Source organism: Abramis brama, assembly GCF_963993115.1.
Source record: "Abramis brama genome assembly, chromosome: 4".
NCBI classification, from domain to species: Eukaryota; Metazoa; Chordata; class Actinopteri; order Cypriniformes; family Leuciscidae; genus Abramis; species Abramis brama.
In genome coordinates this window covers 43964161-44025108 of record NC_139966.1, presented here as the reverse complement: position 1 = coordinate 44025108, position 60948 = coordinate 43964161, and the positions used below count along the sequence as shown (strand labels likewise).

Below are 60948 nucleotides of genomic sequence, written 5' to 3'. Positions count from 1 at the left end.
TTAACTTTAGGCCCAACAAAAATATCAAAATAACTTTAAATTCAGAAATTGTGAAAATGTTATTCATATTCAAGTCATTTTCTATTGCGTATTAATGAAAAACTTCAATATCCTAAAACACGAGCGTGACGTCACTGACCCAATATACAAACGTATTTAGTAAAACACTTTTGTTAAGTTTACACATAAATAACTCACAGTCGTGAAGTTTAAAAAACAGTCGTGGAGTTTGACAGGTAAAGTGTGTGTGCGCGCGGGGCGGGCGCGTGCCTGCTGTAATGAATTGAAAGGCTCTGTTCGCGTGTGTGGCGCTCGAGTGGAGTCGGCTGAAGGCGCGTGTGCCTTTCTGACAACAGCGCGCGACACGCACTCAACAACTGCCCCTTTAAAAACACGGCGTCTGGAAGCGAGTGCTGTAGGGCAGACTATACAAGATCGAGGCAGGTGTTGAAGAAGAAAAAAAGCATGTCCCAGACGAAAGTAGCGCAAGCATTGTTTAGGGTATAGGCCTGAGACGAAGTAGCCTACCCCAGCTTATCAATCAGCCAAAGTTTTACGCTTATCTTAAATTCAAAACAATGTTCTTATTTTTAATTATCTCGACCAGACAGGTTTGTAGCTAGTGGGCTGAAAGTTGGGAATAAACTCTCATGGCAATTCGTATCTATTTTTCATTTTGGCGTATTGTTGGCTAATTCGTATAAAACCGTATCTCGTTCTTACGTTTACGTATTACCTCTTGCTTAGCCTATATTTTTCTTTCTAAAAAAATCGAACTTTTCCGTACGATTCACTTTAAATTGATATGGAACTGTCACATCGTAAAATAGTTAACTTATAGGTTTTGTCATGAGATCAAGTCAACAACTGTATTTCAATTTTGTTTTAAAACAGACCAAGTCAGTTGTCCCAGAATTCCCTGCGACTGTGTGATTCACTGTGATCCAACTTCTATGACATGTTAAACCACCATCCAAAATGGATGGGTCTGAACTGTCTGAATCTATCTGGTGTGAAATTAATTTGGGGAAGAGAGGCAATTCTTTTTTTCCCCCTCTGAGTCCTTAAAAAATCAATGAATCAGGATCTCTGAGATGGATGAAACACATTTTCCACTTGATTTTTTGGCTTCTTGTGTCTGTCGCTGAAAGATAAGCAGGGAAAACATAATAAATGATGGCTTCCATCCAATAAGTTTGTTCAAGGACATTGTTTTATTAAGAGACATTGCAGAAATCATTACTAATTGTTGGTTTGTAGTTTACTTAGTAGTTTCTGCCTTAAATATTTAAGTACAATCAACTTGGATGTTTCAGTGATTAAGTCATTAAGTAAACTTAAATCACATTAAACTGACTTTAAAACATTTAATTGTGTATAACATAAAAAGTTTAAAATTGCAGAACTTATTTTCATGAGTTAAAGCAATGCAAAAACATAATGTTAACATTTACAGAATAATTGTTGGTTTGCTGGAGTAAAGCTGCAAAATAATCTAAATTTGTTTCGTTTCCCCCCCCCACAACTAAACACACACAGAAAGGAATGGAAATGTCTTGCTTAAACTTTTCAGTTCACCTGTTGTGAATGCGCTTTGTGTCTAACCTGAAAATTCAAACCACCAATTCCCTTTACAAACTATTCATGCTCAATCTGAACTGTGTCCAAGGGAACGGTAGCAAGCAACACAGTGTGTGTAGTTGTGCGCACAGCCCATTGGAGCCTGTCCGCGTGTCCATCCCTTTGTGGCAGAATGTTGCCTCCTCATTATGCCATGCCTGAATAGAACAGGAGCGGCAGCATGTAACCCACACTGATTAGTGATCCGGGCCCCTCTGATGTTCTCCCTGTTGAAATTCATGGGGACTTCTTGTTATCACTCCTCTCCAGCCTCCTTTCATTCTCTTTGAAAGTGCTGCCATCCTTGCCTCTCAACTTCTTCAACAGACTTTGTAAATCTAAAGACGCAGACTGTTAGACAGCACTCACTTCCTCATGAGTGCCCAGAGAGCTTTTCACAACTGTCCATTTCTTTAGGCTAAATGAGACCGGTCGTTCTCAGTTTTTCTCGCTACCTCGATCCTTTTCAGTTTTTCCCCCTCTCTCCCCTTTCTTATACAAATGCTCACTTTTGTTATGTCTGAATGTGACGGTGCTCTCCATGCTTGTCAAAGCTCTTCTGTCCTCTTTCCCCATGAGTCCTAGTTATGGTGAGTGATTATCAGTGATGATAGGATGTTTGACGACCATGTTTGCACAAACTTTTCGCTCTCTGTACACCAAATTGTGAATTACATTTAATAAAGCCTCTAGCCTGCATGAAATATGAGCTGCTCGACTGAGGCCCTGAAGAGTGCAGAGCAAACAGTGTTTCAGTACCACAGACAGCACTCCTCTATGTTCAGCATTGACGACTCTGGCCACTGATGCAGTCTTTTGCAGTAAATGAAATCCATGGCCTATTTTTCATGAAACAGAGTGAAGTTTTGACATTTTGACAACACAGTCAGTCAGTGTTAACCTTTTTTTTTTTTGGAGAGTTATTGACATGGATGATGAAAGAATAATTAACAAAGCATTGTTGTTGGTCACTTTTATTGATGCAGGTTAAATGGGACACTTAAACATAATCATTTTGATCAGAACTTGTTTCCGTATTTATTACTTCTGTACTTAGTGCTGATTTTTAGCAGCGGAACACTATAACAAATTTGATTACTCTTAATTGTTTCTACTTCACCAGTTGCCCCACCTGTATTCACCTTATATAATATAATATAATATAAAGAAATATTTATTGAGCACCAATTTTTCTGAAGGATCAACTGACACTGAAGACTGGAGTAATGATGTTGAAAATTCAGCTTTGACATCACAGGAATAAATTACATTTTAAAATATATTCAAATAGAAACAATTATTTTAAATTGTAATAATATTTAACAGTTTTATAAAAAAAAAAATTCAAATAAATGCAGCTGTGGTGAGCCTAAGAACGACTTTCAAAAACATAAAACAAATCTTACCAACCCTAAACTTTTTTCAGATATGTGTATTATATATATATATATATGTGTGTGTGTGTGTTCAGTTTTTAATGTTTTGCACTGGAGTTAATATGACAAAACCATTGGTGCAAACAGTTCTTGTTGATACCATCACAGGTTACTGGAGTCATCGAAGGGGTTGGCGATCACCGAGTTGTGGATGAGGATGAAGAGAGGCAGGTGAGCAAGGAAGTCGAGAAGGTCGAGGGAGCGCAGATTGCGAAGTTCCCGTCTTACCGACGCCTCGTGCTCCGGCCTGATGCCCCCTGCCTTGAGCTCCACTAGGAGTTGCTCTGCCTCAATGCAGCCCTCTGGCGCCCCAGCACCCCCTGTCTGGGCCTCCAGTAAGAACAGGAACAACTGCTGTAGAACATGCATGCATACTCAGGTTAGTACAACAGCATCAATGTATTTAATGTCAGATCTTATGACACTAGGCATGCAGGTGCACTGGATTTCAATATGAATATTCTGGATTTATTTAGATTAATTAGGTTTTATTTTGAGTGCTTTACTGTTGCAGATGTACTTGCACTCCTGGGCAAAAAAGAAAAAGAAAAAAGGGCCAAGCCCAAAATGGCTAAATACTAAGCTTTTAATTGTTTTAACCACAAATTATTGTTCAGGAAATTAGCGAAATTTAAGCAAATGCACTATTTAAAAAGCAATTGCTGTCTCAGAAATACATCAAATAAAGAATGAAGATTTGGAAGAATATGGGAAGTTGTGTGTGGAGTGATGAATCACAGTGAAACACAAGTTGCATGGTGATGCTCCAGAGAAGTGTCTTTGATAATGCATCTCTACTACCACAGTGAAGCATGGAGGAAGAGGTGTCATTGTGTGTGGAGCATTCTTAGCCGCTGGTAATGGTGAGCTACTTCACTGTGAAAAGTCATTTAATGCTTTGGAGTACAAGAGAATATTTGAGAATGTCTTGCTTCCCACAAATGAAAAGTTGTTATCTAAAGAGGAATGATCAGATGTTGCTTTTCAACAAGACAATGCTCCTGCCCAAACTGCAAAGACAACCAAGAAGTGGCTTGAGAACAAGTCTATCAGGCTCATGTTTTGGCCTGTCAGAGTCCAGATTTGAACCCTATAGTGAATATTTGGTCTCACATTAAACTCAAACGAACTGGGAGACATTTTTCAACTATGAACTGTATTAAACCATTAACATTGAGTGGAACAAGAACAACACTGACTCTCCTTCCTGTAAAAAGCTGTTTGCAAGTTTACCCACATGGCTTAAACATTCACAGAAAAGTGAAGGCTATTCCATATTTGTGCAATTCTTGTTAATTATCTGACCAGGGATTTGAGATTAAAATGTTGAAGACCATTAACAGACCACTAAATATTTTGCCATTTTTGGTTTGGCCTTTTTTGGTAGTACTACCAAAATAAAATAAAATAAAAACTTTTTTAATCAACTCTAATTACAAGGTATTTTCCTGGGCTTTAACTTGTGGTACATAGCAGCACGAGTCTATACATATAACCCTCCATTCACATGTACAAATCCATTGTGAGTGAATACATTCATTTGGCCCGAGTCATCACCTATTGCACACTTCTGGATAGTCAGGGCACTGATGTCGCTATAACCTCTACGTTTGTGTGAGAGAGTGAAAGCGTATGCTGGGTTCACACGTGTGCCAGAGGGGGCTCAAATTACAGCGGCCTTTTCCTACTCTTCTGTGAGCGCACCTGTTTGCACAGTTAAATGCATCCGAGGTAATGACTAAAAGTGAGTGTATGTGTGTGTGTCCTGTAATCCCCTGGCAAAGTGCCCACTCCTCTCTCCTCTCCCTCGATAACAATTCAAGCCCAGCTCACTCTGTAATTAGCCTCCCCTCTCCACCTAACCCCTAGACCAGGCAGGGGCTCAGTTTCCCCAGCCTCCGCCATCAACTTTTATGTCTCTACGCTTTTCAGCAGCCGGCCCTTTCTGTTCAATGGGTCTGGTCGGGTCTTTCCACTGAATGGCCACCTTATACCTCTGCTTTATCCGAGATGAGCAGTATGTCTTTGCTTGATTACAGAGCACGCTGCACTGGATGTACACTGACGGCCACTTTAATGAGATTACAGCCTGTAATCCATGAATACGAGGGAGGGGGAAAGGCTGAAGGAAAAATGAGAGAAAATGCCATTTCTCTTTTTTACTCTGCCTCTCAATGAACATGCAAGGTGCTTGACGGAAACAGCTAGTTTTACTAAGCCCGCGTTTGAGTTGGCCTTTAAAGTGTTTTATCGTCTCCATTTCACTGTAATTAGTTCCTACTGAGAGAGGGAGAGGGAGAAAGAGGGACAGAATTGCCAAATGAACAGGAACAGTTTGCTATGAAGCAAGTATGACAGATGACGATAAATATCATTATTGTCAATAGAAAACAAACCTTGGCTTTATAAAGCTTCATCTCCAGAGACTTGAAATCCATCTTGCTGACGAGGGAGCGCATGAAATCACTGTGAATCAAAAGAGAAGTCTCTGAGATTTTTTATATTTGATCATATTATATATATATATAAATTATGAGTATAAAAAAAATGATCACAATTTATCAGAGGTCGATGGGGTTATGCAAGGATATCTGGTAAATGTTAGCTTATTTTGGCGGGTACTTTTTCCAGAGAAATCATGTGGCACATTGTTTTGGGTGGGGGTGAGGGGGGCAATGATGCTAAAGTGTTCTGAGCCCATTGTGGTTGCTCATTATGGCCTGTCCCCTAAAACAATGATCTCGGACACAGGGCCAACCCGCCACTATAACGGATAAATAAAACCCTGCCCCAGTGTGAGGAGGGTGTTTAGGGGACACGCTCTGGAGCAATGTGACCAATACACATCTACACAAATATACACTTGCACGCGCACACATTGGGATAATTGCTCAGAGGCAGCACCTATTCAGTCGGGACAGAACTCCACTGTCCAGCGTGTGGCACAACGATGGTCATCCCTGTGCTAACGAGCCCCTCCGTTCAGAGAGCATGCTGGGAGGAGAATAGCTTCTGGTACGCCACCCTCAGACAAACCGCTATTGGCCCGTTCATCCGGGCTTGCGGTGAGACAGGGGGTTTGATGGGAATGAGGGGAGACAGGCCAGCTAATGATCATTAATTGCACTTGGTTTGCAGAAAAAGAGCCCAAACTGCACCGTGGATAATAGCCGGGGCAAAAGAGAGCGCACCAGAGACAGAGAGGAGGATAATAGCAGCTCTAACCCATTTCTATTGTTGCGCCCCATCACCGCGGACCTCGTGCTTACGTAATTGCCAAAGTTTTGGCGGTTCTTTGGCGGTTTGCAAGATATGGTTGGATTTTGGAGGGGGGCAGACGGGTGACCCACTTAAAGTTTGGGTGGAGTTGTTTTGACAAGCAGGTTTTGGCGGTAAGTGTGTTTATGTTTTGGACTGGGTCAGAGAGTGCAAGAGAGAGAAAGAGAGAGAGAGAGGCGGGATGCTAAAGGAGGTCGGTTCAGGTTTCCCTCCGTTTTTTCATTCTGAATTGGTGCAGTGAGTCACGCATTGACTCGCAGTGTTGAATCAGTCCAATTAAGCCATAGATTTACTGTTCTCGTCACTGGAACTGAACCTGTGGACACTCAGGCCACACGCAGCCCACCCAGGACGCTTCTACCTTCCCACCCACAAAAATCACACAGGTGGATGAAAACACGTTGTTTTGAGGGATTGCTGCTGCTAATATAAGCCTCTGTATGGAAATACAGTGGTTAATCACATGACCAGCTCCAGGAGAAAGTGCCAAAGCACTGACAGATGGCGAGAGCAAAAGGTGACAGGATAGATTTTGGACATTCACGCAAAAAAACAAGCAGTCGGACTGGATTTTGTCATTCTCCGAGGGTTATTACCAGTGTAATGAGTGAACATGGGTGTATATCAGCTAATGAATGGGGTCAAATCCATATTAGGGTTCAGAAGAGGTTGATGGAAAAGGTTAAAGCACATAAATGTCCCTATTGTGTCCATTCCAAAGAAACAGCCTTGTTCCTTTTCATTTGTTGCATTTGTCCACTAGCATAGGGAAAGGCATCGCTCACATGCTCAAAGAGCAATGCCGTAAATCAGCGAAGAGGCGTGACCCCAAATCCCCTCGCACACATAACCCAAGAAACCCAGAATGGGCCCCTGCGTTGAGTGGAAGCTGTTAAAGATCCTAAAAAAAAGTGAGCAGGAATGAAAGAGCCTGTGTGTGGGAATCTCTGGCATATGGGCTGTAGTGTAGCATCACAGCCAAATGCCCCCAAACCCTCATCACAGTAATGGACTTCAACACGACACACGACCGCCCAGGCTGTCATGGGTCACCCTCGAATCGCATGGCAGGAAGACAAGTGCTAGTGTGCAGGGACATTGTGTTGTATTATTGTAAAATTGAACGGTATAGGTGCTACAAACGGATACACACAATTGTCGGTCCTCCATGTGCTCCTACACACAAACACTCATGAACTACCCATCCTTATTTATGGAAGGTCAGTGACTCCTCTTCTAATGCTATTGTGTGTGTTGAATGCTTGGCCTGTCGACTCACTCTAATGTGGCTATTTTCTGGGCCAGACTGGCCACTACAGCAAACAGGCGCAGATCCGTAAGGCCTTCTGTCACTCTGAAATCAACCAGCTCCAGAATCTGAGAACAGATCATATACTTATTTAAATACATATAAATATATATTTAAAATATAATTTTTCAATGCAAACACAACACAACATTCTATCTTAATTGTTTTATTTTTATTATATTTTTATTTTATTATATATAAAACATACTAGTAATAATAGTATTAACAATCAGAATAAATACAATTTTATTATTTCATTTTTATATATTAAATTATTATAGATAAATGAAACATTACCTAAATAGATTTATTTATTTATTTATTAGTAACTGAATTTTGATTAAAAGAGATGTTTAGCAATCATGTCAGTAGTAATTAATTACATCAAAATGATCAAATGATGCAGAAGAGTCTCACAACCAGGCTTATATTCAGTTGTATGGTGTAGACAAGTTTGTTTGGTGTAGATAAGGGCCCTGCAAGATGAGCAGTTCTATTATGCAAACTACGTTCGGCACAGATTTTCAGGGTGTGTTTGCGCTGTTACTTTGATTTGCATGAATCCTTTAGTGAATCGGGTGCTAAAATAACACAGACAGTACATGCAAATAAAATGCGCTATCAGCGGTCCCAAATAATTTTTAGTGAATTGCCTCCAGACATTGAGGTAAAAAAAGAAAGACGGGCAGATCACATATTTTTCTGTGAAGGCAGCGTTCACCCTGTACACATATATTTCCTCTTCTTCAGTCAGAAGTTCTGGGGGAATGATCTCTTTCAGGGCAAGTAGCACTTGGATACAGCTCAGATAACCATCTCCATCGCTATCAGCCTGCAGGCAGAGTATACAGTTAAAGACAGTTGATTACTGTCATTACCAATATGAAAATGAGCAAAACAGTTCTTTTTGATGAGAAAATTGTGGGATTTTCTTTTACTCACAGCCTCAAAAGCCCTTTTGTACACTGACAGCTTCTCCTGATTGAGGATGCAGTACTTTGCCAGAAAATCGACTGCAAAACAAGCGAAAAAATAATGTATAAAAATGTGGGTTACAATATATACACAACAGTTAACCTGAACTATGATCCATTTACAGCATTTATACATATGTATGTACACACACACACACACACACACAAATATATTGTTTAACTATTATATATTGTTTATACGAGATATATATATATATATATATATATATATTACTATTAAATACAGGTAAATTAACTAACAAATACAATCTTATTTTAAAGTGTTGCCAAAAACGTGCATACAGAAGTTACATTTAATGTTAAATGTGGATTTACCATGGTATGAATTTTAGTTTTCTGGAAAGTTTAAGTTTAGTCTAGAGTGAAAGGAAAAAATGAGAGTCTACTAAAGATTATGATGTAAATATGTAAGTCAGAAACTCTATTACTATCAACTATAGATGCACACTAGTTTGGGGTCTGTAAGATTTTTTATGTCTCTTATGCTCACCAAAGCTGCATTTTTAACCAAAAAACACATAAAACAGTAATATTGTGAAATATTATTGCAATTTAAAATAATAATAAAATAATATATTTTCAAATGTAATTTATTCCTGTGAAATTATCTGCATCATTACTCCAGACTTTAGTGTCACACGATGCTTCAGAAATCATTCTAATATGATGATTAGATGCTCAAGAAACTTTATGCATGATTGTCAATGTTGAAAACAATTGGTCTGCTTGATTAATACAAAGTTCAGAACAGCATTTATTTGAAATAGAAATCTTTTGTAACACTGCAAATGTCTTTACTGTCACTTTTGATCAATTTAATGCTGCCTTGCTAGATGCCTGAAGAACAACACCATAGAAAATCTAAAGCCATGTATTTTACTATTTACCATCAATTGAGTCCAACCACATAATGAAGCATTAAGTACAGGGAAAGGCAGAAACTCAACCATTTGGCCACAGAGGGACAGACAGATGGGAATGACTCAGATGAGTTAGGAAAAGAGGATCAGAACAGGAAAGTTAAAAAGAAAAAGAAGGAATAGGGAGGAAAGAAATCTGTGCAGAGCTCATTTAAGCTTCTGCCACTCCAATACATGAAACAAACGAGAATGATAGACAGAATCCACTGAATAATGGATCTATTCATCAGCGAGGCAGAAGAATAGGGAGGAAAGAGTTGATATCAGTGTGGATTTAAAGCACTGGGCCCAATGAGCTGCGGCCTGCTCACAGGGGTCCGATTCAATCTGCCATTTATCAGCTTACCCCTAATCAAACCCGGGCCTTGCATGGCCTCTTCCATTCTCATGCAAAGTGTTACATTCGCATGTAGTCAACTTGACTTGTTAAGGCCTGATTGATCAAAACCTCTCGGTCCAGGGACGCACATCTGTTTGCAAATAACTGCGGCTAGCGAGAGCTCTGGTGTCACCCCTTGGATTTAGCTTAAAATCTGAAACAGTGATCTGTTCGGATCATTGAACTGATCTGTATTCACTGACTCTCTCTTTATCTGCACTCATCTGTCTCAGATGCTCCCAAGACACTGAATCTGCTGGCCTGGTCCTGCTGCCACTGTCTAGATCTGATCTGTCTGGGTCGCACATGTGTATTGGTCTGGATTTTCACTATATGAGACATGCAGCTAAGACACTTTTAGAAGTGTGTGTTCTATATATCTACTAAAATATGTCTGGCCCATGGAAAAAGCATGCTTGATGCAGCCAGAGTTGTGACATGGTGAGTGGTGCACATGCTGACAACATATATAAGCAGTTTAGGAGAAGCAGGTTTGAATATGTCCCAACCGTGTTTCCCCTATCTACCCCAATTTCCTGTTTATCTCCATTGACTTGTTCACTGTTTTAGTCTTGTTGTCAAGTAAAAATAAGCATACATGTTTTAGATATTATTTATTTACCCAATTCACATTTTTTTGTTTCGTTGATTTATTTGCTTATTTTTCTTTAAACTTTATTTATTTATCCAGTTCACATTGTTTAAACCTAATTTATTTATTTTTGCGTTTTACTATTTTTCTTTTAAGCTTATTTATTTACCAGTGCACATTTTTAAGCTTAAACTTAATTTATTTATTTATTTTTGCTCATTTTCAATTTTTCTGTCTGTCTTTCTTTCATTTTTCAATCCATCCATCCATCCATCCATCCATCTATCTATCTATGCTCTTGGCATTTTTTCTTTTTTAGTATAAACATAGATTTATGCTTAAAACAAGAAAAATATTTTCCAATGAGGCAAGGAAAATAAACTTAGATATTCTTTATAAATAAATCTTAATATAGTCTAAAAGTTTTATTTTAAAGTCTGAAAGTATGCAATTTTTTTTTATTTAAAATGTATCTAGTGGGTTATCTAAAATATGACCTAAGATTTTAGATCACTGCTATTGGAAAACACAAAAACACAGATTAAGTCAATAACTTTATTTTTGTAATCTGTGTTTTGATGAAGTCACCTACAGTCTGGTTTACAAATTAAACACACACTTTTTTTTAGGCATATCAGTTATCATTGTTCTCACTTAGTAAAATATTAAGCATATATACATATTTATTTACGCCTGTACCACTTTCTGACTGTCTGTAATTCCACCAAATTCCTTATTTTACCTCCTCCCGAGGCCTTTGAACTTCACTATAGTCCTCTGTTAAACTCCACTATAGATGTCTTTTAGACCCCACCAGAGTGCTGCATCCCAGCTCAGGCCACCGGTCCACTCAGAGATTTGTGGCTCATGGTGTGTGTGTGTATGTGTGTGTGTGTGTGTGTGTGTGTGTGTGTGTTTTGGGGGGGCTCTATGCCATGGAATCAAGGGAACAAAAGGTGCAGTGGAGTGAGAGATTGAGGGAGGAAGCACAGGCAAACGTGCGGGAAGGGGGATGGAGGGGGCACAAAGCTCCTGGGCTAACGCCTCCCGCCTGATAGCCTTATCTGATTCTGCTTCAGCGGCTGATGGCTTTTTTTTCCACCCTGGGCTTTGCTGCACACAGGTTTGGCCCTTTGGTGTGAAGCCTAGCAGAAAATGTTAATCAAGAGAAGAAGTCTTAAAAAAAGAGGTGGAGAGAGAGAGAGAGAGAGAGAGAGAGAGAGAGAGAAAGTGAGATTGCAAGAACAGAACTTCTCTCGTAATCTGTAATGGGAGTGACGGCAATTCAGTAGCAAATGGAAGCCAGGGAGAAAGGGAAGTGTGACAGGGGTGACGAGAGCCGGGCGACATGCACCCCGTCAACCACATTTGCACGTTTGTGCTTTGTTGCTCTCTTCAGTTTTTTTTTGACAGAGTCACTCCTCTACGAGGGCTGACGGCCTCAAGCCGGAATCATTCTATGCAAAAGGCTGAAGACGCCATAGAAAACTGCAGTCACATCCCATTTAACACTCACTCTTCAGGACAGAACTTCACAGCTGTTTCACTGCAATGCACTGATTGCACGCCCTTTCACGTCTATAGCCAATGAATAATGGATGTTTATTTTTGCTATTCAGTGTACAGTTATTTCTTACTGTCTTAGAACATATTGGCTCAATGTTTTAACTTTTCTTTCATTTGCCTTAAAATAAGTTTGTCATGAAGGCCAATGATGCTGCATTCTGACACACATACAAACACGCACTCCCGCTCAAAAATAACACTATCATCCATACACAGAGACTCATTGTGCTTTATGGGGGTCGCTTTTTACCCGTGTTTGTTTGTGTTCTATATTTAATCCTGTAGCTTAATTGTTTATGTTCATCATCATTCAGAAAGACTCCCTTACATAGTTTACTAATAAGGTCAAACTGAATTGGCAGACTATGACCTCTTTTCTCAGATTGGGGTTGCTCTACATACAGTAAATGTCAAATAATGACAGTAGCTATCAAAAACGTATGTGCTGAGCGCAATAACGGTCAAACCAAGAAAACCTTCAACTGTTTCAACTATAAGCACTTTCAGCCTTTTGGATTTTTAGAAAATAAACTTTCTTAAAGCACATTTCATGCTCGCTATTTTATTTGTCTACTAACAATGTCCAACAGTGGACATACATGCAGAATTTGACATTTTATTTCATGAACATTTCCACTGTCATTTGTGTCATCATATATTGTGTATATATTGTGTTTAATTCTGGTGGAAATAATTTTTTTTGGAAAAAATGGAAGGCTCTTTTGCCTTGCCAATGCTAATTTCATAGTGTTTTCTGCATCTTAAATGCATACAATTAAATAATATTTTCACACCTAAATTTACATATTTAAAGTGTCATTGAAACATGAACAAGTGATATTTCCCCGTTTTTGTTTTTCGTCTCAAGCTCTCTGCTGTCACTGTTTCCTTTTGCTAAAACTTTATTAGGGCCATCATTTTTGTACATGATGGAAATTATGCCAAAACTGACAGACAGTCGTTTTTTGTTTTTGTGTGTGTGTGTGTGAAAATTTGTAAATTTGGTAAATCAAATTTATTTTAATAAATACTCAAAAGGGTTTATAACTTTAAATAAAGTAATTATTTTTTATGATGGATCTTCATAATCTAATGTCTAGGTCTGGTACAAGGATACAACAAAGTCTATAATTTTTTTCATATAGCCTAGCAAAAAAAGAAAGAAAAAAGATTCTATTACAACCTCTGAAACATAAAAAGTGCCTGTCGTTGCTACATCTTTGACACTTAATGGTTTCCAAACATGCAACTGAAAAATTCAATATATAATTTCCAGTTTCAACTTTTGTGTCTGATCTTAAAGAGATATGAGGTCCTAAAAGTATTTGGTCAGCTGAGACTCACTTTGAAAAGTATGAATTTGATTACATTGATTAAAATTATCAAAATAAAATGGCATTCACAGTATTTAATAGAAATATACCACAAACCAATCTTTCAAACAAAACATTTCATAAAAATAAATTTGTTAGGTTTAGGTCTCAAATGAGTTATATATATATATATATGTGTGTGTGTGTACCACAGCCTACACCACACACACATTGTATGCACTCTGTATGCCACGTGCGGGCCACTGTGGTGCTGACCCAACTGACAAATAACTTACACGGGCTGTCCAACTCTCTGCTGTGCTCCTTGATTTTTAAAAATTTGGCACTGTACTTTGGTCCCTTTGAACAAGTGCAGGGGGGAAATTTTGGCAGACCTCTCGAAGCAAGCTTTGTTGTTGGCCGCCGGACACTTGGCTCCGCCCCTTTACTGCCCATTAAAAGGAGGGGTGAAAAACAAACAAAGACACACACAGGCAACACACTCCTCCTGCTGGCTGCATGCCATGCACTCTGAAACACACATACACACAGACCACAATCCCTCACAAACCACTACACCCTGATCTCCACTGATAACTCCACAAAGGGCAAATCATCTGTTATAACTTATCTACAACGATAACCCCACAATGGCCAAATCATCTGCTATTATTGCCACCGCTCTCCTTGACATTGTCCCTTTATTAAGGGCATTGTGGAAAAGCCCACTCTGTTTGGATGCCGCATAATAGAGTCTTTGACAGGTTCACTTCTCTCCCTCTCGCTGTGAGCTTTGAAAACAGCGAGCATATTCCATGCTTCGTGCTCGTCAATAGCGGGACTGTTTGTTTGCATAGTCACTCTGAGCTAATAGTAAACACACACAGCTACTCCATCCTTTAGCACTGCGCAAATAGCACTTACATAAAGCCACTGTACCACTAACACACACATTTATACACACACTTTCTGGCCTTTCAGGATGCTGAGCTTTTGAAGAAGCCATTCATCAGTGAGAGAACAACAAATGAGCCACATAGTCAGCCTCCTATATGGTCTGAACACTAACCACTGGCAGACTTGCAAACAAGCAGGGTGGGGCAGTTTCAGGTCTACCAGGTGTTCCCCTTCAATGCTAACATTTATCTGAGATCTCCACTTTCTCCAAGTGACCAACATAGATAAGGGCTATGTTTGGAATAGCATTCTACTCATACTATTTTTACAGAATGCAGTGTGTACTACTGTATGCAGTATGCAAACGTTCTGCATCCAGAATCACACTGTTAAGAGTATGTAGTGGATATTGTATGTTCTATAAAGTATACATGTAGTATGAATACAGTTCTGAACAAAACAGCTATTGCACTCTTCTCTAATATTTACATATGTTCTGACTCCTCTCCTGTAACCTCATGGGACATCCCATTGGATGTGCACTTCAGAAACACATCGTAAGTAGTAGGCCATCCAAGTATCTTTTGCCTAAAGTATGCTACTGAATACTGCACAATCAGACACAACTCTTTTGACATACTGCTTTTGGTATACTATATAGTAGTGAAGTATGCATACATTTGGATTTATAAATAAAGGCTATGATCAAAATATCATATTCTCATATTATGTCTGCAGTATATATATATATAGTGTGCACAGTAAACACATTTTCTGTATGCATGAAATACCTGGAATCCTACTTCACTTGGCCATGAGTCTAGCATACAGAAGTGCACACTGCATGGAACACTGTGTCTCACTGCAATGCCCTCAACACATCAGCAAAATTTTGTGGGCAAAAAGAGGTCCATTGTCTATTGTCAATAGCATAGCAAATTGTCAATTTCAACCCAAGCACCTTTTTGTTGGTCATTGCAGAGAATTCACAAGAAAATGAGTTTAATCTGGATGGGAACTTTATCGCCTTCTCACGAAACTCCCAATCGTATACTGATTCCCATAATGACTGTATTTCGGCATATTTTTAAATGGTAAAATAAGGGAACAAATTAATACAACATGACTTGAACTAAAACAAGAGAATGCAAATGGTACAACGTGGCCACTATTTTACTAAAATGAGGGAACAAATTAATAAAACATAGCCACAAATTAATATGTTGAGGAATCTAATTCTTAATTCAAGGCCACAATATCTATTGTTTTTTCTTCGTCACGTCACGTGAAATATACTAATTCACCTTTTTTATTACGCTAGAAGCCATGCACTGATTTAAACGTGAGGTCAGATGAAAATAATGTAGCACACTATTTGAATTTCACATAGCCTACTTAAAAAAAAAATAGTAAGCAATATACAATACTATACTGTCCAGTATGTAGTATGCTAGTATTCTATTCTGAATGCAACCATGAACACAAAAAAAATATATATATATATACAGCCAAACACTGAATACCTGCAGGTAGGGGCCATAGAAAGGGAAACCACAAAAACAGAGAGGAAAGAAGGGGAAAACTGAAAGAACAGGGAAGGCCAGACCTATTTTGGGACACTTGCCATTTGTGCTTTGATGTTCTGGTCAGTATGGAGAGAGTGGGTACGAATCATGTCCAATTAGGGCTTTTGAGGCCCTAATGAGGAGCCACACTCACACGTGTCTGAGAGGCCTCACACATATTCATACACACAATTTATGGTGAATGCTGTTTCGTTCTGAGGGAATCCTATAGGAATAATTGGTACAGGAGAACAAGGGAAATGTAGAGTCATTCTGAAACTTAACATTTTCAGCACATTTCTCTTTACTTTCTCCCTTTCAAACTCCTCTCACTTTCATCCACATACACACAAAGAGCAACACTCATCTCTGATGTGAGCGACAGCTGCATGCTTCCTCCTCTTGTGCTTGATTAGGAGCTGAAGGGACCTGTCCAATCAGGCCTATTCACACAATACCCCTGCATTCACAAAAGCCCCGTGACCTCCCGTGACCCTGCTGGGGCTCCGCCCCTTCACCTTGACCTTCAGTACACACCCTCTCTCTCCTCAGCACTCCAAACTGCATATCCAATCATGAAAATGGCCAGCAAATTGGGACCATTGGCGTAGATTGGCAGAACGGCACTCGAAAGCACAGCTAATTAAAAAATCAAGTGCAAAGCTCCGAGCTCAAAACTAAACAAGAGATGGTGGGACGACTGGAGTGTGTACACAGTGTCAAATTACAGCGGTGGGGTTCTCTGTTTGAATGCTGTGAGCGTTTTTGTTGTCCTTAAAATGAAAATGGTGGCCTACTGAAAGGACCTTATCAATCATCAGTTTAAATTGCCAGTTCACAATGGCAGATTGGTAATAAGCGACTTGGAAATTATGTCATAATACATTCACCTTATTAGTCTGCGAATTCAGAGCGGTTTTCATATGGATTTGTACTTACAGTCCTCAAACTTGGCGCAAGGGCTCTGATGAGTGGGCTCTGTCAGGTCTTTTCCATCCCGCAGTTTGGAGTAAATCTCCAGGGCTTTATTCTTCCTTGCCTCTGTCTTCTTGATCTCCTTCTTCCTCTTCCTCTTCTCTCGGAGTCTGTCGGACCTGTTCCTGTGCTTTTCAGCATGGTCACTCCTCTCTGGGCACTGCAGGACCAGGATGGTCCCCTCGTTTGCTGAGTTTTCTTTAATTTAGCAGACATTAATATAAATTAATAATAACATTTAAATCAATTTAAAAATAAATATAAATTGTTCACAAAATGCATTTTTTATTTCTTATAATATAATTGAATTATATAATCATATCATATATTGCATTTTTTTTTTTTTTTTTTTTTTTTGAAACAAAAATATATGAAGAATTGTTTGTATATCTCACATAAAAAAATGGCTGCAAAGTGAAAAAAATAATTGTGATTTCCTGCCATTCTTTAGAAAGCAGAATGCAATAGTAATAATGGAAATTCATCAAATGTTCGATTTCTTTCAAATTTCTTTTAGACTTATTTATAATTATTTACAGATCCCAATAGCACACCCCCTGGGGGTCCCAGACCCCAAACCCCTGCTTTATGGCCCAGGAAAGGGCTACGCTGACCTTTAATATTCTGTTTTCTTCTAAATGCTACTTCTAATCTACAATTAATTTTGTGCATTTTGAAACATATACATCAGTGATATAATTAGATGTATTTGTTTAATTTATCAATGTGTGAGACCACAAATAATGCTTTCCTTCTTTTTTGTACCTTTACTTGGCTTTTTCTGTGAATCGGATACCAATGGGTTGTCTGTGGCAGAATTCTCAAATGTCCCCCTTAACTCTTCCATTCAAAATGTACTTATTCTGTTTCCTTCCTCCTCTACACTTCATAATCACATTTTCTGTCCTTCCTCAAAGACACCATTTAAAAGCAAAATGCTCTCTTGAGAGACCTGGAGGTCTGTTAATTTACCAGCGGTCCCAAATTAGCAGCTTTCATTAGAACTCATTGAGAAGTCCTCACAAAGCACTTCCTGCGTTTAGAGACACAAAGAGTGAGATCGATTAGCACTGAACCTGTGGGGGTTTCTGGATTGTGTGTTCTTCAGCATTTAAATCTAAAACACTGGACTGTGATGTGGCTTTGTGCAACAGTGTGAGAGAGAGGAGAACAGGAAAATCAGCTCTCGTTCTCATTAACACAACTGCACATGAATTCCAGGGGTCAGTTTGTTAATTATTCAACCTCATGTTTCTACATTTGCAATTACAGAATGGGCTAGTAAATGGACAATAGTAAATGTCTTTGAGAGAGTGGTTCTCAACTGGTTGGTTGAGATCCAGAAATGGGCTGCAAGTCTGTTCAGTGTTATAGACAGCAAGGTAAAACAATGCTAAATGCAATTAATAAAATGCAACTAATCATAGTTGTGCAAAGTTTGCTCATTTGCCGCAAATATTTGGTCTGTGTCATCTAAAATGTATTTTAAAAAGTGATCAGTTGACATAACTGTAAAAAAGTGAGGAAACCCGTTGCCTTAAAATTATTAAGTAAACAAACTTCATGCGTAATTGAAAAAATTAAGTTATGTGAACTTGACAATTCCACATAACTTCATTTTTTTAACTTAATTTACTTAATTTTAAGGCAACTGGTTTCCTCACTTTTTAAAGTTAATTAACTGATCTCTTTTTACAGTGATGAATTATTGTGCTACAGAGATTAATATTTTTATTTCAAAATAATTCTATAAAAAATATTACACTATTAAATTACAATAATATATTAATAACAACAATACTAAAAACTATTATAAAATAATGTTTAATATTCCAGGTTTTTTTTTATTTTTTAAATCAATTGCATAGATTTTAAGGACATTTTTTGTTTACTTTATACCGCATAAACTTTTTTTTTTTTAATTTACAGAATAAACTATGATTATTTATCGGGATTAAACACAGTTCGGATATTGTTGATAAGAGCAGGTGTCTCTGCTTCTATCTCATTTCTGATCATATAGGCTAATGCTGCTTTGGATTTCTCACCTTGACAGATGCCAATACATCACGCTCAGCCTTTAATGGTGTGAAAACACCAGCCATATTTTATGGTTTTGCAAAACGAGCAAATGAGACGTGAAAATGGACAGTTAAGCACTTGCTCAGCTCTAAAAATGGGCCGTAATGGATCTGTGATCAGCTCTGTGCAACGTGAGAATACTGACAACAAGGCACCTTTGCATAAATCCTGCAAGGGCAAACGGGTTTACATAGTTTATGATTCATAGTTTATGATCCACAGACTGTTGGTCCTTGTAATCTAAGCAAGCAGACTGCTGCAGCCAAAACTTGATGTTGGAAAGTTTTCTGTTCATGCAAATTTTAAAATCAGCCAATCATGGAAGACATTTGTTGTTTTTATAAAAAAAAAGAAAAGAAAAAGAAGAAGAAGATAAATGCTTGCAAGTCTTCACACGTGAGATCAGAGAATGTCAGGTTATACTTCCCATGGGAAAGCACATTTTATTGATTATTGCTCTAAAATAACATAGTGAAACCACATTGGAATTGTTAATTAATTCTACCTTTCTGGCCAATTTTAATTGCACAGATTTAAATACTTTATACTTTGATTCAAAAAGACTGCATGGAATGATCTACTAAATCAATACATTTTGAGTCAACATACGATTCAGAATGAGCACTGTATGTTTCTAAAAGCTAGGTGTATTTTTTTTTCCGTGGATTAAACATCTCTAGACCCTGACCGTTGTGTGAAATCAAGTTTCACAGGGTAATTTGCGAAACTCAACTAATTCCATTCAGCGCGGCCTATCTCTCCCTGTAAAACCTCCTTTTCTTACACTGCCTAATCCTCCAATGCAGAACAGTGATTACTGAACGGTCAAAGCTGGAAACAAGGCACTGACCTGCTTAGAAACCATCTTAAACCCACACACGCCAGGTTACCATACCAACTGGCCGGCCTGAAAGAGACAGATAGCTGGATTTGGCTGAGAGTGGCAGAGTCAAATCCTACATCTAGCCCTCCCCTGGTGCTCACAAGGCCATAGAAGACAAAACACAAACCACCCCTGGTCCGCCTTGGTTAACACACACCCTGCCCACCCTCCCATTTGGAAATCCGAGCATCCAGCGCACCAGAAAGAAGCAAGAAGGTCGACCGTGTATCTCTTTCTTTGTGTGTTTGAGAAAGGGATGAGCGTCAACAGCACAATCGGACGGCAAGAGGCTTTCAGCAGTGCCACCCAAAGCCATTCTCCTCCATCTTTTGGCAGAATAAAGGGAGGGGTGGAGGAAAAAGGGAAAATCCCTCCTTGATTATTATTCATGGTACTGATTATCCTTTCTGGATCTTCAGTTTCCCAACACGTCATTCCATTCCAGCAGCGCTGACAAGTGCCAATCAAAGAGTCGGTATCCGGGTCTCAACGCTGTCCAAACGATTGAGGATTTGGCAAACAATGGCTTCCGAGCCCTCTGTGACAGTGAGAGAGAGACAATGGTGGCAAAGTGACTGTGTCAGTGTGTGGTCCTGTTTTAGGGTGAAACGATCCTGCTCCGAACACGGCTAATCTCTCCTTCCCCATCTCTTTCATTCACGCCCTTAATCTGTTGGCCAGTGCCTGGTGTCTTCCAGAACAATCCTCCTTGGTCAGTCTGGTTTAGGCCCTTGTTTTTGTCCGGGATGATGGCACATTCATGTCCCTCTGTGACATCTTTAGTTTCAGCTGAATGCTAAAGACTATAATAAACACTTTCAGGGGTCACCCGAGTGACCAGGAGAAAAGCAATAGTAGCCATTCCGTCACAAAAAGGGATTAGGACACCTATGAATACATGAGTCAGGAGGACAAAGGAGTGGTCAGGGAGCCGAAACTGGTGGGAATCGGGACCGTGTCATGTGTCATTTTGAAACACCTTCATTAGTGTGTGCGAATCATGATTCGAAAATGAATAGTTTCTTCAAGCGGATGAATAATTAATGGTGTCTTGCAGAACCAACACACATCGTATTATTTTTATAAGAAAAAAGCTAAACAAATTTAAATCAGACTAAACCACACATAAATAAGCAGATTATGTCATTATTGATTTCTTTAACCCTGTAAAGCCTGACATATTAAATAATAGTCTGATATATATATATATATCAAATGGAACAGTTAATTGTACCTTTCGATAAAATCTAAAATAAAAAAATATTTATATCAATTTTGATACATCAGGCTTGATACATCAGGCCCAAACTGAGCAGAAATATATACGTTAAGTGCAGTTGCTGAACTTTTGGACACATCTTAGTAAGATGATATTTAAATGCTTGGTTTTATGATCATAGCACTGTAGCTTTTATTGCGCAGGGCAAAACATATAATGCAATGAATAAACGTTTGTTAAAAGCCTATTGTATCATATTTGATACACAGATTTTAACATGATTTTCCTAAAAAAAAAAAACAATTATGTATGGATAATCAAGAAAACCTAAGTTGCTTCAGTCCAGTAAGTTTTCATCTTGAAATGTTACTAACAATATAAAAGTTCTTCTTATGTTTAAAGATTGCAGAGCAAAAAGACGTGTACTACGGCCTGAAGAGGGATGTTTAGAATTATACTAAAAGTCCTTTACTTGCTGAAAAGTATAAACTATCAAAACGCAACCGAAGGCATGTAGTAGATTGTGTACAGCAGATTTTTCTGCAAAATTTTGAACGTTTGTCATTTAAAGGCATCATTTCATCACCCTCATGTCTTTCCAAACCCGTATGACTTTGTTTCTGCTATGAAACACAAAAAGAAGATATTTTGAAGAACTGTATGTATCCATATAACGAAAGTAATTGGGGTCTGAAACAACATTGGACCCCACTGACCTTTATTATATGAATAAAGAAAGTCATACAGATTTGGAATTACATGAGGGTGAGTAAATGATGAAAGAATTAAAACATTTTGGTGAACTATCCCTTTAACATTAGCGGCTTTGATGGTAAGTAATGTGCTTTCTTCTTTCATTTCTCCAACTTTCCTCTATAAAATTTAGACTTTTAAGAGGTTTTTGCTTATTTTTGAGTTCCAATCAGTGATAATCCACATGGTATTCTCAGCAGGAAGCTTTAATCTAATGTCGACAGCTTTAGACACATTGAGGCCTCTTCAATACATACTGGCCCTGGGATGACCTCGCACTGACCCCACACTGACCCTCTCCCCAGGAGTGACCATGTCTTTGGACTTTGAGGAGGGTCGCTGTGCTCAGACACTCCCACCGTCTCCTAGGTTACACGAGTAACATCTCTTTTGAGGTGAATTATTTTATTTGCCCGTCTTGGTGAAAGAAATTAACCCAAGGTCCCTTTTTTTTTTTTTTCTGCTAAGTCTTGAATGACTAACCCAGGCTTTAGGTGTTGGGTCTAAATAAAAAATGGGAATTTTTAGTCAATACCACATTGGTGTTTTAGCAAAATACCACTCACCTGTCAGCAAAGCACTGGGAGAGAGTGGCGACAAATAGAGCGGGACATCTTCATCTTGCAACTCGCAACCTTGGGGTGAAACAGGATTTTTTTTTACAGATTAAGAACACAAAAATTCAAAGAATTGATGAAAGAAAAATCAAATTTTCAGTCTTTTATGTTTTTGCACTTTCAGTGCTGGGTTGCATCAGGAAGGACATCTACCATAAAACGTGCCAAATTGGCTGTGTGTGTTTTTTTTTTTTTTTGCTTGACGCCTGGTCACCACCTACTTTCATTGTATGGAAAAGAGCAGCGTTAACATTCGGCTAAATTTCTTCTTTTGTGTTCCACAGAAGTAAAAGACGTATGGGTTTGGAATGACATGAAGATGAGTAAAAGATACATTTTTTTTAATGTTTTAACTGATCTGACTCTTTAAGCACCTCGAAAGACTAATTCTTTTAAATGTCATTGAGATTAAGAACAGGGTTGTTTTGTGGGGCATCATTGTGCCCTACATATATGCCAGTCTGAGCCGCTAATGGAGGAAGGCGACTGATTGAGTAACATGGAACATTACTTCCTCAACACAATGACGGATGTTGGTCATTAACGCTATTCTTCAAAGCTATGACACATGCTTCAACACAATGCCATAGCTGAATTGGCTTGAGTTGGATATTTCCATTCTGGTTAAGGTTGCATCATGAGAGGTAGAATGAGAGTAGGCTACATTATAGAAGCAGACTCTTAATTTTCTTTCTAGGCACTTATTTCATTTATGTACATAAGATGGCCACACAGAGAAGACAGGCCTGGCATCAGGCAGCTGCCTCTCAGAGGGATTATGTGGCTTAACTGTACCAGAGGCACAAGGATACCAAACACTGGCCTGGCAGCGATGAGAGCTCCATGGAGTGGCACCTTAGGCCAGTTGCATAAACATACAGTAGCCACTATGTTAATACTGTTTCTTAAGAATTAGTCTGACCAACCAGCAGTTAGTCAAGGGGTAATTCAAATTTGACCAATCTACTTTTTAATGTAACTGTCATAAAAACATTTATAACCAGTCTTAAAGAGAAAAAAAAAGAGATGACTAACTTGTAAGACTAGTTTATGTAACCGGCCATTTTACTGTGTACACTCTCAGCACATGCAGGTATTCACCCCTCAGGTGGACATTATGAAAGGTGTGTTATACCACTCACATTCTGGAAATTAGAGCTTACAGGTCTGTGTCTGAAAGCTGTTAAATATGATCACATGTGTATTCAGCATGTTTATTCATGGTCAAATCGGTTTAATATTTTGATGAATGTTTAAGGGAATATTCTGGGTTCAACACAAGTTAAGCTGAATAACATAATTTGCAGCATAATGTTGATTACTACAAAAAAAATATTATTTTGACTCTCGCATACTCTTAAAAAACAAGAAAAACAAAAAACGTTTTTTACACAAAGTTTTTACACAAAACTTTAAAAAATTTGGGGTCAATTAATTAAATTTTTTAATTAAATAAATGAATACTTTTATTCAGCGAGGATAAAAGACCTTTCCACTGTTACAATTTTTTTTTTTTAAATAAATGCTGTTCTTTTAAACTTCTACTCATCAACAAATCCTAAAAAAAAATTATCACAGTTTCCACAAAAATATTAACAAGACGAAATGTGTCTTGAGCACAAAATCAGCATATTAGACTGATTTCTGAAGGATCGTGTGACACTGAAGACTAAATTACATTTTAAAATACATTTGAAAAAGAAAACAGTTTTTAACTATTTTAATGATAATACATTTCCGCAACATTACTGTTTTCACTCTATTGAAAACAGCAAGGGCAAGCATACAAGACTTCTTTCAAAATCATTCAAAAACATCTTACCAGCCCCTAACCTTTAGTGTACATTAATTCTTCTGTTAAAAGCGGTGTTTTATTTGATCTGTAAAGCCGTTTAAATCATCCTTTTTTACTGTTGTTATGGTTTATGATGTTTTAAAGTTGTAAAATTGGATATAACTTTACACAGAAAATAGTAAGTAATTTTTAACATGTATATTGTTTAGGTTTTGTGGCTATACGTTTGAAACAGTGAATACACTGTAAAAAAATTATATGATCAATAAGTTATGACATTATGACACAGCTCATCAAAATAACTTTTTTATGTTATACAAGATTCAACTAATTTTTTAAGTCAGTTTAATGTGATTTAAGTTGAAATGACTTAAATATCCAAGTTGATTGTACTTAAAAAATTTAAGGCAGCAACTTTGTTTTAAAGTCTATTTAACTGTTTCTGGATTTGCCACATTCACTTCCGCAGTGCCTCACTGTAGTTTTTTATTAATTTTTATTTTTTTTTTAAAGAAAAGAAGGGATAAGTCAAAATATTTTTTTGTGGTAATCAATATTATGCCACAAATGCTGTGACCTGAGCTTAATGTACTGAACCTGGAACATTCATCAAAGCACACCATACAATTGATTTTTTCAAATGAAAAAAATCTTGATATCAGCAGTGAAAGGGTTTGGAGACGATGTGAGCATTGATATTTCCATCTGTGTCAGATGTCATTTCTCAACCGTTAAAAAATCAGTTACGTGTATGGTGGTGTGAGTGATGGTGCACCTTGGTCCTCACAGGTGGGTTTCTTTCGGTTCTTAGAGCTGCTCTCAGACACTCTTGAGCTGACAGAACAAGAGGATGATGTCCTTGATCCACTCTCCACACTGATGGGCTAAAAGCACCAAAATTAACACACAAACAGGTCAACACAAGCAGGACAGAAGTGTATAACCACCAAACGTGAACGTGTGTGTTTACGGCCATGGCCATGCTAAGTGTGGGCCCCGCTGTGCTGCAAAGAAGCAATGGCCTGAGCAGTAATCAGTCCTGGGGAAAATCTATTGTACAAGAACTTAATTGACAGCAGCTTACAACACATTCATGTTTCGCCACCATACCCCTCCCCTCGCCTTCCTCCTCCCTTCATAAAAGAAAGATTAATGCCTCCATCCCTTTGCACCTGCATCAAGTGTTTTGTGTCCTCGTACCCCTCGCTGACACTGTTTACCTCCTAAACCTTGCCCTCTGGCCCCACTGTGGCACATCCATGCCCTAAAATCCAGCCCCCTTATCAGCGTGGCAAGTCAGAAGAGCCCAACTTCCTTTCGGCTGCACCTTTTTCTTGACTGATTAGCCCCACACCTGCCACCCAGCAGCAAGCAGAAATCCCCCAGTCGCCTCCATACAGAAACGACAGCCATAAAGTCGCTTGTAGATTCCTCTATGTGTGTGTTGAAATGGTTTTATGAGCAAGGTACTCACCCCAGGGCACTTTCTGTGTCCCTTGAAAGTTTCCAAATAATCTTGGCCGCTGTTTCTGCCACTTAATGGTTTGCGGTTATCCAAGACTGCAAATAGACAGACACGCTTGAAAACAACGGCCATATTTACAAGTGCAAAAGAAATACATGAAGAGGGACGATAGTGAGTGATTAATGTCTTGTATTTGACATGACTGAAGGTCCATAATCCTTCTGCAAATACTGATAGAAATGGTGCCTCACAAACCTGCAGCAGCACCTGTCTAGTCATGGAGCATGCCAGGTGCAGACACACCTAGCGAGGAGCCTGTCCTCCACGCGCTGCCATGCGTGTTTGTGCCAGACTTTAGAAACACATTAACACTATTTCAAAACACATCCCATCAAGATTGCACCCAGATCTGATCCGGCACACGTGGGCTTCCTTTGTAGTGCCTTTATCTGTGGATTGCGCCTGAACAATGCACAATAGCCGCATCGCAGGATCAAGTCCTGATAGGGGGGCCGTCGCGACCAGACGTGTGGATGAACTGAGGTTTTGGGTTAATGATAAACTTGACCCGTTTTTTATCTTGATTAATATGACTTTTTCATAACTCCATAAAGCTTTTTTTTTGGATGAGCAACAAACCGCTACATCTTTATGGCTTCAGTTAAGGACTTGTAGCCGCGCGCCCTGGAACAGATGAGAGGCATGCCGGCTTTGGTTCAAAGGTAACGGCAATGGGGTCACACACACACACACACAAACACACACACAGACAAATACTAAAAACATTACTCTCAAGGACGGCCAACAATCGGCACACCCGTAACGTTATTCCCCGACGCCCTTTCCTTTACACAGCACAATTGCCAAATTTCCCCAACTCAAATCAACCGTTCCTCTTGGAATTTTTTTCCCCCTCCTAACTGTTATTTTTCAGAGTTATGTAAAGGCAATCAAGGAGCTGTTGCTCGTGAATGTAAACATCACAATCTGATGTGAGGTGACGGGGAAAGATAGCAGGGCCCAATGCGTCTGCCTTTTTACGCGTAAATACGCGCAGAGACAGGCAAGCTTATACGTGCACACACCCACACACAAACGGACGCACACATCTACCGCTACGCTGGACAGGTGCTTGGCAGCTTGCTATATGATATGTAATGTACCTGTGGACTGATAATATCGGGGAATGCCCGAGCTCCAGACTCTAAGGTCAGGTTCATACTCCTCCCCGTCTGGAGTGCAACACCATTCGGGGCTTGGGATGGAACCAGGGCTTTCAGATCCTTTTCGGTCCAATAGCAAAAGCTGCACGCGGGACAAAGATCCCAGATCACCCGAATCACATCCCACAGTCAGTGCCGCAAGTCCAGGGCTCAGATCTGTGGAAAAATAGAAAAGACAGGCATATCAGCCATAGCTAATTTGATGTGAATGTGAAATAAAAGCACTTTCGTTGACTTGTTTTTAGTGAAAATTGAATTAAAGATAATTAATAATTAATGGACGATAAATCAAAGAAAAATGTAAGATTTTTCTGTAAAATCAGTGATAAATTGGAAGAGTGATTTAATTGAACATGTAATCATGTGTTTTTTAATATAGGCTCTGGTTGAACAAAATAATATCGGAATTAATATTCTAATATATAATATACATTACATTACATTTACATTTATTCATTTAGCAGACGCTTTTATCCAAAGCGACTTATAAATGAGAACAATAGAAGCAGTTAAACTAACAGTAGGACAACAATATGCAAGTGCTATGACCCTTCTCAGTTTAATCTACCGCAGATTTTTTTCTTCTTTTTTTTGTATAGAACAGAATAGAATAGAGTAGTAGAGAAAGTGTTAGTATTACTGGATCAAGTAATATTATATAATAATATTAGTATAGTAATATTTATATAATTTATTTAAATAAAATATATGTCAAATATATGTAATAATATTTTATTGATTATTCATATGCATGTATCCAAAATGACCATAAAGTTTATGAAGATCACATTTTTATAAATAAATTTCCGCTTTGGGCTGTACCATGTGACTGCTTTTTGAGGAAACTTGTTGGATGTATGTATATATATATATATATATATATATATATATATATACTACATTTACTGTAGTACCAATAACTCTAGAATAAATATATAATATAATATAATATAATATAATATAATATAATATAATATAATATAATATAATATAATATAATATAATATAATATAATATATTCAGGGCTTCAATAGTTGAACAACTTAAATGTTTTCCATATAAGTTTAAAAATAAACAGATGATCGTGAACGTGTGAACTGCCTTCCTTTTTATCTTTTTTCCTTCTTTTTTAAGAGGGTTAAGGATCACACTTTCATCATGTCCCATAATGGTCAACATTTCTCACATTATCACAGTTTATTCACCATAGTTTAGAAAATGGTAATAAAATATGACAAGAGTTATCAAATCAGTGGATATTACAGTGGTTTCGGCCATCCTTCTTTTAGACTGTCTCACAAAGTAATTTTAAGTAAAGTAAGTTGAATAGCTGTCAGCTGTTAAATTTAAGTACACAATTAGATAATACCAATTCAGGTCAACAAATTACCAAGCAATGCTTAATTTTGTTCAGTCTATGGTGTAAAAAGGTCACATTAGCAATTAAAGAAAAATCACTTAAGCAAAACATGGTCAGGTCAAAGTGTCTTAAAAATTGTTGGTCCCAAATTTTTATAAATTTTACTGGTAGTCCACTATATGAAGAATTTTTGGGTATAATATGCCACAGTTTACTTTATTTTGCTATCCTCACTTACATAAATGAACTATAGTGTCCTGCACCCACTAGTAAAACAATATCAAAAATGATATCTGGTGTAATATTTGGTTTGACTGTATATGCTAGTTTTCTGAGACACATGTGAGATTACTCACTTTTCCAAGGATAAAAATCTAATAAATGGGAGTATTAAACAAAATAATTCATCTGATTGGAGTCTCGGAGGAACTAAACTGAGATATCAGAGACATCTCATTTGAGATTTTCGATTACTATAGGTCAGCCTGTGTAAAGATTGTTCACTAATGCATATAAACACCTCCTCATCTTTACTGAAGAAAAGACTCACTAACTCTTTAAGATATCAAAGCCTAGTTTTGAAACCTGGTCTAACACTGCCACCCAGATAGAAACTGTCTTTATGCCATCTTTAAGAAATCACTGAAATGGCCAGTTTGCCGTAAAACACCCCAAACATTTGTAAAACATTTCTAAAGAGGGGGAAAAAACTACTGACAATCAGTCCATATGGATTTGTACATAATGACATGCATTACAGTGGCTGGTGTCTATGCAGCTGAACATTGTGCATTACAAACATATGTCAGTCGTCCAGAGGGAGCTAGTAAGGTAAGAGGGTCAGGTCAGGAGTCAGGTCACAGACACCCGGAAACACTTAACACCTCGTCAAGAGTCAGGAGGAAATCCTAAGGGGAAAAATTCACTTAGGTAATGTTACTGACCACATGTTCTCCTCCCTGATCCTTTTTATGACCTGAGGGAGGAGCAAGACTGGAGGGAAAGCATAAAAGGGGAAGGCTGGGCCATTTGTGGACCAGCACATCCCTGTTCTTCGAGAAAAATCGGGCGAACCTGTGCAAGGATTTGTTTCAGAGTAAACATCTTGAAAGGCCGTTTGATAAGGGCTTTGTTCAGATATCTGAGATCTAGGATGGGCCTGAGGCCACCGTCTTTTTTGGGAACAAGGAAGTAGCGACTGTAAAAGCCTGACTCGCTGTGGGCTGGTGACACTGCCTCTATAGCCCCTTTTTCCAGTAAGCTTATCACTTCGGTGCGGAGGACGTGAGACACGTTGCTTTTCACCGAAGTATGGATTATGCCCACAAAGCGGGGTGGATTGCGAGCGAATTGGATTGAGTAGCCTTGTTCTACTGTGTTCATAACCCATCGTGACACACCAGGGATGGCTTTCCATGCCTCGGCCCGGTTGGCTATGGGTTTTATAGTTTCGAGTGGCGGCGTGCTGCATTTGAGCAGGGAGCCGACCCTCATGTGGTGTGGAAGAGGAAAAGTGCTCTTTTGCAGAGTATTTTTGTTTTTTATTGTGTTCGCTATAACAGCGGTCGATTGCAAGGGGGCGTGAACTTGAACGGGCCCACTGCTTGCAATCACAACATTTGCTCCATTGGCCAGAACTGAACTGGGCGTTTGGAGGAACACTCGGGCCCTTCCCTCTTCCTGCTTTGCAGATCAGGACTGCTTCTTTGGTTCAGGGTCCAGTGTAATCCTAGGCCAGGGTCCCTGACGCTTAGGTGGGAAGCGTTTTGCCTGACTGGAGTGCTGCCGTTGCTCAGGCGCTGGGTGAGGCTGAGTAGCTGCAGGCACTGGTTTCGTTTGCAGTTGAATCGGCGTGGGCTTTTGGCGACTCGAAGCTGCAGAGCTGGAGTGTTTCGGCAGGAAGTGTCGTATTGCCTGCGATGCCTTCTGTGCTGCTGTGAAGCGCTCAGCGAATCGGTCAACCACAGGGCCGAAAAGACCAGTGGAGGAGATGGGAGAATCTAAGAAGGCGGTTCTGTCCGCGTCTTTGATCTCTGTTAAGTTAAGCCATAAGTTGCGCTCCAGCACCACTAAGCTGGTCATGGCTCTGTCGATGGCCTGGGTGGTGGCTTTCGTGGCGCGCAGGGCCAGGTCTGTGGCGCTACAGAGGTCACGAAAAGCTTCTGGGTCTGGTCCAGACTCGTCCATGGAGCGGAGAAGTTTAGCCTGGAAAACTTGGAGGACCGCCATCCAGTGGAGGGCGGAGCCTGCCTGGCCAGAGGATGCATAAGTCCTACCCATGAGGGCTGAGGTCGTCCTGCAGGGCTTGGATGGATGAGTCACTTTGGATTTCTATCCGATGGCCGTGGGTGGGCAGAGATGCGGCTTCTTCCGGGGGGGCAATTTCTCATAGCCCTTTTCCTCGGTAACGCCGATGTTCCAGATCACTGCTGAGGTGGAAAGTTGTAGGCGGGCAGAGTAGGGGGCGCGCCATGACTTGGTCAGTTCCTCGTAAACTTCTGGAAAGAACGGTGTGGATCTCTGGCAAGGGGCCTTTTGGCGCCCTGGCAGGAACCATTCATCCAGGCGGCTGCGTGTTGGCTCCTCAGGCGAGACCGAGCTCATCGAATGATCTGGAAAGGACGCGGATCAACTCGGCGTCAATTCCAGCTCTGGAGTCGCTGCATTGCTTAAAAGGGAAGGGGGCGGGGTCGACTCGGCTCGGCTCGACTCTGTGAGAGCGGCGTCCATGCGGGCCTTGCCCAGGCAGGCGACGCACTCACTGTAACCATCCTCGTCTTGCAGAGGGGCTCTGTATTTGCCACAGCCGTGGCGCAACATTTGCAACAACGTCGCTGCTCTTTTAGAAAAATAGAAAAAGAGTAAGTCTCAGCACTATACTGGCTGTGCAATAGCACTGCGTTATTATATAAAAGGCTTCAGTATTCGGAGAAAAATGAATTTTCCCATAGCGCAGGGCTATTCAATTGGCGGCCCACGGGCCAAATGCGGCCCGCCAATCATCTCCATCCGGCCCGACGGCACCAACCTCCCTCCTCCTCTTTTCCTGGCGGTGCGGCTAATTTAGATTGATACTCGCTCCGATTGACCTGAGAAACGTTTTACGTGCGAATATTTCAGCAGTTATTATATGTGTCCCGAATTTATGTCGACTGAACCAGCGATACCAATCATTCATGAATGAATCATTCTTTTGGTTCGATGATATCTAAACGCGCTTGCATAACGGTCTAAAACTATTCGGAATCATTCGGACCGCTCCGTCACTGAATCATCTGAAGCGGTTTCTCGGTCAGTACAGTAACAACAAATAGCGCTGTTTTTAGTTATTTCACTAGTTGTTTCAACACGGCCCAGCACAGAGTTACGTTTACTCCCGGTCCCGGACACTATTATTAAACAGCGTTGCGACAACCAGTGGGAAGCATTTCAGTTCGACAGAAATCTCTCTGTTACAAACCACAAATCACTCGATGATTTTAACTAGTATTAAATCGGATGAAACAGACTCAACATTCCCAACAAGACTGATGAGGAAAGCAGGAGAAACATTGTGGCATATATAATGTATATAGTAACATAATATTATATAGTATAATAGTAAATATAGTGATTTATATTTCATTAGATTTATTAGGTGGGTAGAGGAATATATAATTAATGTTTGTTATGAAATTATGTCAGTTTCTTTGTAAAGGTGCGTATAGTCTTTAACTTGTGTTTAGGCATTTTTTATACAGTGGGAGTGAGTAGCCTGGTTATTAAGTCCCACTGTCTTATAATATTTTCATTTAAGCATAACAATTATAAATAAAATAATTATTATTTCTCACCAACAGCTATTTGTTCCAAGGAAAATAGTTGTACACAGCTGTAAATTATCAAGTTTTTATTTATTATGGTTTTATATATCTGCATACTGTTAGGTACCACATTTCCAAGTAAATACCATACTTTTTTAGGGTTACTTTAACTTATTTATTGACACTGTTATGTTTCAATAAATAAGCTAAACCCCCAAACCAATCCACCGGCCCACCTCAACTTTTCGATTTGATAATCCGGCCCTCGAATGAAGCTAATTGAATAGCCCTGCCATAGCGTATAGCTATGCAATACGACTGATTGTTCGAAAGGGAACGGTATATTCAATCCCTTAAACCTACCCACCACAGAAAAAAAACATTTTCCATTTTTCCATTTTCATATGATTTTTAAGCTGTTTTCCTCATTGGGACCAAATAAATGTCCACAAGGTCAAAAATTACTGGTATTACTATCCTTGTGGGGACATTTGGTCCCCATATTGTAGGGAATACCAGGTACACACATAGACACACAGCAATAATCCTCAGGGCAGAGTGAAGACAGTGTCTAAGTGAAGGATTAAGTTTCTGACAACAACAAACAGATTTGAAAAAATGTCTGCAGGGCAACGTATGAGGCAATGGTTAGGCAGGTTAGCACACTGGTTAATGAAGTTTACACAGCAGCAATTGATTTTAATCTCTTGGACGTTACAATATTTGAGTTTTTCCACACCTGACCGGACTTATTTACAAGTGGCCATTTCTGTTGAAACAGAGAGTAAATGAATATGGCATGTTGAACCAGTATGCAAGCTTTAAAACAAACATGCTTATCTGTGCCATCCCCCTCGTTCACAATTAGCATATACAATAATCTGATTACTTGGAACAACTTTTAAATATTGAGCAACTTCTGTGTTTTACAGAAAAGTCAATGGATGAAATTTGTCATTATGGAGAGCCTATGTTTAATGGGAAGCATCAACATTATAATAGCTCATATTTAGGGTTAGGGATTTAAAGAACCAAAAAGAGCTACCAGAAATATAAAAAAACATTACTGTATATATATATACACTATACACTACCATTCAAAAGATTAGAATCGGTAAGATTTTCTTAAAGAAATACTTTAGCAAAAAAAAAGCAAAAGACATTTATAATGTTACAAATACAAAATATTTCTATTTAAAATAAATGCTATAATTTTGAACTTTCTATTACTCAAAAAAACATTTACATTTTTTTTATCAAGGTTTCCACAAACATATTAGATTGATTTCTGAGGGATCATGTGACACTGAATACTGAAGTAAGAGCTGCTAAAAATTCAGCTTTGCCATCACAGGAATACATTTATTTACACTATTTGCATAGTAGAATGACAATATAAAAAGTTTCTGTTTGGACTGAGTCCAATATTACCTGTGGTAGGTGAGGATCGGTCAGTTTGACTCCCGGGTGGGTGGTCTGGGGACACACAGGAACTTGAGCGAGGGGCCAGATCATCCAGCTCAGCAAAAATATCAGACTGGGACCCGTTGGACTGGGAGTCAGGGGTCCCTTCCATTATACACGGCACTGAAATGGCCCAAACACATAATGTGTGTAAATACAAACGCAATATACTGTGTAAACATCTCTCTATAGAGTCTATCTCTCTATAGATCTCTATGGAATTTGCATTTTATTGCAATGAAAGTTTTGACCTATTTCCTCAGCTGTCATACCAGCTTACGGTTTTATTATGCCCCGGGCTGAACGACCTCCATGAGCTAACAACAACCAGCATCACACCCTACCCTGCAGCACTGTCTCAATTCCTGGGAATTACTTTTGGTCTATAGCCTCCGTGGTAAACGTATAAACAAATACAGTCTTTTAAAATGCTGAGTGCCTTGTAATAACTTTGTTCTTTTAAACGCTACACAAGTCGCTTGTGTACACAACTTTAGTTTGTAATTTTTATATTCTATTCTCAACTCAGACTCTATATATACATTACCAGTCAAAAGTTTGGAAACATTACTATTTTTTATGTTTTTGAAAGAAGTCTCTTATGCTCATCAAGCCTGCAGTTAAAAAAAAAAAAAAAAACAGTAATATTATGAAATATTATTACAATTTAAAATAATGGTTCTCTTTTTTAATATATTTTAAAATGTCATTTATTTTTGTGATGCAAAGCTGAATTTTCATCAGCAAGTACTCCAGTCTTTGGTGTCTTATGATCCTTCAGAAATCATTCTAATATGATGATTTGATACTCAATGATGGAAACAGTTGTGCTGTTTAATATATTTTTTTGGAATACTTTTTTCAGGATTCATTGATGAGTAAAACGTTAACAGCATTTATTCATAAAAACAGCATTTATTCAAAATAAAAACATTTCTAACAATATAAATCGTTACCATCACCTTTTATCAATTTAACGCATCCTTGTTGAATTAAAGTACTAATTTCTTTTAAAAAAAGAAGTTATTGTTCCCAAACTTTTGAACGGTAGTGTATATTGTTACAAAAGATTTCTATTCTAAATAAATACAGTTCTTTTTAACTTTTTATTCATCAAATAATCCTGAAAAAAGTATCTCAGGTTATAGAAAAAATATTAAGCAGCACAACTGTTTCCAACATTGATCATAATCAGCATATTAGAATGATTTCTGAAGGATCACAAGACACCAAAGACTGGAGTACTTGCTGATGAAAATTCAGCTTTGCATCACAAAAATAAATTACATTTTAAAGTATCTTAAAAAAGAGAACCATTATTTTAAATTGTAATAATATTTCATAATATTACTGTTTTTTTTTTGTTTGTTTGTTTTTTTTAACTGCAGGCTTGATGAGCATAAGAGACTTCTTTCAAAAACATTAAAAATAGTAATGTTTCCAAACTTTTGACTGGTACTGTATATAGACAAACAAGGCCTTTCAACCAAGGCTTCCATATTCACTTGCACAGACACACATACACACGGCTATTGTAGGCAGGCCTCGGCTTACCACTCACATGCACAATAGAGGGACTTGACTCGACACTTCAAAGCATATTGGTGCTGTCAAGCTTGCCGTCATCTTCAGCCAAGTGCTTCTTGAGATGGTATATGTGAATGTAAGGGAGTGCGCATGGATTTTGTGTACACCAACCTATAGGTTGGATGAAGGCAGCATCACAAATCTTGGGGTAAAATGCCACTGAAAGGTGACAGAAATGCCTTGGTAATCAAAATGTTTGTGCAAAAATGCCCCATTGTGAATTTCTTTTTTTTTTTTTATTATTTTGTTATCTATCAATTACCTACAGTATTTAATACTATTCCATGAAAGACCTTCTTAAGTGTTTAGTGGTTTATAGCTGTCTAATATCTTTATTTGCTGTCTCAAGGGTGAATGTTGTTCATTATGTGGCTAATATGTATGGAAGCTTCCTTTCCGCCTCACAGTAAAAAAAAAAAAAAAAAAATATATATATATATATATATATATATATATATATATATATATATATTTGTAAGAAAGTTTAGAATAAACATATACCTCTTTGTGTAACAGAAAGTCACAATTGCGAGAATGATATACAGTAAATGTTAGATGTATATCAGAATGTATGCTAAACTTCAAAAGTTTGATGTTAAGTGTTTTTTTTTTATAAAATAAAATAAAAATAAAAGCCTGCATTTATTTATATAAATGTCCTTAAAAGTCAGTTGTCAATTTTTATCAATTTAATGCATCCTTGCAGAATAAAAGTAGCCTATTGTATTTTAGCTTTGACCTTGTTACACTCCATATGACCCCAAGCCTTTGTGTGACACTCCTTGCTAACCAATCAGAAATCAGATGTAAAAGAAGTTTCATCCTCATTCAAGTATTTTTTTTATATTGTATTTTATATATATTTATTATATATTTTTTTGCAGAAATAGAAGGACATTTCTGACTCCGGTGGACAGTGTTATGAAAATGTGTATTTGCCTGATCATAAAGGTTGTGTGTGTATGTTTAAATGGTTGAGTCAGAATGCTTAGTGGCAAATTCTCTTTAGTTAGTGCGAAATCCATATGTGTCTCAACTTTTTTTTTACTTTCCCTCTCTGGCCAAATGGTATGGAGAGTGTCAGGGCCAGGCAGTGTGTGTGTGGTAGGGGGGGTCTCAGTGAGGCCTGGGGGTCCCGCTCATTGTCAAGGACAGTTACACTCTTGAGATGGGACTGAAAAAGGTTGCCGTAGGGTTGGCCACTGACTGCTGGACCATAGCATGGGGGGTGACAGAAAGCGGGTGTTTTTTTCAAAAATACTAGACTACCCTAGACTAGCCTATAGTGTTGTATACACACAACCACACACACAAGTTAGGAAAAGGTCACTGATACCCCCACCCCACCCAAGTGTAATTTTCTGTCCTTCTGTTGCATTTCATTTCCCACTAAACCACAGCTTCACTATCATATCAGTGATATATTTATCTGTCTGGCCCCATGAATTGGTAAACAAGGCACAGATTGTCACTATCATTTCTCTGAAAAAAAAGAGAGAAAAGACGAAGCAATCTCTCTGCAAATTCTGAATTGTTTGCTCTCTTTCATGAACTCTCAGTTTGAGTCAGATGTCAGTGGCCCGGCTCTTTTTCCTGACTGGACGGTAAATTAGCGCATCTAAGAGATACGCATTGTAGCTGAGGCTCACTCACTGTTCACCCGTCAGAGAGGCGGCGGTCAGCTCGGATTTATGACCGCCGCTCCACACGTCTGCTTTTCAGGGAGCGGAGAGAATAGAGAGAGAAAAGAGGAAGAAAGAAGGGAACGCGGGAGGCTGAAGCTAAGAGGGAAGAACACGCCGCAGCCGGCATCACCACCACCCTCCCTCATCCCCCACAACATCCCCCATTGTAAAGGCCTTGGCCGCTTTGAACTGGGGAATCAAACGGTACCAGCCTGATTCCCTATCAAAAGAACCCCCTCGCTTTCCCTCTGCTTTCAGTAAAGAAGAGAAGAGAAAAGCTCCTTGCCATATTTATGACTTAGTCCCTCTTTAGAGAAAGCTGAAGCTCATGGTCATGATGTAGGACTTTGATTTTCTTTTGTTCTCTTTCATGTTTGAGGTACGGTGAATGTTCAATTCTATTTGGCCCAACTGACCCCCAGCGTGTGTGCACGAATACACAAGAGTCAGTCTAATAAAGCGCACAGTGTCTGTAGGTGTGTGTGTGTGTGTGAGATCAGATTTTGCCATTCTTTCAGGAATGCAATCTCTGAAAATATCTCAGAAGAATAACAAACATTGAGTCATGTTCATTAACAGACTAACCTTAATTCATATCTAAAAATGGCAATATGCATTATAATGCAAACAAAAAAAAACTTTTCCAGTAAACATTTGCTAAACATCAAAGCACAATATTAAGTTTTACACAATTCTTAATAGCTGACAATTTTCTGAAGTGCTTCTTGTTATTATGAAGTAGTCATTATAGTCATTATAGTTTATAGCTTATATTTAGAACAATAATGTTTATATCCCATTAAAACTCACCTTGCAGTTCATCTTCCTGAGGCATAATGGGAGGAAGCACAGGCCAAAGGTTCCATTCTGACGGACTATCTGCTGCTGAGCAATCAGGCTTTTGAGACTGAATGCTCAGGCCAGACTGGCTGGAACCAAGGCGTCCATGCAGGCTTTCATCTGTGGACCATCGGGCGGCTGAGGTTTGCCGTGATTTAGGAGTTTTGGAGATGTAAATTGGAGTGTCTGGCAAGCAAGTGGAAGGTGTTTCTTGTTTGCAGGACTTGAGAGATCTGGAGAGACGTGCTTGAAGGACGTCCATTTGTGAGTTGGCCTGGCTACAACTTCCTGCAGAGCTGAAGTGAAGCTCGGGGAGAGAAGTAGAGCAGCCCTTTTGATAATCATTATTCTGGTTGAGGTCATAAGCATGATTATCTTCGTCATCGGTGCTATTATCAGCATAATGGTCAACACTGAAGTTCACTGTTAACATAAAGAGAGTGCAGAGATAAGTCAATTATTGCACCATTTGTATTTTTAAGTCAGTATAAGGAGAACCGATACCTGACAAGGCGTCCGAGAAGCTACTGTTCAGGTCTGTGCTACGGCTGAACTGGCTGGACGAAGGGCGGCTGAAATCAGAAAGAGAATTTGGGGTCACAGAAGATGTTGGGGTGTCTGGAGTGATTGGGGTACTTGAGGTTCTTTGGGTGCCTGGAGTGGTTGGGGTGGCTGGAATGCTGGGGGTTGTCGGGATGGATATTGGGGTCGTTGGTGTCATTGTCTCTTCTTCAGCCATTTCATGGTGCCCTTGATTCAGATCTTGTGGAGCAGGGCATGCATCTTCTTCCCCATCTGTCAGCTGGAAGTGTGTATTGGGGGTTTGGGAACTCTGAGGTTCATCAACAAACTTGAGAGTCAGAGAAGGACTTGCTGGGGGTGCTGGAGAAGTAGGGGATCCGGGTACATGGAGCAGAAACACATTGGATTTATTCTTACTGGAATTATCCATGTTTTGGTGCCTCCTGACATCTGGGGAAAGAAGAGGTTGAAATGAACGTGAATATAAGGTCAACCCATCTCTAAGGTGTAGCAGAGGTTCAGGGCAGGGAGGTTCAACTCTGCAGAATGGTGGTCCCTTTGGGGCAGGATTGGACAACCCTGTACAAAGGAGAGATTACATCTGGGTCAAGGTTATTGTTGCACTGGAGAGTGAGGTTTGGGGAATCTTTACTCAAAAATGCAAATGAGAAAGTGCATCACTAATGCACAAGAGCAGAAATCCTTCACTAAACAAACCATAGCGCAGCACAGAGCACCCAGACTGCAGCTGTCTCATGTAGAGATGAACAAGACACACTCAAACACACACTCACATACATCCACACACAGGCTTAATGACAGGCATTGTTCGGGGCACACACAAAAAGAGGTCCTGAATAATTAACATGGGGGTCCTGCATGAGGGTCAGGCGGAAAGCGTATTCATCATCATTTACAGCTAAAAAGGAGAGGAGAGAGGCAAAGGCCACCCAGCCCAATAGCTGACGCTGCCCTACTCCACTGAGCCTCAGAGCAAACAGTGTTTTGCCTGTTGCGGGCCCCTAGTTCCTAACAAGGGCCCCGGACACCCCCCTTCCCCTTGAAAACTCTGCCCCTCTGCAGGAGCAGCTGTCCAGTTCCCAGCTCAGAATGCAGAGTGACTCTAAGATATGATAATTACCACTTGCGACCACTATATGAAGGAACTCATTCTCATAATTGGGATTAGAAACCCCATATAGCTAATTATGGATGCAATGACAGCAAACCAAACAAATGAGCCAAGCCCCACTCTTTCTTCGATGGCCCTTGATGCTGATGCCTGCTGGGAGAGATTTTAACAGACTGTTCTGTTGCAGTATTCCTTTCTGGGCTTTCTCTTGCTGATGGAACCACAATGAAAAAAATGATGTTTTGGTGAATATGTCTTGTTAATACAAAGGTTGTGGCTAAAATTAACAGAGTTTGGGACTAAATATTTTTGGGTGGGCCCTATATCCACTGGGCTTATTGAGTATGTGCTATAAAAGAACCTTAGTGGGTCCCACAAAAAATCAAATTCAAGGAATCGTCTGTCTGTCAGTCTATCATTGCCTGTCTCTATCTATCTATCATTGCCTGTCTGTCTCTATCTATCTATCTATCTATCTATCTATCTATCCATCCATCCATCCATCCATCCATCCATCCATCCATCCATCCATCCATCCATCCATCTATCTATCATTGCCCGTCTCTATCTATCTATCTGTCTGTCTGTCTGTTCATCCGTCCGTCCGTCTGTCCGTACTGTATGTCTATCCTTCTATCTATCGTCTATAAACCTTTTTGTTTTTTAAACTGTATGCAAGGTTTGTTATGATAAATGATTAAAAATAAATTCTAGTTCAAATTTCTTAATATAAATATAAAATTGTCTAAATTTCGATTCAAATGTAGGAACTGATTCTTAATTGAAGAAAAACAATCTCAACTAAACTTTGAATGCTGCACAGCCCTGCCAGGTTGAAAGCTTCATGCTGTGGAGATTTGTGTTGTTTTTGGCCATGGAATTAACGGGAAAAACATTCACTAATAAACCAACCGTCTCTGGCTCTTGTCCCTTATCGAATGCTGTCCCCCAGGCCAGTATGGTGTGAGTCCCCCCAGCAGGGGCCTGTGTTGAAGCAGACCAGAGGCCCCTACACAATACGCTCTTGTTCCACTCAGTCTGTGTCACTGAGGAGTCAGAGGACAGAACAGCGAGAGAAAAGGATTGAGTGAGAGGAAAGAGAAAAAGTGAGAGAGAGGCTGGAAAGCACATAGCTGCACTGCTGTTCTTACAATACCATTGCCTAGTCCATCTGTCACAGTCTCACACACACACACACACACACACACAATGTATGTGTGTGAACGACATGTGTCATATCGCACTGTTGTGGCCTCGCCCCCCTACTCTCTCCTTGGGGAGCTAAAGGCAGGTCGGGGTTGATTGTTAGAGTCTCTGAGCACCATATGGCTGTATAATTAGTTTTGGCCTGTGATGTAGAGTAATGCTCCCATCTCTGTTGACTCCCAAGCTTGCTCTGAAAGACAGGGTCCTGATGCACGGTAATGACCAATCCTGCCCAAATACCTTCACACCACAGCAGAGGCCTAATGGAAGTATCAAGCCACCAGGAGGGCGGCGCCATAGTAAACACACAAAATATGTGCATAATGGATACATGACATTTATTTAGATTCATACTTTAAATTTCAGACCATTTTGTTTAATTTGAGCAAAAGAGAAAAAGCATGGATGGGTTATGAGTGTGTTTTGATAAGGAAGATCATTTCAATACTGAATGACAATTGCTGTTATTCAATACAAATCGTTTCTCTTAAAGGAACACGCCAACTTTTTGGGACTTTAGCTTATTCACCGTATCCCCCAGAGTTAGATAAGTCCATACATACCTTTTTCATCTCCGTGCGTGCCGTAACTCTGTCTGACGCACCCACCGCTAGCCTAGCTTGAGCTTGGAGGTAAACGGCTCCATCTAGCATACTGCTCCCAATAAGTGACAAAATAACGCCAACATTTTCCTATTTACATGTTGTGATTTGTATTACATTGGTACAAATAACAAGGTCACATGAGACACAGCCATCTTCTAACCCTATACATACTGGGAACTATATTCTCAGAAGGCAAAGCACTGCTACTTGGGCGGAGTGATTTGCTCGCAGCACCTGAGAAGCCCCGTGGTGAGGAGCAGAGAGTTCGCTCAGAGTTGGAGTAAATCACTCCGCAGAAGTAGCAGTGCTTCGCCTTCTGAGAATATAGTTCCCAGTATGTATACGGTTAGAAGATGGCTGTGTCTCATGTGACCTTGTTATTTGTACACGCTGTGACTATACAAATCACAACATGTAAATAGGAAAATGCTGGCATTATTTTGTCACTTATTGGGAGCAGTATGCTAGCTGGAGCTGTTTACCTCCACTCTTTGTGCTAAGCTAGGCTAGTAGCGGTGGGTGCGTCAGAGAGAGTTACAGCACACACAGAGATGAAAAAGGTATGTATGGACTTATCTAACTCTGGGGGATACGGTGAATAAGCTAAAGTCCCCAAAAGTCGTTGTGTTCCTTTAATATAAATAAGGGGTTAAGCGATATTAAAATTATAATAATGATAAGCCAATAATTATTTTCATATTATGGTCAAAAATAGATAAATAGCCAATATTACATTTTCATAAAATTTTGTCTAAATAAAATTAAAAATTAATAAAGCAATAAAAACTAAAATTGTGAATTTAGGCAAATTTAGGCATCACAACATTATACTGTACGATATGAAAAATGTATGTTCATTTTGAGATTGGCTAAAGAAATAAGTGTTTAGATGATGATGGCAAAATAATCTAAATGGTGGAATCAGCAAGCACAATTAAACATTCAGTATCGTCCGATAATGGTAAATAAAAAATGTCAAATAACAGAATGATAACTGATATATCATGTGTATCAATGTCCTTCCTTTTCATTTTAATTGTATAGCAAGGGTACTTTGTTAAAGTTTGCCTGCATTTAAGTGATGGCACTGCATTTAAGTGATGAAAAAATATCAGTAAAATGACTGTATAGCAGTACTAACCTGGCCATATTTGAGGTTGTGGAGCACTCAGGCTCTGCTGTTGTTGTTTTTGCCCCAAACGATTAGGGCCTGGTCTGGAGTGCACGTTTAGGAAATGAGGGGTTCTAAAATTGACAGGACAGGCCTCCATATGAGCATGAAAGCGAGAACACAAGGGTGGTTCCCTTGTGTTCGCGCTTTCATTCTCACGCTTGATAGCCTAAAAAGATACAAAAAAGGCAACAAAAAAAGTTTATGTTCATTGTATTAATTTATAAAATAACATTTGGAAAGTTACTGCATTGGTTCAGCCTTGCTTTGAATAAGTACCTCTCTGTAGTGCCCCCTAGTGTTGACTCATTGAAACAATTATTCAATATTTCCTGTGATATTCATTCATGTTATTCACATACATTTAGCATTTTTTCTGCAGGGCTAGCATGGTCTTTCCCGCAAGTAAGTTACTGAATTTGGAAAAACAAGAAAGCAAGAAGCAGCAGTTTGTCATTATTGATATTTAGAAGGGTTAACTAACTTGTCCTTTGACCAGCTAGCAAACATAGCTGCATTCCTGGGCTAATTCACACATAACAAACACATAACATGTGAATTCTTACAGGTATTTGAATAGTATTTTAGTAATTATGGCAGTTCTCTGTGTTTTTGTGTGTACCTGCACATTTTTTCTTTTGTGAAACCAAATGGGTGCCACACTGCTTATAACCTGTCAGAGAGCAAGTTTTAACCTGTCCAGTGCCACAGGGCAATGTTAGCAAGCACAAATACACACACGTCTTGATGTCTTTATCCCTTTTGAATTGACTGACAGTAAACAATTGCTGAGTAAACATTCTATGTCTGAGCTGACAATGTTATCAAAGGGGACATGTGCTCCCTGTTCCCTGCGTTATTGGAGCTCAGAGCAGTGACCCAAAACCATTTTACACTCTCTCTCTCTGACACTAATGAAGCCTCTCCTCTGATACAAACAGATATTCCTCACCTTTTATCTCCCTTCAATCATTCTTTCATTCATTCGATCTCTCTCTCTGTCCTCCTGTCCCAACACATCTGTTTTAAATGCCTAAAAAGGTTCCCTATGACATTAACTTTTTTTAAAATGTTGTTGAGGTTAGTGAAACCTTTATGTTTAGGATAGCTTAAAGCCCATAATTGCACTAACAGCACAAATGATTTGAAAAAAAATCTTATTCTGTTTTTTTACATAAATATTAGCCCAACATTTTGTGATTAAATATTAATTTGACTATGATAATAATAATGCATTGTATTCTATTATTACAAAATAAAATATTAAGCAAAATAAGAAATATTACTATTGTAATATTTCACTGTAAAATAAAAGAACAAGTATTTAAGACTATAATAATAATAATAATAATTGTTGTTGTTATATTTGTTGTAGTTATTAATAATAAATACATTTATTTTATTATTACTAAAAATAAGAATATTAAACCAAATATGAAATAATAATTTTATTTTTGCACGTTGCATTCCCAAATGTTACAAGCAACCCAAACTCAGAGCAGATGCAAAAATGAGTTTGTGTGGAGCAAGATTTAGTGTGAACCAAGACACTAAAGACACCGGATCATGAGATGTTCGCGTTTCACAAATTTTATTATTTGATAATCACGCTAAGCCTTTTATTCTGATTAATCATGGAACCGATACTTACAATTGTTTTCCCAAAGCATTAAACTTTTGCATGTAACTCGTCTCACACTGTTCTACCTCAAACTGTGTGGCTTGTTGAAATGAGGTGCAAATTGTGTGTGAATTTGGCCTGGCATATGATAAACTGAACAGAAATGCAGTGTTACATTGAAGCCATGCATATCTAGTGAACTTTGGGCTTTTTTTTACTTTTGAAACACTCTTTGAAAAAATTGGGCCTTATTAGACTTGCACACATCCCTCAACATCCCCAAAACAAACTGTCAGGTTAGTGTGCATCATCTCCGACGCCAACGTTTATGAAAGCGAAGCATTTACTTGCAGAAGCTGTTTAGAGTCCTCTGAAAGTGGCATTGTATATTAAACGCTGAGTGTCTTTGACCTTGTAATGGTGTTTGTAGCCCCATGTCGGGCCTGAGGGTCCTCTGCCCCAGTGTGTGGGCTCTTCAGAGGCCTACAGGAAATTACATGACCCCCTGGCGTCAGGCGGCCCGCACTGCGACACACACATGCACAACCGCCTGTACTAATGTCATTAACCTTGTGTGTTCATGCCGGACGGCCCTCTGACGGAGATGGGCAAGCGCACGCTCGTGAATGCAGGGAGTCTGTAAACCAGAGTCCCAGATGGCCCGCGCCAAGAAGAGGCCTGCATACACTCCTCAGTCCCTTCACAAACACACGTACACACACACACACGCACACTTAATAGCACTGCCTCTGTGTGAACCCTCCGCCGGGGGGAGGCATGGCGATTGGGGGCCAAACAGAAGTGTGTCTCTGTGCCTCTGTCTGCAGGGGAACAGAGGATTCCTCTCAAAAAGGCCTGACGTCTAAGAAAGCCAGGCTTAGCACTAACAAGGTTAAACCCTGCTGAAAAAGAGTGACTTTTTCAATCAACCAGATTTGTGTTTCTGCCTGCGCCGTAATTAGCTTTGCTCTGGGACGGGGGGATGAGGAAGAGAGGAGCAGAGGAGAGGAGGGGAAGAGATGACAGTGGGAAGCATTGTGGAGACTCTAGGATTGGGAGGACCAAATCTGATTAGCCGCTCGTGTCAGAAGCCAGGCTCAGATGCAGCTTAGCATTCTGAGCAACTTTCTACTTTCTGTCCCGGCAGACAATGAGGCTACTTTTTCAATCTCCTCTATTTCTCTTCACCCCTTCACCTTCTCTTTTAAACTTTTTGCCCCGTCCAAAACTGCTTTCCCCATCCCGCAGAATAGAGACCAAGCAACCGTGAATGTTCATAAAGGATATAGGCCTATATGGATATGGATATGACTACATTTAGTGAGTCCAATCAAGTCGTACCTTCCGCATAGCATTTGCATGTAAAATAAAAATGTAGTCATAATTTACTCACCCTCATGTCTCAACTTATATTTCTTTGTCTCAGAGGAAAATAGCCGGATTTAGTATCAAAATATCAAATGTCAAATGCTCATGTTGATCACTGGCTGTGAATTGCAATTTAGCTTTGATTATTCAAAGCTACTGTTCAAAAGTTTGTGGTCAATAAGATTTTAATGATTATGCAGCAGGGATGCATTAAACGGATCGAACGAGACAGTCAAGGCATTTACAGTGTTACAAAAGATTTCTATTTCAAATGAATGCTGTTCTTTTTGACTTTCTATTCATCAAAGAATCCTGATGTAAAAATGTATCACGGTTTCCACAAAAATATTAAGCAGCAACTGGTTTCAATATTGATAATAGTAAGAAATGTTTCTTGAGGAGCAAATCATCATATTAGAATGATTTCTGAAGGATCATGTGACACTGAAGACTGGAGTGATGATGCTGAAAATTCAGCTTTGCCAACACAGGAATATATATTTTAGCAATAAGCCCCGCGAAGCCGTGTTTTACAGTGGATTTAGAACAGCTAAGGGGCGTTGTTTAGTCACGACGCGGAGTGGAGTAAAGTTATTTTATTTATTCATAAAATAAACACCAGCAACAAAAAATATAACGTTATAACACATTTATTCCTCCGCCAAGCAATGTAGTTCCAAAGAGGTTGCTAAGCAATCACAAATGGCAGTTGTGCAGTAATACTAATGCTGTCACAGGTGTATGTTTGTTGAGTAATTTACAACGGCTTAGAACGCGGCTCAACCAATCAGAATCAAGGACTGGAACTATCCGTTTTATAAATATATATTTTAAAAATCTAATTTTGTATTAAATAAATACAGCCTTGGTGAGCATAAGAGACTTCTTTATAAAAATAAAAAATAAAAAACATTTAAAAATTCTTACCAAACCCAAACTTTTAGTGTATATTATTAGGTCAGAATTTGAACACTAGTCCCTGCACTACACATAACATTATTCTAACTTTTTTTTCTTTTTCTTTTTTCTTCTCTTTCCAAAGCCATCAATTTAGAGATGCACCTCTATTAAAATTCAGGTCAATACAGATTAAGCCAATACTTAATGTCATGTTATGCCTGATATTATAGAATTCTATAATATTTTGTCTAAATAAAAAAAATTAAAAATAATAGTTTAAATGCTACAAGGCATTATTTTTGCTTATTAAGCTGAAATAGTAAAAGTATTTGAACATAAAAAAAAATCAACTTTCAACTCCAAACAATATGTCTCACTGATCCAGAGTCAGAATTTAGCCTCTTATTGAGTGCTAACACAGACATGCCATTGTCTCCCCATCGGATGCCTGTATAGTTTGAATGCCGCTTGCCTTCCTGTGGCCACCCTCTTTCTTATGAACACAAAAATGAAAGACCAGCTCCACTCGCCGTTAAAAAAGGACGTCATACCGAACAGAATGCAACCCAAACCAAAGCATAAATTACAGTGTAAACAGCAGTGTTTGTCTGCTGAGCGAGGCGGGCCCATGAGTGTGTTTGCCCACCTGTGCATGTGTCATCGTTTGGGCGTACAGTATTCAGGTCGCTGACGGCACTCGTGATGTCGTCTCAGTGGCGACAATGTCCATGGAGACCGTGAGGTATGAAGCCAATGGGTGGGTTAATCGTCTCTTGCTCTCAATAGATGTTTGGACTGGGACGGCCCCGTAAAGTTCAGAGGGTTTGAATACTGAGTGTTTTATAGCATATACCGAGGTGATCCAGAGGGCAGAAAATGTGTGTGTGCCAACGTGGGTATGCGTTTTTGTGTTTAGCAAAGCATAAGTGTTTATTCATACTTGTGGGCTTTGGCTGATTGTGTGAAGCGGTACGATTTAAAGATGTAAATTAGTCAGTAAGAGGCTGGTGGATCTTTGTCTCTTTTTTTTCTTGTTTGTTTAACCAGAGGCCAAGACAGGAAGCCAGCCCACACAACTCGCTGTCCCCATGGAAACCTCTCTGTTGCCTGTGGCACATTCACAGTCTCTGGCCTCTTAAAGACGGAGACAGTGAGGTTGATGGGCACAGGCCATCAGTGCGTATGTGTTTCCAAGCGATAGTGTTTGTTTATAAGAGTCAGATTTGAATATTAGTCATGCCTTATTTGATAATGTCAATGTGCGGCATGCTAAATCAATTGGAATTGTGCCTTGATGAAGTGTAATTACTCGTGTCAGTCTCGTGTCTACTGGTGTCCTGAAACAAGTACTCACCGTATGATGCTGTCCTCTGTTCCACAGGACGGCTTGTCTCACAAAGCAGAAGTAATATGATGGTGCCTGGGGGACAGAAAACAGGTTTAGATAGGACTGATATTGACAGTAATTTGGTATGTTTGCTGAGACAAACATGGTTCTATTATTAATTATACTTCGGGTTATGGCGTTGTTCTGGGCATATAACTCATCCTGCATCATTTGTGCTATGGACCTAAATCCTAAATCAAGCTTTGTGGCTTTTACTTTCAGATGCCAGGTATATATACCATTCAAATGTTTGGGGTCAGTAAGATTCTTTAAAGTTTTTGAAAGTCTCTTATGCTCATCAAGACTGCATTTATTTGACCAAAACTTCAAAAGAACAGCATTTATTTAGAAATATTATGTAACAATAAGAAGGTCAATTTTGATCAATTTATTGTGTCCTTGTTGAATAAAAGTCTATTTTTTTTTATTTTTATTTTTATTCCTGACCCCAAACTTTTGAATAATGTGATGTTAAATAAATAATTAAATAATTCGTTTTTTTTATTGTCACTGTTAAATATGAACCTGAAAATAAGCATTCTCAATTAAACAAATGTAGCCTATTTGTTGTTTTAAAAAAAATAATATACAGTTAAACATAATAAATTAAAATCTTAAGTTGACATCTTAACTTTGTCAGGCCTAAAAATACATCTTTTTATGTATTAAAAAGTAAATCTTTTTTCAAATTTTCTCAAATTCTGCACGGACCCTCTAACACCCTCTTGCATCCCCATGCAGTTTGAAAACCTGTGTTTTAGTGATCAGACTTTGATTTCCACCTGTCTGACAATGAAATGAAAGAAAAATGCATTGGCTCTTTTGGGCCAGCAAGGAATAACCATCCAGAACATTCTAGCAACAGCTTACTGTAGCAACATGCTAAAAACCCATCCAAACACCTTGCTTAGCAACACCCTGACAACCATCTACAACACCCTAGCATTGTAGCAGACAGTTTTACACAGGCAAGCATTAAAAAATGAAGAAGAAAAAAAAGATGATGTTGGGACACATTTGTCGAAATGATCTTCAATGTTTCTTAAGCTCCTCAGACACTGGCTAAATTAACATGAACACACCACACACACACACACACACACACACACACACACACACACACACACACACACACACACACACACACACGCACACACTGATTCATAGACCTCCTTCTCAGAATGTCAATTGAACCTCTGTCTTTGCCTGAGAGCTGTGATGCATCTCAATGGTGAATACCCACCACTGCACCAGCCTTTCTGAAGAGTTCATCAAGCTCTCATCAGCTATCTTAGCCTTTAGCTGCGATACAACTAGCCTGTGGGGGTCTCAGCTCCATCGCTCAGCTCTCTTTTTCTTTTCACTCACTCTTGGACACTCTCATCTATCTGACCTGTGGCCCAGGGCTCCAGCAGAGACTCATCCATCACCATCCCTCTGTCTATCCCTGTCCCTGTTCACTGAGGTCACGTATCTCGCTCCTCTAAGGTCATCAGTCTTACTGTGGCAGATGCCAGAGCTTCTGAGTCAGCTCCAGCCTGGCAGCCTGGTGGTTTTTCCTCTCTTTCACAGTGGTCACACACTGGGGCAGGGAATTGTGCAATCTGAAGCCACCAGCCCACCTGTGGGTGGGACCAAAAGAAAAATATTGAACGCCTGCTTGAACCTGTCCATTGAGGAGCATTAGGAAAATCACTATTGACAAGTTGCGGCATTGTTCTCTAAAAGCTTCAGGATGGGACCGTTTTAAAGTTTTGTTTAGGATCTTTTTTAAATGAAACAGCCACATTCAAAGCCTGTGGCCTGCACACCTGACCACCACACAGATTTTAACAAAAGGCTAGTTCCATTTAAGCTTTAGGATACATATTATTAGTAGAGATGCAATTTTTTATCCAACAACAATTTGATTAATTCATGGTCTTTCCTCTTTTGAAAGCGGTTCGTTGTGAAATCTGACGATTCGATCCAATTATTTTGGACTGATTCATAATTTTATACAAAAAGATAAAAATTACCATCTTAAAGTTATGCAGAGAATTATGTCATAGAATTAAAGTAATTAATTAATGTGATGAACTACTACAATTATCCCAGAAAACATAATAGATAGCAATTTGTTAAAATAAAAAACAACAGCCAAATGGATACACATAATTATGAACAGAGATGGGAAGTAACGAAGTACAAATACTTCGTTAGTGTAGGCTACTCAAGTAGATTTTTCAGATATTTTTACTTTACTATTTATTTTTGTGTCGACTTTTTACTTTTTCACCGTGTCCTAACTACACGCGACGCGACGCCGCGACACGCGATAAAAGGTATCTTTTCCATGTTAATCAGGGTTTTTGTCCTAACCAGGCGTCGCTGGAATTTTATCGCGTCGCGTGTAGTTAGGACACGGTGTTACTCCTTACATTTTAACATGAATATCGGTACTTTCTACTCCTTACATTTTAAAAAATTGGCTCATTACTTTAGTTTCAAATAATTTCAGTGGAGTCGTTATTATTTTTGCGTCATCAACCCTTCGCAGGGAGTTTGATTGACAGGCGATCTTACCAATCATAATACGCCATTTTGTCCGACAAAGCAGTCAGGAGAGTTAGTAGATTAACATTGGAGGATTTAAACTTGAAAAACCAAGTGTACCGACGTCTTTTCGCGTAAAAACATCTTTCCCTCTTATGTTCATTCATGTTTATTTGATGCTATAAATTAACTAGAAGGAAGAGATGATCGTTCACGAGCAGCTTTAACTAAGGCTCTGTCACGACACATTAAAGAGCCATCAAATGGTATTTATTGTTTAAATTTCTTTAAAAAATGACCAAATTTGAAAGGTGAGAATTTGTTTCATATAAAAAATAGCCTGGTCTGTTCTGTCTGTCAGCACCTTGTCAGTGTCTTCTCTGCTCCGCGATGTATTTTTCACTGCGTGAGAACATGGTGTGGCGTGAGAGCAGCGTCACTTGTCGGACATAGCAACAGTAACTAAAGGGAATGGTTTGAGACCGTTCGCAAACCGGTCTTTGCGAACTGTCAATTGAATGGGAATATACGTTGCACTTGACCCTCCATCACTACAAGACGACTCCACAGATTCGGCGGCATTCATTCGCGGAAAAATTATTACATAGCCTACATGTAGATTCCTTTAAATGTTAAGGGGAAGTTTAAAAAAGAGAAACTGGGTCTGTAAATTCTCACAGAATCACAATTGAAATCACAATTTAATTCATATCTTGCTACTCAGTCAGAATCTCATTAACCCGGAGTCCCAGTCTCTGTCACAATAATCATATATAGGGCTATGCAATGTTTTAGGCCTATTAGCAGACATCCATTTAAAATGTAGGCAATGGCATATAAAGAACCTTTTTTCCAAACCCACTTAAGTTTCTCAGCTTGCACTCTAGTAACATGTGTGTGGTCCAGGTAGCTTTGCATAAAAAAAATGGTTATCATTCACAAGGCTACTTTTACTTTTATACTTTAAGTAAATTTCCAAGCCTGTACTTTGTTACTTTTACTTGAGTAAAGAAGTTAAATCAGTACTTCTACTTTTACCAGAGTATTTTTATTAACACAAGTATCTGTACTTCTACTTGAGTACGAGAAGTGAGTACTTTTGCCATCTCTGATTATGAATAACGAATCAAATAGGGCCTATGTGCTGTTGCAAAAGTGCATCTGTGATGACCTCTGTAACATATTTCTATTATAAGATTGATGCATTTTTACACTTCCAATTATTGGTCATACTATCTTTCTAGCATTTGAATTACTTATTAAAACCAAAGTGACCAGAGCTGTGAATCAAAACGGTGTCATAGAGTTGGAAATTACTCTTTTGCCTGCCTCTGTACATTACTGCAGACAGTACTTAATGTCTCTTACAGATAATTATGCTCTTCACTTAATCGACTGCTGGACGCTGCACAATGACTAAATCCCGTAGCTGAATTGCGGCCTCTTAGAGCACAATAACCTGCCTTCTCCCTAATTACACCTTTAAACTGAATTCAAGTATGTTTGGATCCATATGGGTGATCCAAAGTTAGAAGAGCACAGAGATTTGGGAGACACAGAGGACAATAGGAACCAGAAGGAAATAGTGCTTGTGCTGTTGTGAATAAAAACAGTAATATTTAGTCTTCACAGATTGGCAAAGGGACGGACAAGACCAGCAGATCTAATGAGACCGTAAGACTCATTAAAAGTCACAACACCACAGACTGCGTTTAAACATCAGGGCAGCTTGGGTGAACAACAGCCTTGATTAGATGTCATATTCATGTCGTAATCCAACACCCTGCCTTAGAGGTCACAGGGTGATGGTCTTATTTCAATCAGAGCTCTCGAGCAAACATAAGCAGGTCTGTACAGAGGGAGTCAGCCCACACCATTCTGATCTCCTCTCTGAACTTCTCATCATTGAGATCTGTAATGAAATTGGACAGGCATGATTGGTGTTTTTTGTATCCCATCGTCCAATTCACCAGATGAGATTAGGCCAATTCCAGGCAGATGGGCTTTCCATTGCCTCAGTGTCTCAGGGGCGCAGCAGAGCCCCTGTCCTTTGGGCTTTTCCTGTCAGGGAGGCTGTTTACCATTGCATCACAGACTGAGGCCAGACAGGAAATGCTCCTCCACTAGTCCAGGGACACAGGAAATGTGAAGCTTGTCAATAACAAGTAGGTGGAAGAAGGAAGATCAAATTACTTGATGCACTAATAAGCAAAGTGGTCCTTTCTTCTCCTTCCTTGGCTTGTGCATCTGTCTGCAAACATCTTGCATATTTTCCAATTATTACAAACTGTCTTACATAAGATTTAATTCATGTTTATGGACGATCATTGAAGCGATGAGTCGGGTACAAGATGATCACTCTGCTTTGGTTATTTTGTTTCATCAGCTTGTCACTTGGGTAGTAGCATGAAAGGGACAACTATGTACCTACTTGTATTTACCCCTAAAAGGTTCATAGAAATACATTAAAGGATTACTTCATCGCTGGGAAATATGCTCCTTTTAAGGATACTTCCCAAGTGGCAAGCTGTTGTACCCCTAAGGGTAGCATGTTTACACATTTTTACACTTTTATTTCTAAAAATGTGCTGTTGCTGAGAGATGAACAGTGAGTTGAGATGGAGGACCTACGGTTGTTGTGGAAAAAGAGGCTGGGAAGCGAGACAGATTTCCCAATCTGATCAATTTGACTAGCAGTTTGATTTGACTAGCTCTTGATGCAATTTCTGAACAGCAGGGCAGGAAACATTAATACAGGGCACATTATGAAAATATTAAAGTGCCCCTATTAGTTTATTTCTTGCTCCATCCTTTATCTTTACTCAAAGTAGTAAGAATGACAGACAATCTGCATTAATAGACACAGTTTTAGGTAATAGTGTGACCCACAGCTGCTTTGCAGAACTATTTCAGTAAGACAGTAATAACGTGAGATAGCCAGAAACGTACACAATATAAAACATAAAACTACGTATTTTGAACACCTGGTAAAAAATATATACATCAGTAATTAATCATACTTAGATTCTTGTGATCCTAAGGAGCAAGTTGGTCCAAATATACTGACCCATCTTTCCAGAGCAACGATTTTAAAAGCAGTCATCAGTAAAATTACGTGTTTGAAGACGGGACAAGTTGTTCACGGGCAATGTACAACATACGTCGCCGGCATTATGCAAATGTATCTTCTAGTGGCGTAGAACCGTTACGCAGTGGGATTCGAATTACAAACGACTCGTTTAGGCGGTTCAGAGACGATTTTTTCTTTTGGGAGACAATAACTTTATTTATCGTGCACTTTCGACTTACAATTTTGCAGAACGATTACATTTACACACAGCTATTACACACTTCATGAAAGGGAACATTCGAAAAACCATAATAGGGGCACATTAATTTTAAACATGAACAACAGTGTGCAAACAACACAGTTCAGAGAATTGGCAGTGATGTGCAGGATGGAAAGCTCTGTACAAACACATTGTCACTGAAAATAGAGTATTTTTACCCTATCCTAGAGAGGAAATTGTTGCATAGCTTTGCTACTGATTCTTCAACAATCCTTGGGATGTTGAAAAAATAAAAATTCCGTCATCTTTTAGTCACAGAAGTTTTTTCGAAACACAGAGGAAGACATTTTTAATGACACCTGAGAGATTTCTGTCTCTCCATTGTTCATCATGTAAAGGGATTGTGTCTCTTCAGAAGACTTTATACCGCTCGATTCATATTGTTAAGACTGCATCACTCTAAACAACGTGACGGCAACAACAAATTCCCGATTGATAGTCATTTAGCCTAGAAAGGCGAAGTATTTCAGTCACAATTGAGTTGATATAAGCAGATAACTGTCTAAGCTTATAGAGCAATGTCTGACAAACCACATTACACAGACGTCCGCAACAAGAGAATTACCAAGCTAATACACAACAAACACACACCCTTACATCATCCACACACAATCTTACAACACAGAACATCAATCAAATCACAAAGGCACCACAAACACGAGGAAATCCTTTTTCCCCCAAAACAATGAGGTCTCCAAACTGCAACCCTATTAATACTCTACAAAAGGAGCAGGCCTTGATCCCCAGCATGGAGGAGACCGGTGTAAAACACATACACAAAACCAACGGCCCACTGCCGCTCGCCGGGTCAGCTATGATGAGCCATGAATGTAACCGTCCAACCAATCTGGCTTAATAGTGTCCATCCTCGCCACCTTTGCAGATCCAATGGTGTGTGTACGTATTGACTCGGGGGGTCAGAGGGGCTCCACAGATCCTGTGACCCCGAAAGGAGACCAGAGAATCAGAAGCGGACCCCCACAGTCAGGACAGAGCCTTCTTTATGCCCTAATCTGCTAGCATCAGAGATCAATATGGTTAGTGGTACTGCTACAATAGCAGTAGCAGGAGTTAGCACCTTGCCCAATTTCTGAGGCTCTCTGGGGGGGCATAAAGCTGAGGTTTGCCGTGCCCGTCACTGACCTCTGGCACAGCCACACCCCAGCAGCTAACCTGCTTAACATTCATTAAGATTCAACCTGGGCAGATGCTCCGATTTCAGGCCTGCTGTCGTCTTCTCTCTTGTCCCTGCTTCCTCATCCTCTCAATAGGGAGTCGATTCGAAGTGCTTTTTCATTTCTAAAGCAGAGATCAGAGATCCACTGACAGGCCGAGCTTAATGTTATCCTTGCTAAAGGATTTTGAAAAACCCTGGTGTGATGGAGACTCACCGTATTTCTCCAGAGCTGGGGTCTGGAGCTAAGATGCCATGCCTTGCTGTTGACACGTCTCCCAGGGTGACCGATACAGGGTTGAGTGCCTCCGACAGATTGGGGTTTCCAGCTGTAAATGTGCCGTTTAGGTACTTCCTCAGTTGTCAACATGTTAGGTTTTCTATAATGGAACTTTTTTACACTCAAGCTCCAAGTTCTTGGCGTTTATTTGGACAGAATGAGCTGTCTTGGCTTCTGTTGTCCTGCAGCTATGTTGGGCTAGCTCTCTGGAATGACAGGTTCAAGAGCTCATTGCTTCTGTTAATGATTATACTAAACCAGCCAGGTGAGTCATCTTTTTTTTCGAAAATTAAGAAATGTACACCCACAAGCCCAAAACAGTGGACAGCAGCGGCAGGCATGGGGCTTTTCAGAGTGCGGAAAAAATAGGCAAGATCAGGTTCTGTCCTGCTGCATGCATAAATCTGCCATCTTGCTTAATTACATTACTGAGGATTTACAGAGTCGTTTTAAGGAAACCACACACACTATCAGTACCACAAATCAAAGCTCATTAGTGGGAATGTGTGCGAGTGTGTGTTTCCCCTCGTGTATGTTAGTGGGACTGCTGTCTATCTGCCGTTTTAATCATATCTCATTAGTGTGAGAGGATTGTGAGGATTGAAGTTGTCTTATGCTCGTTCACTCTTTAGCTAGAGACAAAAAATCAGGGGAAATATTAACCAAATGTGAGCTTGTTGCCCTGGTGACATACTAGAAATGTCAACAGTATATGCAAACATATAAACTTTTCTGTTTTTGGTTGCTTACAAGAAAGAGAAAAATCACCAGGAAAACAATTAGAATGAAAGTCAGTGACCTAAGTTATGTCCATGATAAATAAAAGGAAAAGTATTTTAAAAATTTTGATTAAAGACAAATAAATAAAAAAAGTTACACTTTGTATTCATGTTGGTGCCATTTAAAGTTTAAATATACGTTTAAATAAGTGAAATTAATATATATTCATTGCACCCAATGAATACACATCCTAATTTTTTTCTTAATTCTAGGTATGTATTTTTTTATTTATTTTTTTACAAATAAATCACCATGCTAAAAGATATTTCCTTAATAGACATTTCCTTAATAATGTTTTTGTTTGATTTGGAGTACTTTTTTTCTCAAATGTAAATTTCTTCATCATGGTATCAGGACAGATGTGTGATTCTTAGAAAGTGTGATCCTGTTTTAAAAATCGGTACAAGATTGTTGCAAGACATATAGCGTGATCCAGATGCAACAAAGTCAGTTGCTAAGACACTGGCAGAAAAATGCTTTGTCAGAAAAATGGTAAAGAGAGAAAAGCAACTTCTAGATATCTAATGGCTCAGAGTAATACAGTTGTTGCCCTTCATTTGTAGAGAAATAACCTAACGAATCTAAGTATGAAATAGGAAAACGAATCAGTGATAAGTGTTATCAAGCTTTGAACCTAAATTAAACCAATCCTGGAATGTGCATGAAAGACTTTGAAATATGCATCCTAGATTCATATGAAAGCCTAAGTCAATGTCTTAGTGAATAAGATAGCTATTCTGCCAGGTATTGTTAGCTTAAAAGCTGTGGGACAAAAGCTGGTGGTTCTGGTCTTATCCCATCTCAGCAGGACACCCGAACCCCCTGTGGGACTAACTCACTCTAGTCCTAAACTTCATCTCAGCCTGAGAGCCCACACTGGGCCGTTATACACCCATTCCATCAATCTGTCAAACCAGAACAGACACATGCAGTACAATAAGGCCTCCCTGCATCTCTGCATTAACATTCCCTCTTCACAATATGGTCCTTGCGACACTATATTAGTGGAGTTACTTCCACCCCACTGAGCGATGTTGCTTGGGAAAAATGGTTGTGGCAAATATCTCGACCTCTGCTCTCTGAGCCCATAATGTGCCATTATAGGAATATTGGACCCTGGTCCAATAACATCTTGATTAACAAAGATTATGGAAGATTAGGTTGTTGCCTCTCTGCCCTAAAGCCAATGAGTTCTCAGGCAGCGTTTGCGCATTATACCTCCCGAAACTGATTCCAGACAGGATTCTTCTGGGGCATCATACGGTGATGACCAAGCTAATATTTAATTACTACAATACTTTTTTTTGTTCTTTTTGTTGTTGTTGTTGCTAGGATTCAAGTCAAAGGTGAAAAAAATGGGCAAAATCTACATTCATATTCAATACTGACAGCCAGCCACAACTTTCAAAATCAATTTTATCCTTCAGCTGAACCAGAAATATTCAATTAAAAGGGACAGTTCACCCAAAATCTGTCATCATGTTATTCCACACCTGTATGACTTTCTTTCTTCAGCAGAACTCATAAGAACATATTTTGAACAATTTAATATCTATAATATCAAAATATCTTCTTTAATGTTCTGAAAAAAAGTAATACAGTGTTGAAACGACATGAGGGTGAGTAAATGATGGCTGAATTATAATTTTTCGGTTAATTATGCTTTTAACAAACTAGAAACAGAATTTTAAAAAAGTGGAAAACCACTGTTTCTGAGAATGTAAAGGAAGGCTAGGTCGCTATTAGCATGCAGGCTACATGAAAACATTGTTTAAAAGCATTTAGCTTGCAAAAATGACAAAAACTGATCAAATATATGCATTAAACATCTGAAAAGAGATGTTAGCCGTGTTATTGAGTGTTTACAGATTTGTGAGCGCATGTATGACTGAGAGGCGCAGCTAATTGAGAGAGCGTACAGAGGCGAGAAACTGCGAACATCCAAACAATATCTGGACTCGGGCCTGTACTCACTCCTGGACAGACTATTCACCCCATCTACAAGTAAAGAAGAAAAGAGAACTCCAAACTCTCTATAAAGCCCTTTCAGTAGTGATTTGTTATTCTCCTCTTTCCCCCCTTACTCTCCTAAACAGTGAAAAGAAGAAGAAAAAAAAATTGTGGGATGGGGCTTTTGTGGGAGGAGGCCTGAATAAATTGTACATACTCAAGGCAGCGTACATAGTGATTGCCGCTTCCCCTAAAACTTTCTTTTCTCTCTTTCGCTCATTCGCTCCCCTTCTTTTTTTTTCAGAAAACACTTTCCTTGCTGAATGGGCACCTATTAGTGACTCCATTATGGAGGCAGAGCACTTCAATGGCTCCTGGCTGTGAGGCTGTATGGCAAAGCCTCAGGCTCTGCGTAGCCCACCCCGAACAGCGTCCCGCGGTCCACACTCACTGTATTGATAGGTAGACGCAGTGTGGAGTTGGTTGATGTGTGTGAATTGGGAGGGTTGGGGTGGGGGGGTCTCTCATCCTCTTTTTTGTGATCTCCAGGTGCTTTGGTAGAAAGTGTGGCTTTTAAAGAGGGAGAGAGAAAGTAGAAAAAAAAGTTAGAGGTTGTGCATTGTGCTGTGCTTTCCACACTAGTCACTTAAAACCAGAATGCAATGTTCAACATGCATTAGCTGATCTCCATAATAATCCCTCCCAACCCCGCTGTACACACTCACATACACATATACAGCATTTCCCAGCCCCCAAAATATACGTTTGGCCTGAGGATCACGCACATTATGCACTGCACTGAAAGAAGGTAACTCCTATAGGTTACTTATAGGTAATTAGTTGCCTGTAGACATATAGTTTTTTGGATTCAACAGAAAGTTGCGCTCGTCAAGCTGTTTCACAGAGAATTTAATTTACTATTATATCTTGTTAATTAGGGCTGAGAGTCAATCCCAAAAATAATTGATTCTTAAACTTAAGTTTTCATCTAATATTTTTTATTGATTTGTTATTTTATTTTAGCTGTATTTCAATGAACAAAATAGATTTTTAATAGTTTAAGTTTTAGTTAACAATAATAACACTGGAAAAGAGGGAATAATGAAATCTGATTCAGTTCACCAAAGAGACTTCACACTTATTCATTTGGTGACTCTTCTCATCACTACTCTAGTGGTGAAGAATGAATATTATAAGTCAACAAATTCATTCATAAACCGTGTACCTCTGAATTTAAAGTTCATATAAAACAAGGTCATGACATAAATACATACTATCAATAATCACAATAGGATTAAGTTAATAGGTATAAGTTATTTTGCACTGTTTATTATAAGATCTCACCTCCTTTTTTCTTAAGAATTGAAAAATGTATTGATTCTATTCTTAAAGCATGTATATAAAGTTTGTTTAATACACACACACACACACACATATATATATTATACAAATAATAATTTATATAATTATATAAATTAAAATTAATGTATATTATAATGTTATTATATTATAAAAAGTTACACTATTTTCTTTTCTTTTGAAATAGAAAAAAATATTAGACTGTATCAAACAAAAACAAAAATCCTCTCTTGTGTCTTTTTTACACAACTCTCTCAAATTAATTTAATAAATCAGCCAAACATCTCAATGTTCTCCACATCTCTTTACTCAGAACCTGATTGTGGTTTCAGAATCAGTACTTCTACTAAATAATAATCCATCTATACGGCATCGTGTTCTACATCCATCTCATATGCGCGTGCCATGGAGAAAGCTGGCATTTCTTTAGTGTGCCTGTGATGAAAGGGGAGCGTATTAGTGTTGTGTGTGAGTATGATCATGGTTTTGTGATTAGGGTTGTGTTGTGGTGTGTGTGTGCTTGCTATAAAGGAATGGAGAGGGCTTCAGCTGGGTGAAAATGAGGGGAGGGGGGGGGGGGCTGTGTGTATATTTTGAGGAAGTCTCTATATGAGAGTTCAAATGTGTGTCTGTGTGTGTGTGTGTGTGTGTTTGTGTGTGTGGTTTAGGAGAGAGACTAGAGTTTAGAAAGAAAAGCTCTATGTTGAGTATGGAGTTATTGTTTAGCCATGCTTACCTCCACGGGGAACCATCTGCTCCCTGTCAATGCGTCACCTGCTCGTCTGAGCCGTCTCCACGGAAACGGGGGGAGGAGGATTAGGAGAGGTTAGGCCTCTGAAGGGAGGGCCCATCCGGGAATAAGGAGGAGGTTGCCCCGGGAAACATCTAAAAGGAACTTGAAAAATGTCACCCTCTGCTGGTGAAATTACATGCCGAGGTTATTGCCAGGCCCATACCGGCTGATGTGCACCAGGGGGCATTGCTTGTTGAATACTGGGGTTGCATGATGTCACAGTTGCAAAGCACATAATTACCAGGTGTTGATTGATAAGCATGTCTGTCTTTGATCAGAGTTTCCTAAAGGTGATATATATCGGTGAGGACAAGCTAGGATAGACCATTAGACAGTACACACAAATGTCTTTGTGTTTGTGCATTTCAGGAGGTGTGTCACTGTAAGCAGCCTATCATATCACAGAGCTGTAATAAACAGACACAGCTCCCTTGCATTCAGACCAGAGTCAAAGCAAACAGTCTGAAGCCTTGCGTGGGAGAGACCACGATTCAACTACTGGATCGGATTATTACAAACACACACTAGATCCATTTCAACTGTCTGTCAATCTCATGTCTCTTTCATTCTATCTGTCATTATCATTCCACGGTCTACCACGGTCTGTCGTTCTATCTCTATTGTTTTGTCTGGCTATATATCCATCTGTCTGTCTATCATGCAGCGTTCTATCTACCAAACTGTCAATACTTTTATATTCTGTCTATTTTGTTGTTTATCTGTATTAATCCACAATCTAGTTGTTCCATCCATCCATCCGTCCGTCCGTCCATCCATCTATTAAATGTTACAAATTAAATACAAAATTGGCTCTATTACCACAGAAATTCATTTTGACTCATCCATCAGTGTGTAAAAGGAAACTATTCACAGTAAAAAATAGTAATAATAGAGGTATATGGGACAACATACACCGTATTGCCCCATGGATATCCACTGTAAGTGGATTTCTGTCAACACATTTTGTGTCATATATGTTTTCATTTTCACAAACTGAATTTTAACAAAACAAAATACTTTTCTCTGATAATTGACAGCATGCCACATATAGAGGTCAAGTTGAATTTAACCCAGAGCATCCCTTTTACTTTAGCTTTCAAATCTAATCTCAACACAGAAATGTTATTGCTCTGATCCTGCTTAGATTTGATTTAAGGATTAAGGGTGTGAAACCACTACTGCCCAGTCACACT

General features: G+C 39.1%; 1 protein-coding gene and 1 long non-coding RNA gene across 2 annotated transcripts in view; both read right to left on the bottom strand.

Annotated features, from left to right (window-relative positions):
• Nucleotides 1-2593: 2593 nt before the first annotated feature.
• On the bottom strand, nt 2594-42360 carry LOC311081525 (uncharacterized protein). Its single transcript, XM_084112074.1, has 14 exons — nt 42229-42360; nt 38127-38594; nt 37593-38045; nt 33478-33633; nt 26824-27039; nt 25670-25755; nt 24971-25079; nt 22350-22418; nt 16811-17044; nt 8587-8657; nt 8366-8476; nt 7615-7712; nt 5453-5522; nt 2594-3410 (listed from the first exon to the last, which is right to left on the bottom strand). The coding sequence occupies exons 1-14, from the start codon at nt 42356-42358 to the stop codon at nt 3159-3161; spliced, it is 2523 nt and encodes an 840-aa protein (XP_083968200.1). The 5' UTR covers nt 42359-42360; the 3' UTR covers nt 2594-3158.
• Nucleotides 42361-56461: 14101 nt separating this feature from the next.
• LOC311080513 overlaps nt 56462-60948 on the bottom strand; it is a 4633-nt gene continuing 146 nt past the window's right edge. The window contains exons 2-3 of the long non-coding RNA XR_014605625.1: nt 59699-59847; nt 56462-58173 (exon numbers count right to left, since the gene is read on the bottom strand). This is a non-coding gene — a long non-coding RNA (uncharacterized lncRNA). The remainder of the gene's footprint in view (nt 58174-59698; nt 59848-60948) is intronic.

Coding starts and splice junctions, on each gene's coding strand:
- LOC311081525 (XM_084112074.1), bottom strand. CDS start 42,358: ATGGAGGCCTGTCCTGTCAATTTTAGAACCCCTCATTTCCTAAACGTG. Junction 38,046..38,126: donor CTTCTCGGACGCCTTGTCAG/GTATCGGTTCTC, acceptor TTATGTTAACAG/TGAACTTCAGTGTTGACCAT. Junction 17,045..22,349: donor TCCCAGTGCTTTGCTGACAG/GTGAGTGGTATT, acceptor GCTAAATTAAAG/AAAACTCAGCAAACGAGGGG.